Below are 72089 nucleotides of genomic sequence, written 5' to 3'. Positions count from 1 at the left end.
CGTGGCACTTAATAAATCACATTGTCACATGATATGTATTCTTAGACTAATATGCCCTTCTTAGTCTACCCATTCCTCACTTGAAAATAATATTAATTTTCGAAATTAATTAAGAAATAACTCCTAACTTAGTTGAAATTATTAAAATTAAAATCGAAAATTAATAAGAAATATTAGTTAAATAAATTAATTTCGGATAATAAAATAAAAATCCGAAAAATAAAAAATAAAAAAAAATTCGAAAAAAATTCGAAAAAAATAATGAATAAATAAATAAGAAAATCCGAAAATAATTAAAATATTTCGAATTTAATTCGAAATTTTTTAGTAATTAAAAAAAATTCGGAAATTTTTTAATTAAATTAAATAATAGTCCGACTTTTTCGACTCATTTCAAATGACTTACAATAATTGATATTTGACCTTTAAAATATTGAGTACTCAAAATAATACGTTTTGACTTTAGGAAAATAATATTTAAAAATCCTAAAGTTCCGCATTAGTCTCCGATTACCACTTTGTAGTATTGCTTACTACAAAGAAGGAATGAAACTAAGCTCTAGTATACCACTTTGTAACACCCTAATAATTCCTTGCTTTTATAAAACCATTTTCCAACTTAAAATAAAGGAATTACTAAAGTATTACCGCCACCATGATAACGGTTAAGGCTAGTACCAGAATTACGCAGCGGAATTTAATGTCAACTAACTTTTAAAAACATAATTAATAAAATATCGAGGCCTCCTACAATTTGGAACCATGACGGCCCAAAAACCAAAGTATAAAAAGTTCAACAATTTCAAACATAATTAAAGTATAAATAAATAGTTCAAAATATGAAAGCATGCAACTCTCTCGATCATCCCAAACCACATGATTTCGATCTACCAACCTGCTATATTATTCTACTCCCCATCAATGCAAGTGCAAATGATAGATCATCATAGGGTCATTAAGGCAAAGGCCATGACCAAAGAAACACAAAGCACGTAGTCAGCAAAAGCTAAGTACTTACAAGAGTAGGGTGAAATAATACTAAGAGCATGCATTACTCACTAAGTACTAATCAAAATGCAAAAGCCATATAATAATTAACAAGCAAATCATGAATACAAGACCCGACTCTTGACTCGACTCTTGACTCACAATTTAATTAGAATAAGCTTCGAACGGGCCAAAAGAATGTTCCATAAAGGAAAGGTGATGGGAGCCAACCATACACCAAATAATAAATAATAAAATCGGGCCATACCGAGTGTCGGGCCATACCGACGGAATTCCTGCGCATAATATAAATGAAACAACGTCTTGTATCATTGGTAGGAGTACGAGCTTTCCGGCAAGACTCCCCCCATTGTTCATACTCAAGGTATATACGTTCCAAGAGTTTTGAAGCTTGTTCTGGTTGCACTTTACGTTTATTAATATTTTATTAAAGGTGAACTCAAGATTCAACAACGTACGCACATACAATTAATAAATGACAACCAAAACAACTTATTTTAATGCCTTAGGACTTGTGATCAACAAAGCAAGACACTTGTGAAATTACTATCATGTTCCTCCTCACCAGAGTGAGATTCCACATCATGCCCATTAACATGAGGGTTGTGCCCTTGCACGACAAATCCTAATTCATTTCATACAACATATTCCCAACTGAACCCTACATGTGTGGTGGCTTACGTGAGCTAACCCTTCACATGTGGTAAAATAAATAGTACAACGAAGTACGAATAATTGTCTCAAAGTATGCTAGACATCCCGTACAATAGCATAACAATAAATAAGTCACCCCTTGCATGTGAAACAATCCATACATGCATAAATATTGAACAACATGATGGACAATGAAATCCATACTCATAACAATCCCAACATGTTTGTTCAACCCATAATTCAACAATGCCAATACATTAATTCACATGATCGTTCACCAAAACAAATATGAATCCACATAATATAATTCACATCAACAACAATAATGTAATGTCCTTGACAAATAGTGCGGTCGCCCTAGACTTGTATGTACCTTGAATACCTAAGCGTAGGGGCCACTTTGCAATAACGAGCACTCACTTAGAAATCACCTCCTATCATCAAAATAATGAAACTTAAATTATTTCCATGTTCATTAAATTTCCAGCAACTTTATAAAATTTAAAACCTCATTTAAACTTTAGAATTCAATCGTTTTTCAATAATATAATCGTCTCAATTTGCAAAATCAATCCCTTGTACGAAAACATACTTTTTCCGCCTTTAGAATCAATAAAAATCAACACTTTAAGCCTTTATTCAAATCTGAAAATATAATTGATTATCATAATTAAAATCATCACCTAATTATTCTAATCAATTGACTCATTAGGTCTAGGTTAAAACCCTAACTTGAAAATCCCAATAAAACCAATTTATCGTCATAAAAATCAATCCTTTATTAAATAAACAAATCTGAAAATTCATACTTTAATAATTAAAATAAGCCTAATGAATCACAACATTTAAATCCTCAAAGCACGGTGTTCACAACCGATTCCCAGCATTTCAATCATTCAAAACAATAATAATATTATAATTTAAAATACGGAATTTAAATAGAATAGGCAAGGAAGAAGAGAATTATACCAATCCAGCCTATAGCACGGAACAATCAGGAATTAGAGTGATTGGGCGAAAAATAATTGAATAACGAACACGAACAACACACACACACACACACACACACACGTCCGTGTGTGCGCGCGGGATTGAGGGGCGACGAGCAGCGCTGGCGCGCGGGACAAGGCAGCAGGGCACGCTAGGCGCGCGCGGGACAAGCAGCAGGGCAGGGGCGCTGTGCGCGAAGGAGGGGGAGAGAGTAGGGCTGGCGTGCCGCAAGGCACACAGCAACAATAGCAGCAGCACACGCGCACATCAGCACGCAAGGGAGGCAAGTTGTGCGGTGCGCGAGAGGGAGTGGGCGAGAGCAATGGGCAAGCGACGGGCGAGCACGAAGGCACGCAACACTCGAGGCCGAGTGTGGTGCTGGGCGTGCGGGACTGCCGAGCAAAAGAGAGAGGAGAGGGAGTTGGAGTGAGGGGCAAGAAAAGCAAAAGAGGGTTTATGAATTTTAAGGGGTTCATTTAATGATGGGGAGTCCTATTTATAGGCTCCCTATTTTCAATGGGATAGGCTTAGGAAAATAGAATTGGGCTTAGGGAATTAAATGATTGGGCTAGCTTAGGACTTGAATTAAATTATTTTGATTGGGCTCGTTTAATAAAACAAATTGGACTTTTCATTTAAAACCCGAACCTTTAAAATTTACTTGCGACCCATTAAATTTCCCGACTCAATAATTAAATTCGTTTCGTAATTAATTAAAATAATAAATATTCTAATTAATTAAAATACATTTAAATATTATTTAAATGCGAAATAAATTCCAAAAATCGTAAATGCTTTATAAATATAATAAAATATATTTATAAATATTATAAAAATACGAGGTATTACAGGTACTTAGGTATTTTGACGAACGAGAGCTATGAAGTTCTATTACTTGAAAGTGATGAACCTGCGACTTACAAACAAGATATGACGAGCCCTAGCTCCAAGCAATGGCAAGAAGCCATGCAATCTGAATTAGACTCCATGTCTGAAAACCAAGTTTGGGATTTGGTCGATTTGCCAGATGGCTACCAAGCCATTGGAAGCAAATGGGTTTTCAAACTGAAAAAGGACAAGGATGGGAAACTTGAAGTTTTCAAAGCTAGATTGGTTGCAAAAGGTTACAGGCAAGTCCACGGTGTGGATTACGATGAAACCTTTTCACCAGTTGCAATGCTAAAGTCTATTCGGATAATGTTAGCAATCGCTGCATATTACGATTACGAAATATGGCAGATGGATGTCAAAACCTCTTTCTTAAAAGGCGTTTTAACAGAAACTGTGTTTATGACACAGCCTGAGGGTTTTTAGGATCCAAAGAATGCTAAAAAGGTATGCAAGCTTAAGAAATCAATCTACATATTGAAGCAAGCATGAAGGAGCTGGAATATACGTTTTGATGAAGCAGTCAGCGACTTTGGTTTCATCAAGAACGCAGACGAATCTTATGTATACAAGAAGGTCAGTGGGAGCAAAATTTCTTTTCTAGTATTATATGTCGATGACATATTACTTATCGGAAATGACATTCCTATGTTGAACTCTGTCAAGATTTGGCTTGGGAAATGTTTTTCGATGAAGGATCTAGGAGAAGCACAGTACATACTGGGCATCAAGATTTACAGAGATAGATCTAAGAAGATGATTGGACTCAGTCAAAGCACTTATATCAATAAGGTGCTTGAAAGGTTCAATATGGCAGACTCCAAGCGAAGCTACCTACCCATGTCTCATGGAATGACTCTAAGCAAGACTCAGTGCCCAAAAACACTAGATGAGCGCAGACGAATGAACGGGATTCCATATGCATCATTGATTGGTTCAATAATGTATGCTATGATATGTACACGCCCGGATGTTGCGTACGCACTCAGTGCTACGAGCAGATATCAGTCAGACCCAGGAGAAGCACATTGGACTACTGCCAAGAACATTTTGAAGTACCTGAAAAGGCACAAAGATGATTTCCTGGTCTATGGTGGAGATGATGAATTAATTGTTAAAGGCTATACGGATGCAAGTTTCCAAACCGACAAAGATGATTTCAGATCACAGTCTAGGTTTGTCTTCTGCCTCAACGGAGGTGCAGTAAGCTGGAAAAGTGCTAAGCAAAGCACCATTGCGAATTCTACAACTGAAGCGGAGTACACTGCTGCACATGAAGCAGCAAAGGAAGCTATATGGCTAAGGAAGTTCATAGGTGAACTTGGTGTAGTCCCCTCCATTAAAGGACCAATAGCTCTGTATTGTGATAATAATGGAGCTATTGCACAGGAAAATGAGCCTAGACACCACCAGAGAGTCGAGCATGTACTTCGTAGACTTCACCTTCTACGAGAGTTCGTTGAAAGAAAAGAAGTCGAGATAAGCAAGATTGGAACTGATGACAACATCTCAGATCCATTGACTAAACCTCTGCCGCAGGCGAAGCACAACTCGCACACTGCAGCTATGGAAATCAAGCATGTTGGAGAATGGCTTTGATGTCCTTATTTAATGTTTTAAAGTTTTAGAGTTTAATACTTTGTAAAACATTATTGGTTAACCATTCACATTAATGAATAGAATTCATTTTTCCATTTAATTCGTGGTTTATTAAATGATGAGTCCCTTCAATTTGACGATATATTCAAGATAGACTGTCAGGACCAGTCCCGTGACTAAGAAATGTCTATCAAGTGAACTTGAATGTCAAAAGTTGAAAATGGTCTTTGGTCGAAGTTTTCTATAAAGATAGACGCATAGAAAATGTTAGACGACTAGAACGCAAGATGACTAGTAGTTCTGTTTCTTGAACTATGTGGACATGGAAATGTCGCAATCATTTGCATAGATACTTGTAATACCTCGTATTTTTATAATATTTATAAGTATATTTTATTATATTTATAAAGCATTTTACGATTAATTAGCATTTAAATAATATTTAAATGTATTTTATTTAATGTATTTTAATTAATTAGAATATTTATTATTTTAATTAATTACGAAACGAACTTAATTCTTGAGTCGGGAAATTAAATGGGTTGCAAATGATTTTTAAAGGCTTCGGGTTTTAAATAAAAAGTCCAATTCGGTTTATTAAACGAGCCCAATCAAAAGAGTTTAATTCAAGTCCTAAGCTAGCCCAATCATTTAATTCCCTAAGCCCAATTCTAATTTCCTAAGCCTAGCCCATTGAAAATAGGGAGCCTATAAATAGGACTCCCCATCATTAATTGAGCCCCTAAAATCTCATAAACCCTCTCTTTTGCCTTGCTTGCCCATCACTCTTCCTCTCTCCTCTTTTGCTCGGCTCGTCCGCACGCCCGCACAGCCCCGTGCCCGTGCCTTTGTCTTGTTGTTGCGTCGTGCTGCTCGGCCTCACGCCCCAGCGCGCGCCGCACTCCCTCCCTCGCCCTCCCTCGCTCTCTCTCGCGCACTAGCGCCCAGCACCCCTCTCGCTCCCTCGCTCTCTCTCGCGCACCAGCGCCCAGCACCCCTCTCGCTCCCTCGCTCTCTCCCTCGCGCACAGCGCCCAGCACCTCGCGCCATCGCCCATCCGTCCCGCGCGCCCAGCGCGCTGCTGCTGCTGCCTCGCCCCTTCGACGCTGCGCGCACCCGCACACAAGTCGTGCGTGTATGTGTGTGTGTGGTGTTGTTCGTGTTTTGTTCGTTCTTGTTCACTCTTTTCGCCCAATCACATTAATTCGTGGTTGTTCCGTGCTATAGGCCGGATTGGTATAATTCTCTTCTTCCTTACCTATTCTATTTCAATTCCGTATTTTAAATTATAATATTAAGATTGTTTTGAATAATTAAAATGCTGGGAACCGGTTATGAATACCGTGGTTTGAGGATTTGCGTGTTGTGATTCATTAGGCTTGTTTTAATTATTAAGGGACAAATTTTCAGATTTGTTTATTGAATAAAGAATTGATTTTTATGCTAATAAATTAGTTTTATTGGGATTTTCAAGTTAGGGTTTTAACCTAGACATAATGAGTCAATTTATTAGCATAATTAGGTGATCATTTTAATTATGATAATGAATTATATTTTCAGATTTGAATAAAGGCTTAAAGTGTTGATTTTTATTGATTTTAAAGGAGGAAAAAGTATGTTTTTGTACAAGGGATTGATTTTGCAAATTGAGACGATTATATTATTGAAAAACGATTGAATTCTAAAGTTTAAATGAGGTTTTAGATCTTATAAAGTTGCTGGAAATTTAATGAACATGGAAATAATTTAAGTTTCATTATTTTGATGATAGGAGGTGATTTCTAGTTGAGTGCTCGTTATTGCAAAGTGGCCCCTATGCTTAGGTATTCAAGGTACGTACAAGTCTAGGGCGACCATACCTTTTGTCAATGACATTACATGATTGTTGATGATGTGAATTATATTGTGTGGATTCATTTATGCTTTGGTGAACGATCATGTGGATTAATATTATTGGAATTATTGAATTGTGACAAGCATGTTGAGTTTATTATGAGTATGAATTTCCTTGTCAATCATGTTGTTCAACATTTATGCATGTATGGTTTGTTTCACATGCAAGGGATGGATTATTTATTTGTATGCTTTTGTACGGGATGTCTAGCATACTTTGAGCGAATTATTCTTACTTCGTTGTACTATTTATTTTACCACATGTGAAGGGTTAGCTCGTGTAAGCCACCGCACATGTAGGGTTCAGTTGGGAATATTATGTATGAAATGAATTAGGATTTGTCGTGGAAGGGCACAACCCCCATGTTAATGTGCATGATGTGGAGTCTCACTTTGGTGAGGAGGAACATGGTAGTAATTTCACAAGAGCCTTGCTTGGTTGATCACAAGTCTTAACGCATTAAAATAAGATTGTTTTGGTTGTTGTTTATTAATTGTATGAATGTACATTGTTGAGTCTTGAGTTTACCTTTAATAAAATATTAATAAACGTAAAGTGCAACCAGAATAAGCTTCAAAACTCTTGGAACGTATATACCTTGAGTATGAACAATGGGGGGAGTCTTACCGGAAAGCTCGTACTCCTACTAATGATCCAAGACGTTGTTTCATTTATAATATGCGCAGGAATTCCGTCGGTATGGCCCGAATTTATTATTTATTATTTGGTGTATGGTTGGCTCCCATCACCTTTTTCCTTTATGGAACTTTCTTTTGGCCCGTTCGAAGCTTATTCTAATTGAATTGTGAGTCAAGAGTCGAGTCTTGTATTCATGATTGGTTGTTATTTATTATATGGCTTTTGCATGATGGTTAGTACTTAGTGAGTGATGCATGTTTTAGTTCATTCACTCTATTCTTGTAAGTACTCAGCTTTTGCTGACTACGTGCTTTGTGTGTTTCGGTCATGGCCTTTGCCTTAATGACCCTATGATGATCTATCATTTGCACTTGCATTGATGGGGAGTAGAATAATATAGCAGGTTGGTTGATCGGAATCATGTGGCTTGGGATGATCGAGAGAGTTGCATGTTTTCGTATTTTGAACTATTTTATTTTACTTTAATTATGTTTGAAATGGTTGAACTATTTATACTTTGGTTTTTGGGCCATTATGGTTCCAAATTGTAGGAGGCCTCAATATTTCATTAATTATGTTTTTAAAAGTTAGTTGACATTAATTTCCGCTGCGTAATTCTGGTAATAGCCTTAACCGTTATCACGGTGGCGGTAATGCTTTAGTAATTCCTTTATTTTAAGTTGGAAAATGATTTTATCAAAGCAAGGAATTATTAGGGTGTTACAAAGTGGTATACTAGAGCTTAGTTTCATTCCTTCTTTGTAGTAATCAATACTACAAAGTGGTAATCGGAGACTAATGCGAAACTTTAGGATTTTTAAATATTATTTTCCTAAAGTCAAAACGTATTATTTGAGTACTCAATATTTTAAGGGTCAGATATTAATTATTATGGGTCGTTTGAAATAAGTTGAAAAATTGGATTATTATTTAATTTAATTAGTTTTTCCGAATTTTTTTTTTATTTCGAAATTTTAAATTCGAATTTATTTTATTAATTTCGGAAATTCTTTTATTTAATTATCCGAATTATTTTAATTATTTATTTATTTATCGAATTATTTATTTTTTTTTCGGATTTTTTTTCTTTCCTTTTCCTATTTATCCGAAATTTATTTATTTATTTAATTAATCAATAATTCTTATTAATTTTCGATTTTAATTTAAATAATTTCAACTAAGTTAGGAGTTATTTCTTAATTAATTTCGAAAATTAATATTAATTTCAAGTGAGAAGTGGGTAGACTAAGAAGGGCATATTAGTTTAAGTATGCATTTTATGTGATTATGTGGATTATTAATTGCCATGTATATGTTCTAACCATGTTTTATCCTGCTTTATGTGATTAATTGCATCATATTTCATGTTGAGCATATATTTGTGCATTGAAAAGTGTATGGCTCCACGAACTATTTATTGTATCCTTTTGGGGTTGGAATTTCTACGGAAACGCGTTAGTAAGACTTTTTAGTTGTGAATTTTCAGGAATTAAGGATGCTACCTTCTAAGTCAACCAGTCTAGGATACTTAGAGAAGATGGATAATGAGACTCCTCGCATGTATGTTCAGAAGATCGTGTTTGCTTGTGACTATTTGGCTTCGACCAAGAATATGCCCCACCTTAGGCACAAAGATATGATGGCTAGTATGGTTATTCATTGTTTGCCCCCATAAGAACCCTTACATAGACCTCAAGAACAAGTTCAGTGACATGTATTTTGGTGATGGTACCCCTAATTGGTACAAATATGGGACTAGTGATGGTAGGTGGAAGTATGATTCTGAGGTTCTTGCTACTATCTTAGAGGTTGCAGAAAATAGCTATGAGGATAGGAAGTATTCTGCGGGTCTAGGTATGGGCTATGGAGGAATAGAAAGTGATGGTGAGGATAGCATGATCCATGATGAGCAAGCTAGTGAGGTTGAGGAGGATAGTGATGATGATGTGGTAGAGATTGAAAATCCTAATCCTATAGTTCCTGAACCAACCATTGAGATATCCAGTGGATCTGAAGATGAGCTTGAAGAGAACAATGTGGTTGATAGTGAGCCACAGCAAAATGATGAGGCTATGGATGAAGACTCGGATCCGGAAGAAGACTTGGATGATCCTAATGATCAAGACTTTACTCCAGAGCAATACAAGGAAAGAAATGATCGTCGTGACGACGTTAGTCTCTAGAGAAATGTAATCCTTAGTTTTATTTTTCGTTGATTAATAAAGTGGCAAAGCTACTATTTATGGTTTTTAGTTTTTATTATAGTTGGAGAATAAATGTTATGGCATTAGTGGATGTAAGACTTATTCATTGGAGTTTTAATAAAAGAATAAAATTTCCTTTTCGTTATCTCTTAAGTTCAATTCTCAATTCTAAGCCTTGTGGATATCGCAAAGGGATTAATTGTTATTTCTTCAATGAAATTTTATGTGCAAGGTGGTCTAGTAGCAACCATCTAAATTTACTTGCATTGAATAGTGGGGTGAGAAGGCCCAAAAATGGCGCCAACTCTTCCCCTAGGGTGCGCCTAAACGTGTTCTTGTTGTGAGTAGGTTCGTTGTCGAACTAGTGCCTTAGTAATGTCATGTCCAACCAACATTAAAGTTAGCCTTTTTATTTTATTCAGGAGAAGGGATATGGCTAACCAAGAGATTTCTGAAGTGGTTAGACAACTAGCTGAGGTAGTTCGAGACCTAGCTCAAACTAGAGCCAACCCAGTGCATGATCCGACTGGGGAAATGTTACAGAAAATAGCTCAAAGCAAGCCTCCACTGTATAGCGGAGAGATTGAACCAAGTGTGCTTGAAAACTGGTTGAGAGAGTTTGATAAACTCATTGTAGCTGTGAATTGCCCCGAAAACCTTAGGGTGAACAGTGCTGTGTACTACCTGAGAGGTGAAGATGATTTATGGTGGCAACGATGTGAGAATACCCTTAGAGCCACACCTAACTTTGGGTGGGAAGCATTCAAAACTGCACTAAGGAACAAGTTTTACCCACCTTATCTGAAGAAGAAAAAGACACAGGAGTTCATTGAACTCAAAATGGGGGGTCCTTCTATAACGGAATACTATTCTAAGTTTATAGAGTTTGTCTAGGTTTGCACCTGAAGTGGTGGCAACGGAAGAGCTCGGGGCTCAAAGATTTGAGAATGGTTTGACCATGGACTTACAGCTGTTGTTGTCTGGAGAGACCTTTACCTCATTAGACACCCTATACGGGAAAGCTGCTCACCTGTATGGGTTACAACAAAGGAAGAATGGTAGTGCTGAAAAGAGAAAGGATGGCGGAAGCTCGAATCAAGGGAATAACCATTAGAATCAGGGGAATTTTAAGAAGCACAAAGGAAATGGGAATTTCCAGTTTAGGGCTAACAATGGTGGTAATCGCAACAACCAAGGTGATGGAAATCAGTCTGGAAGGAATGGAATACGGACCTACGACTGTAGGCGCTGTAACATGAATCACCCTGGAAAGGATTGTGATGGAAACTTAGTGACTTGTAGATTCTGCCAGAAGTTAGGCCATAGGGAGTATGAATGCTATTCTAAGAATGGGAAGCCTAACCAAGGTAACCACCAAGGCAATAATTGGAACGGTCAGAATCGAAATGGGGGAAATGGAGGTGGAAACCAAAGGAACCACCAAGGTGGTACCAATGGCAACAGCAATGGCAATCACCAGAACCATGGAAAGCCTGGAGGAAACCTACAGCAGAATGGGAACCGAAACAACAATGGGAACACCAATGGAGGTGGCTATAACAAAGGAGTTGCCCAAGGAAAGTTGAATGTGATATCTAGGCAAGAAGCATAAACTTCCTCTGAAGTCATAGCGGGTACTTTTTCAATTAATTCCGTTTTAGTTAAAGTTCTATTTGATTCTGGTGCGACTTATTCTTTTATATCAGTAGATGCTTTGGGGAAACTAGGGTTGAAAGATCCTGAAACAATTGAAGTACCTATAGTCATACCTACTGGTAGTATAGTGAAGTGTACCAAAATCCATAGAGATGTGCCTTTGACCATAGCCAAGACCGTTCTTATCTAACCTAATCGAGTTTGAGTTAGGAGAGCTAGATGTAATTCTAGGAATGGATTGGTTGGCCATGTTCAAAGCCAAAATAGATTGTGAGAAGCAGAAGGTTCACTTGAGGTCTAGCCTAGGCAAAGTAGTGTCATATCGTCGTTTTGGTAAGCCTACGAACATAGGAATCATCACGGTAATAGAACTCGTGAAGCTAGTCGGTAAAGGGAACCCAGTCTTCTTATGTATTGTGAGGAACCTAGAGCACGTGATCAAGGATCAGCCTGAGGATATTGCAGTAGTTAATGAATTCCTTGAGGTATTTCCAGAGGAGATCCCGGGGATGCCTCCCAATCGACCTATTGACTTTACCATAGATTTAGTGCCTGGAATCACCCCTATTTCAAAAGCACCTTATCGAATGGCTCCAGCAGAAATGAATGAGTTAAAGGGCCAACTAGAGGATCTATTAGAGAAAGGTTACATTAGGCCAAGTGCATCGCCTTGGGGAGCACCAGTTTTGTTTGTGAAGAAAAAGGATGGAAGTATGAGGCTCTGTATAGACTACAGGGAGCTCAATAAGGTCACGATCAAGAACAGGTATCCTTTACCTAGGATAGAAGACCTATTTGACCAACTGAAAGGAGCTGGAATCTTTTCAAAGATCGATTTGCGTTCAGGTTATCATCAATTGAGAATCGCTGATCACGACATACCAAAGACCGCATTCAGGACTAGATACGGACATTATGAGTTCACTGTTATGCCTTTTGGGTTAACCAATGCCCCTGCAATATTTATGGACTTAATGAACCGTGTATTCCATGCCTATTTGGACAAGTTTGTAGTGGTTTTCATAGATGACATCTTAGTGTATTCAAAGAGTGAAGAGGATCACGGGGAACACTTGAGATCTGTTTTGAGTACCTTGAGAGATAACCAGTTGTATGACAAGTTCTCAAAGTGTGAGTTTTGGTTGGAAAGAGTTGCATTTTTGGGACATTTTGTATCTAAAGAAGGAGTGGCAGTTGACCCTGCTAAGATCAAAGCTATTAGTGAATGGCCTACACCTAAGAGTGTGACTGACATTTGTAGTTTTCTGGGATTAGCTGGCTACTATAGACGCTTTGTGCAAGACTTCTCTATGATAGCCAAGCCCATGACTACCTTGATGAAGAAGGAAGCAAAGTTTGAATGGAGTGACCAGTGTGAGGAAGCATTCCAAGCCTTGAAGACGCGATTGACAACCGCGCCAGTGTTAACCTTGCCAGATGAGAGTGGTGCATATGATGTGTATAGTGATGCCTCTAAGAATGGTTTAGGGTGTGTATTGATGCAGAACGGGAAGGTTATTGCGTATGCGTCAAGGCAATTGAAGCCATATGAATCCAATTACCCTACCTATGATTTAGAGCTAGCTGCTATAGTGTTTGCATTGAAGATATGGAGACACTATCTGTATGGTGTAAGTGTAGGATATTTACGGATCACAAGATTTTAAAGTACATCTTCACACAGAAGGATCTGAATATGCGTCAACGAAGGTGGTTGGAGTTGATTAAGGACTATGATTTGGATATCCAGTACCATGAAGGAAAAGCCAATGTAGTTGCGGATGCCTTGAGTAGGAAATCAAGTCATAGTGTTAATGCGTTAGTAGTTGCTAACGAGCTGTGTAAGGACATGCAGCGTTTGAACCTGGAAATAGCGAGTGGTGAAAGCCTTGAGGGAATGATGAATGCCTTAACCATCCAGCCGTCAATATTTGATGAGATTAGGGAGAATCAAGCTGGTGATGTGAAGTTGGAGCGAATCAAGGAAAAGATTTTGCAAGGTAAAGAGTTAGAATTCCGAATCCATGATGATGGAAGTTGGAGGTACAAAGGCAGGTGGTGCGTGCCTAAAAAATGTGGGGAATTGAAAGAGAGATTGATGAAAGAAGGGCATAATACACCATATTCTGTGCACCCAGGTGGGGACAAGTTGTATAAGGACTTGAAAAAGGTCTATTGGTGGCCAAGGATGAAGAACGAAGTGGCTGAATTTGTGGCTAGATGTCTGACTTGTCAGAAGGTTAAAATAGAGCACAGGAGACCTTAAGGAAAGGTCCAACCTTTAGAGATTCCAAGCTAGAAATGGGACAGTATTTCTATGGACTTCGTCACTTGTTTACCTAAGTCAAAGACTGGGAATGATACAATTTGGGTTGTGGTAGATAGGTTGACTAAGTCAGCAGTGTTTATACCAATGAAGGAAACCTGGAAAATGGAACAACTTGCTAAAGCTTACATTAAGAATGTTGTGAGGTTACATGGAGTTCCTAAGGATATCGTGTCGGATAGGGATTCAAGGTTTCTTTCGAATTTCTGGAAAAGTGTGCAGAAGAGCTTTGGTACGACATTGAAAATGAGTACAACTTTCTATTGAATTTGCACTTATTATTGTCCCGTTTAATCATGTAAAGAGTACAGCAACTTAAAATTTTTGCAAATGAACGCATTGAAAGTTTCAGAAAGTCTCAAGTTTTGAGTTGAATTTTGATTTCCGAACCCAAGTTTCGGGACGAAACTTCTTTTAAGGAGGGTAGACTGTAATACCTCGTATTTTTATAATATTTATAAGTATATTTTATTATATTTATAAAGCATTTTATGATTAATTAGCATTTAAATAATATTTAAATGTATTTTAATTAATTAGAATATTTATTATTTTAATTAATTACGAAACGAACTTAATTCTTGAGTCGGGAAATTAAATGGGTTGCAAATGATTTTTAAAGGCTTCGGGTTTTAAATAAAAAGTCCAATTCGTTTTATTAAACGAGCCCAATCAAAAGAGTTTAATTCAAGTCCTAAGCTAGCCCAATCATTTAATTCCCTAAGCCCAATTCTAATTTCCTAAGCCTAGCCCATTGAAAATAGGGAGCCTATAAATAGGACTCCCCATCATTAATTGAGCCCCTAAAATCTCATAAACCCTCTATTTTGCCTTGCTTGCCCATCACTCTTCCTCTCTCCTCTTTTGCTCAGCTCGTCCGCACGCCCGCACAGCCTCGTGCCCGTGCCTTCGTGCTGCTGTTGCGTCGTGCTGCTCGGCCTACACTCCCTCCCTCGCTCTCTCTCGCGCACCAGCGCCCAGCACCCCTCTCGCTCCCTCGCTCTCTCTCGCGCACCAGCGCCCAGCACCCCTCTCGCTCCCTCGCTCTCTCCCTCGCGCACAACTCCCAACACCTTGCGCCCTCTCCCATCTGTCCCGCGCGCCCAGCGCGCTGCTGCTGCTTCCTCGCCCCTTCGACGCTGCGCGCACCCGCACACAAGTCGTGCGTGTATGTGTGTGGTGTTGTTCGTGTTTCGTTCGTTCTTGTTCACTCTTTTCGCCCAATCACATTAATTCGTGGTTGTTCCGTGCTATAGGCCGGATTGGTATAATTCTCTTCTTCCTTACCTATTCTATTTCAATTCCGTATTTTAAATTATAATATTAAGATTGTTTTGAATAATTAAAATGCTGGGAACCGGTTATGAATACCGTGGTTTGAGGATTTGCGTGTTGTAATTCATTAGGCTTGTTTTAATTATTAAGGGACGAATTTTCAGATTTGTTTATTAAATAAAGAATTGATTTTTATGCTAATAAATTAGTTTTATTGGGATTTTCAAGTTAGGGTTTTAACCTAGACCTAATGAGTCAATTGATTAGCATAATTAGGTGATAATTTTAATTATGATAATCAATTATATTTTCAGATTTGAATAAAGGCTTAAAGTGTTGATTTTTATTGATTCTAAAGGCGGAAAAAGTATGTTTTCGTACAAGGGATTGATTTTGCAAATTGAGACGATTATATTATTGAAAAACGATTGAATTCTAAAGTTTAAATGGGGTTTTAGATCTTATAAAGTTGCTGGAAATTTAATGAACATGGAAATAATTTAAGTTTCATTATTTTGATGATAGAAGGTGATTTCTAGTTGAGTGCTCGTTATTGCAAAGTGGCCCCTACGCTTAGGTATTCAAGGTACGTACAAGTCTAAGGCGACCATACCTTTTGTCAATGACATTACATGATTGTTGATGATGTGAATTATATTGTGTGGATTCATATATGCTTTGGTGAACGATCATGTGGATTAATATTATTGGAATTATTGAATTGTTTGTTGAACAAGCATGTTGAGTTTATTATGAGTATGAATTTCCTTGTCAATCATGTTGTTCAACATTTATGCATGTATGGATTGTTTCACATGCAAGGGATGGATTATTTATTTGTATGCTATTGTACGGGATGTCTAGCATACTTTGAGCCAATTATTCGTACCTCGTTGTACTATTTATTTTACCACATGTGAAGGGTTAGCTCGTGTAAGTCACCGCGCATGTAGGGTTCAGTTGGGAATATTATGTATGAAATGAATTAGGATTTGTCGTGCAAGGGCACAACCCCCATGTTAATGTGCATGATGTGGAGTCTCACTTTGGTGAGGAGGAACATGGTAGTAATTTCACAAGAGTCTTGCTTGGTTGATCACAACTCTTAACGCATTAAAATAAGATTGTTTTGGTTGTTGTTTATTAATTGTATGAATGTACATTGTTGAGTCTTGAGTTCACCTTTAATAAAATATTAATAAACGTAAAGTGCAACCAGAACAAGCTTCAAAACTCTTGGAACGTATATACCTTGAGTATGAACAATGGGGGGAGTCTTGCCGGAAAGCTCGTACTCCTACTAATGATACAAGACGTTGTTTCATTTATAATATGCGCAGGAATTCTGTCGGTATGGCCCGACACTCGGTATGGCCCAAATTTATTATTTATTATTTGGTGTATGGTTGGCTCCCATCGCCTTTTTCCTTTATGGAACTTTCTTTTGGCCCATTCGAAGCTTATTCTAATTGAATTGTGAGTCAAGAGTCGAGTCTTGTATTCATGATTGGTTGTTATTTATTATATGGCTTTTGCATGATGGTTAGTACTTAGTGAGTGATGCATGTTTTAGTTCATTCACTCTATTCTTGTAAGTACTCAGCTTTTGCTGACTACGTGCTTTGTGTGTTTCGGTCATGGCCTTTGCCTTAATGACCCTATGATGATCTATCATTTGCACTTGCATTGATTGGGAGTAGAATAATATAGCAGGTTGGTTGATCGGAATCATGTGGCTTGGGATGATCGAGAGAGTTGCATGTTTTCGTATTTTGAACTATTTTATTTTACTTTAATTATGTTTGAAATGGTTGAACTATTTATACTTTGGTTTTTTGGGCCATTATGGTTCCAAATTGTAGGAGGCCTCAATATTTCATTAATTATGTTTTTAAAAGTTAGTTGACATTAATTTCCGCTGCGTAATTCTGGTAATAGCCTTAACCGTTATCACGGTGGCGGTAATGCTTTAGTAATTCCTTTATTTTAAGTTGGAAAATGATTTTATAAAAGCAAGGAATTATTAGGGTGTTACAATACTTACTTTGGGAAGACTAGTATCGGACAGACCTATGAAACTTTACTGTAAGAGATGATAATCTGTCATAAGTAAATTTCATTAAAATTATTAGACACTAATCCTCAATACCTGAGTGATTTGAGATTACTTGTTTGAGAACTGCTTACTTTGACGTTGTCAACCGTCGCACCGTAATAGGAGGCTATAAAGGCAACGCTCGGGTAATCACCTATCAAACGAAGTCTAATCTCAAGATCGCAAGATTGGGATTGTCCTCCCATAAATCGGGATGAGATGCTGAAAGTTGTACAAGGCCACTCGGAGAGCTAGAAACTGTAAAATGCATGGCCGTGCTCAGATGAATCATAGGCTATGATTATCTGTTTATTTGATCAGTTGAACTCTGAAACCGAGAAACACCTCTGGACATAATAAGGATGACAACTCTTACCTTATGTTCAAGAGCAAACATCAAGTGACAAAGGAATTAGGAAATGCACACTTGTCCCTAAGGACAAGTGGGAGACTGAACGAAATAATGCCGTTGGTCCAAGTATGCATTTAATGGTAAGTCTAATAAATGCGGTTCAGTATTAATTATACAAGTTAATAAATTCAGTGAGATCAAGTGAACTGTATGCCTAGCTAGAGGTCGCTTCAGTTCAAGTGGATTAATGATATTAATCCACAGCTTACTCTTGACTGAACCCGTAGGGTCACACAAATAGTACGTAAACGGATCAAGTATTTAATGGCATTAAATACTCCATCTATGGATATTCGGAATCGACGGATCTTGGTTACAGTGGGAGCTGAGATCGTCAAAGGCAAATAAATGAATACTCCGGAAACGATGATATTGCCGGAATCGGAAATATGGATCGTATCGGAAATATAAATATTATCCAAGTCATAGATGTTGCCGGAAACGGAAACATGGTACGTATCGGAAAATATTATCGGAAATGGAAATATTGCCGGAATCTGAAATATTGCCGGAAACGGAAATATTGTCGGAATCGGAAATATTATCGGAATCGGGAAATAATTCCGGAAACGGAAATATTAAATATTCGTTCGAAACGGAAATTAATTCCGGAATCGGAAATGTTAAATATTGTTCATATCGGAAATGAATTCCGGAATCGGGAAATTAATCGGAAGCGCGTCGTATGAATTAGCATCGGACGAGATTGCTAGACGAAGGCCCAGCGCGAAGCCAGGCCCACGTCCAGCAAGCATGGCGCGCCACATAAACAGCCCAAGGCTACACCAGGCCCACCGCAAGGCAGGCCCAGCGCGCGCCTAGGTTGTGGCAGCTTCGTGGGCTCCGTAGCTCGCGTGGGCTTTGTAGCTCCGTGGGCTTTGCGCGGGCATGGCCTGCGCGCATGCGAGTCATGCTCGTGTGAGTGTTTGTGCTTCCGTACGAAACCTAAATCATGTAGGATTCGTTTAATGATTAAATTCCTATTCCTAATGGATAAATTAATTAATAGAGTTTTAATTAAATTCTAGTTAATTAATTCGTTTCCTAGTAGGATTCCAATACCTTTTCCATACCCTATAAATATGTGATTAATGCTCACAATTTATAACGAGTTTCAAGTATTCAAAAGAGAGAATTTTTAAGCAAAAATCCAGTCACTTATTTGCCTCACATTAGCCGAAAATTATAGTACCTTAAGGGCGATTCTAGTTAGTCAAACCTAAGGCGGATCCGGACGTGCTGTGGACTTTCTACGGAGGGACGAGACTTGGAGTCCTAAAGACTTGTTCTTGTTCAGTTCGGGCGCAGCAAGGGAGGGCACGTTACAAAGAGTATGCATCCTAATTATGCTAATTGTTATGTGGCAAGTAATTTGGATTCCTGGCTTTAATGGTTTTTCCGCATGATTTATATTCATTTATATGTATCATAACCTAACACGGAGACCTCCACATCATCAGCATACGGAAAAAACCCCACAACATTTGGTGCCGTCTATGGGGAGGGTGATATAACTAACTGTTTCCGCACTTCACGTCAACATGGCTCCTATGATTCCTAACCAGCTAGGCAACCGCTCGATTGATGAGCAGAGGATAGATGGTCAGCCCATTACCGCTCACCAGACCAGCCACTCACACGAGGTCATTGTGGAGGATAAAATTGATTCTCTTCAGCCACTGCTAGGGGGGGCACTTGGGATCTGATCCTCAGACAGCCATACAGGATAATGTTTCGGTCACGGCAGCCCAGCTAGTAGAGATCCTAGCCGGCTTTAGGGCTTAGATAGTTGGGACGGTTGAAGAGAAATTCATGAGGTCTATGGAAAATCATTCTAACTCGCAAGCCCCTCCAATGGGCGGTATAGGGAACAATGTTTGGAGATCGCAGGGAAATTTACTGCTCGAGAACCAAGCAACGGTTTCTGCCTTCAGAAGGCTTACATGGACCAGAGATCAGAATCTTCCTCTACACCAGCCCAGGCGGAATCCCCCTCAGACAACTGGTCATGAAGCAGGTCTGAGTCAAGAAGGTGTAAGTCGGGAAGTACATTCCATTGAAACAGAGATGTCAGACACTCCGTCTACTCCTCTCATGGCTGACCAACCACTTCTCTCTCAAAGGAACTCATACTACAATGACATACCGGTTAGTTCTTGGAGGAGGCCATCTAGGAGCAAGTTAAAAATAGCCTAACACACCACTCGCCGGGACAAGTACAAGATGTTGAAGAACCGGTCAAGAAACAATGTTTGGAGGGAAGACAAAACAAGGATTAACTCGCACCTAATAAATCATGAGACGGTTGCGGCCTTCAGAAAACTTACCTGGACCCAAACTCCAGATATTCTACTATATCCACCACGGCGAGAGCCTCTTTCTCTTCAGCCGTCGGGGCATCAATAAGGACCAACTATTGCTGCAACTAGTCAGCGAGAAGTAGTGTCTCTTGAAAAATATTTGTCAGACACGACCTCTACTCCGGTCATGAAAGACCAACCGCTTCCTTCTGAGAAAAGATGCCTTTTCTCCAGGCATGACACTAAAGATGGAAGAATTATGAAAAAAGATGTTGGACAACCTAGCAGTCAAAATATTTCTTAACTCACACCTTGCCTAAAAAAGTATGTTTTCTGATCACCTAAGTCTCGACATCTTTTCCAACATAGAGTAACAATTCATTGTATTCAGTTACGTTCGCCTTCCTATTTGGATAAAAAAAAATATTGCTTTCTAAAGCATCATGCATTTGTTTTCCATTTTTTTTAACATGCCATACCATGTTACGCTCATCAATGACAAGCAACTTGGTAAACTTGTGAGTCACAAACATGTGCACCATTCACATACTGATTGTTTAATGCCTAAGAAGTGGCCTAGATCAGCAAAAGTGAGCTCTCACCTCCACTAATATCCTAATTATTTGACTCCTAAGAAGTGGCCTAGATTAGCACCAAGGATTGGACTATCACCTAATCCATCAAAGACCCAACCAGGGAAAAAACAAAGTGAGCCACAAACATGTGTAACGGCATACCAAGTGCCATAACTTGTTCACATTTCCCATGACAAGAAAATAGGGAAAAACAAGATGAGCCACAAACATGTGCAACGACATATCAAGTGAGTTACAATCATGTGCTTCGGCATATGCCCTGAAAAACATTGTACTTATAAGACGGACGACCTACATTTCGGAGTACATCCTCCTTCAACAGGCCTCGTCCAAAAACCTACATGTTTGGAGATGTCAACCTCCAACAACATGCCTTGTCCGACGACCTACATGTTCGGAGTACATCCTCCTACAACATGCCTCGTCCGACGACCTACATGTTCGGAGTACATGCATCCTCCAACAACATACCATGTCCGACTACCTACATGTTCGGAGTCCATCCTCCCACAACATGCCTCGTCCAACAAGCTACATGTTTGGAGTACATCCTCCTACAACATGCCTCGTCCAATGACCTACATGTTTGGAGATGCAACCTCCAACAACATGCCTGGTCCGACGACCTACATGTTCGGAGTAATCATTTATTAAATCAAATTTTCAAAGAACTTTTGTATCAGTGTAAGTTGCAAAACACAATAATGGAATATATATTAATAGTAGGAATGAAAGTAAAAATAAAAAGTCAAAAAGTACCAAATTGCCAATCTTTGAAAGAGCTAGAATATTTGGATTTTGAAATTTTCCATAATTTGGAAGAAGTTAATGATATTTTTTGTATACTCCGTACTATAGTTTAGATATTCTATTTCATTTTTGCCGAACTTTCAACTTATAAAGTTATAGAAAAATATGTATATAAAATAACTGTGGGTCATAAACTTCAATGTGGGGTCTTGTATTATCCTGTTGTATCCATATAGTCTTGCATGCATTCTTTGGCCATTTAACTCTGATTGCTAGCTTTACTTCATCTAAAATCATACTTCTGATGGTTTCTCTTGTTATTGATTGTATGGGCTTAGTTTCAATTGTCCCCTTGTCCCTATTTCTTGCTGCTTCTTTGTGCCGCAACCTCTAATGCGAAGATTCATTGTTTCCCATACCAGAGTACGTCCCCGATCGTTGTTATGTGTGGTCTTGCTATGGTTCCCGTGAACATTACTTTCAACATGTAGTTTTTGTTCTGAATTGCTCTGTAATGATTTGTTTCTTCTGACAATAAGAAGAATATCTGTATAATTCTACTCATAAAAAACCACTTCTCATCAATGTGGACCATGTTGTCATATTTCCGAACCTTGGAATGAGTTGACAGTCCTTAGTAGAATTTTGTCAACACAAACTTAAGTCTTAAAGTTTTATGCATAGGGGTTAGTTTAGATTTGATTGAGTTTGTGTGAGACCTTAGAATACCCCTTTTGAGTAGCCTACAAGTTGTTGAAGAACTAACCCTTAAGGGAGATGCAAATATTCTCAAGGTTGTTCTTTTTTTAAGTGGGACAAATAGTAAGACCTCATCCTCATCATCGACTATCAATGTCTTTCTACCACATTTGTAATTCTCATGATTCACTTGTAGGGGAATACAGTTAAACATATATAGCATGTGCGGAACATCTCCAAGGCCAGGAAACATGTATAAAGCACAGTTTAAGCAAACTTACATTCGAAACATGTTTTCCCGAGTATTGTATCAACGAACGCGAACAAAGAACTCCACTTGTCATTCCTCTACTTGGTTCACCAGCACGTTCAGATCCGTCTTGATTATTGTAGCTTAGACAACGCACAAGATTTTTTCTTTTCGGGATGAACAGTTTTTTACAGAGAGAGAAAAACCGAAGAACGTAATTTAGGAATTAGGTTTAGGTTAGATGGAAAACTGATTGTTGGAGTGTGTGCAAAAATATAATAACCTAATTATTATATTAGTGTAACCGGACAAGACTAAGGGCCTTGACCGTCCACACTTGCACACGGCCACACACCCGCGCCCAACCACACGCTGCAGGCCGAAGCCCACAGCGCGCGCAGCTGAGCATCTGGGCCTTGGGCCTTGCGTGCTCGCTGCTGCAAGGCTGTTGTTGTTGCGCGCTTGTGCCAAACCCCGAACTGGCTTGCTTGCTTGCTCGCGAGCTCGCTGGCTCGTTGGGCCTTGCGCGCTTGGCTCGACGGGCCGGCAGCTCTGATGCGGCTCGTATTCGCGACTAACGCCTTACGGCTATTATTTATCGCATCGTATACGACGAATCACCGTCGTACGATACGACTATTCGTTTCGCCCAGCTTACGAATATTCGCAATACGATATACGATTCCGCGCAAGGTCGTATCGTATAATACGTTTTCCAAAACTAATTCCCGAAAAGCTATTAAATGAATTTCCGATTCATTTAATCCGGTGATCTGTTACATGCCATTGGTGTGACCTTATAGGTTCAGTGAAGAGTAAGTTGTGAGCTTAATATCCATTAGAACTCACTAATCGGAAGCATTGCTCCAGCTAACTGTTCCGATCACTTGATCTTACTGAATTATTTGTTCGCAATTAATATGAACCTTGGTATTAGAATTAATGCACCTTGGGTGAAGGACATATTTCCTTCAGTCTCCCACTTGTCATTCAGACAAGTGTGCATTCACATTCCTTTGTCGCTTAGTGTTACTTGCTGAACATAAGGTAAGATCCAAGCCATCCTTATTAGGTCCAAAAGTGTTTCTCGGATTACATAGCTTAAATGTTAAACTTTTACAGAAGGTTAAGCCTTAACCATTCTGAGCACGGCCATGCATTTTCACAGTATCTAACTCTCCGAGAGGCCTTGTTACACAACAACACCATATCCTATCAAAGATAGGAGGACAATCCATTCTTGCAATCTATGAACACTCACTTTGATTCATAGTACGCCCAATAACTACTTTTATAGCCTCCTTTTACGGTGCGACGTTTAGCTAGAATCAAGGCGAACAAATTCTCAAACAAGCAGACATAATCGCTCATATTCTGAGGAATGGTTCTAATCACCATTAATGAGAACTACTTATGACATGACTTTAATCTCTTAAAGTGTTCTCATGGTCAATCCGATACAAGATCCAATAAGTATCTATGCACATGATTTCTGACATCCAGCCCATCTAGTTTAAGAAACAGAACTGTAAATCAACTTGCAATCTAATCTTCATTAGTCATTGGTCGTCCAACCTTTCAATGACCTGGATTAGGGATCCTTTTGTGATTTCAATATTCAAGTTCACTTATGGGTGTTTCTTTGTTGAAGAATCCATCTTGACATCCCATTTGAATGTTTTGAATCACTTGGACTTCATCAATTAATACTAAACCAAGATTAAATGATCTATGAAATGTAATTTCATAAATGATAAATGTTTAAACCAAATTCTTACCAAATTTGTGGGCCTCTAACCCAAAATCAAGCATTTAATGTTTTACAGATATAGGCCTTTCACCCAATACTTAAAACATTCATGGAACTCAAACTTGATTCCATTTCTGCATATGAATGTTGTGTCTCATTCAATGCAGAGATTTAGTTTATCATACTTTGATATTCTTAGCATCCTTTATATCGAAAGCCATTCGATGTAAGATAAAAAGATCTTTGAATATGTTTATAGAATGATCTAGTCTTTCATTGCTGTTAGAATGATTCTCATATTCAAATTAGAAAATTATTCAGATAGCAGACTTGTGATCATCCTGAGTTCATTGAAGAACTCCCACTAGAAACAATTCCATTTATTGCTTCTTAGGCAATAATGAATTCATTTCAATTATGTAGAATTGCAAATGACGCCATCCTTTTGGAATACTCCAACCAGTTCACAGAGATGTGGGAGATACATCTTTCAACTGAGAACTTTGGAAACTAATCATTGATTCAGTTTCCCATGCATCACCTATGGTTTAGAACCTATGTTACCACCTTTTAATCACGACGCCTAATTGCCCGTGTATGTTTGTGGTTTGCCTACCAACAAGATTCAACTTTTGCTTAGGCAAATGCATGTAGCATCAAAACTTTAGTTCATCTTCACTTCCTCTTATCAGGTGCTCATCCTACATCTTCAAATGTATTGGATGTTCTTGATATTATTCTAATGATCCTTGATCTAGATCAATAGAGATTGGTATAAACTCGTCACGATCCAATGTTCACGAGTTATCTTGGCGATCTATATATCACATCATACATGATTGATTGTAATGCAAAAACCATTCGCATTTTAAATCTACCCATGTAACTTTTAGCTTTATTTAGTTTCAAGAGATACTGAATCTTTCTAAAATCTTGGCATTTTCATGTGATATAAGGTGAAGGCACCTCTTCAAGGTCCTTCATGTTTAACTTTAGTGATAACAGCCTAGCTTTATAATTTAGTTAAAGCATTCATTACTTAGACTTACTCATATGGGTTGAGAGTCTCTTTTGAGTCTCTCCATTGTGTTTGATTTAGTAATTTCTTTTACAGAATCCAAACAACGCTTTAGATCCTATCCAATAGATCTTTAACCCAGTATGTTCTAAGTTTCGCCATGGTTCTAATATTGACAAATACTTTCAAATCTAACCATTTAGAATTTGAATGTCATTTTCAATAGAGAGATATTTATCTCATATATAGAACCAATAAACTTGACTTAGCTCCCACTAAACTCCTCATCTACAAGATGATCCATATTTTCATAGAGCCATAATTGCTCAATAGCCTTGTTGAAAAATATGTTCCAATTCCCACTTGCATGCTTTAATCTACAAATATATTTCTTAAGCTTGCTCTTTTATCTAGCATCCAAAACTTTTACATTGTGTAATGTACACAATTTGTCGTAGCTAACCTGTAAGTCGTATGTTTTTGAAGCACTTTCCAAAGTCTTCATAGTTTTCATTCCTCAAGATATCTATGTATCTATCTTGGTTGAATTCTATTCCTTATACGATTTACCTAGGTATTGAACATCAAACGTTAGTGTCTATAAAGACATTACTCAAGTCCTTTGAGTGTTAGGATTCTCTTGAAGCAATTCTAAAGTCTTCCAAAAGCTATTCCAAGGGCTTCTAAGTATGGAGCTTTTCCAAAGACTCCTAAGTATCCTATATTTGTTTGTTGCTTAACTCGAAGTTCTTTTGAGGTCACTTCGAGGTCATTTTTCTCCCACTTGCCTTTTTGCAAATATGGTGGTTTCCTAAGAGACATTATCTAGAGCAACAACCATATGTTCTCAGATTTGTGGTAGAATCAATACCTTTTGTTTCTATGAGTCGCTCAAAAAGAAACATATATCTATTCATGAGTTTGTTTGATGTAAACACTAACTCCCACTGGGTTTGACAACCCTAGATATATATGTACCGAAAAGATGTACTGAACCGAAGTTCAATCCTTATGACATCTTATCTTTAGCTTTGACAACTTTGTTTAGTGTGATAGTCACTTAAGAGTATCATTTAGAAACTATGTAGGAAAATAATCGTGATTATCGTTAATCGAATAGATTCCGATTTCTCCATTTGGACATACCATATTCTTATGGAGCTTCAATTTTTATAATGCCATACAAACAATCTAGATAATCTTTCTTGGCTCATGCAAACATCACCTTGATCCAGCCTAGATGTTCCAAAATTCTTGCCAAGTTGATTTTATACCCTTTTGTGAATTGTATTGAAGCATTTCCCATATTTCACGTTGAGTAATTATAGCCATATCTTCTCAATTCTTGTGAAATAGGTAAGTCATAAAATCCATCTTTGGTCTATGAACGTAATTGTCTAGACTCTTCTAACAATAGTCCATTTCGATGTCATGTTCAACAAGCAAGACCCACGTGTCTTAAGTTAACCAACTTTTAAAGATCCATGCCATGGAATCTTAGAATGTTGTCTTGTTGATATGGTCGTATTGTTAGGTTATGATTCATATGACAAAACATAAATCATGCGGAAAAACCATAAAGCCAGGAAAGCATATTATTTACACATAATCATTTAGCATAGTTTAGATGCATACACTTTGTTGCGTGCCCTCCCTAGCTGCGCCCGAACCGAACAAGAACAAGTCTTTAGGACTCCAAGTGTCGTCCCTCCGTAGATAGTCCACAGCACGTCCGGATCCGCCTTAAGCTTGACCAACTAGAATCGCCCTTAAGGTAGCTTAGGAATTTCGGCTATTAGGTGCAAGTGTATGGCTGATTTTTCTTCAAAATCTTACCTTTTGAATACTTCAATTGTCTCTATAAATTATGACCCTAGGCACCTATTTATAGAGGTATGGAAAAGGAACTGGAATCCTACTAGGATACGAATTAATTAAACTAGAATCCTAGTAGAACTCTTATTTAATTAATTTATCCTTTTAGGATTAGGAATTTAATCATATATCGAATCCTGATAGCTTTAGGATTCGTATATGAACACAAACACACACACGCACGCACAGCAGCCCGCGAGGGGCGCCATGCGCGCGCTCGCAGCTCGCGAGCACTCGTAGCCCATTGCCACGAGGCCCACACGCTGCCGCAGCCTTGGCGCGCGCTGGGCCTGCCTTGCGGTGGGCCTGGCGCAGCCATGGCTGGTGCGTTGTGGCGCGCTGGCTTGCTGGGCGATGGCCCGACTTCGTGTTGGGCCTTCGTCTGGCAGGCCTCGTCCGATGCTAATTCGTACGATACGCTTCCGATTAATTTCCCGATTCCGGAATTCATTTCCGATACGAACAATGTTTAATATTTCCGATTCCGGAATTAATTTCCGTTTCGAACAAATATTTAATAGTTCCGTTTCCGGAATTATTTTCCGATTCCGATAATATTTCCGATTCAGACAATATTTCCGTTTCCGGCAATATTTCCGATTCCGGCAATATTTCCATTTCCATTAATATTTTCCGATACGTACCATGTTTCCGTTTCCGGCAACATCTACGACTTGGATAATATTTATATTTCCGATACGCTCCATATTTCCGTTTCCGGTAATATCATTGTTTCCGGAGTATTCATTTCTTGCTTGTGACGATCTCAGCTCCCACTGAAACCAAGATCCGTCGATTCCGAATATCTATAGATGGAGTATTTAATGCCATTAAATACTTGATCCGTTTACGTACTATTTGTGTGACCCTACGGGTTCAATCAAGAGTAAGCTGTGGATTAATATCATTAATTCCAGTTGAACTGAAGCGACCTCTAGCTAGGCATTCAGCTCACTTGATCTCACTGAATTATTAACTTGTTCATTAATACTGAACCGCATTTATTAGACTTAATATTATATGCATACTTGGACCAAGGGCATTATTTCCTTCAGTCTCCCACTTGTTAATTAAGGGCACCAATAGTCTACCAATTATTCAGTCCTTATTAATTCTAATCAAGTTGTTTAACCTTAAAGGATTTGTAGACCTAATCAAGAGTTTATGACTAAAAATGCTCCCACTTAAACCAAAAAATTCATATGCTTTACTAATTTTAAACATAAAAATGTATTTCTAGTCTAACCGGAAACATACAAATTTAATTAAAATTTAAAGCTCATATAAATTTATAATCGAATCCATTAATTTAATTTATTTCAGTTAAATTAAACAAATTTAAATTAATTCAAGATTTAATTTTAGTAAAATAATTAGTATAAATAAATTTATAATAATTATAATATTCAAAATTAAAATCCAAGAAAACAATTTAAATTACGAATTTCAAAATTAATTAAAATCGTTTCCGAACTGAAAATTAAAAATTAAATTCAAAACGCGTCAATCGGGTCAAGACGAGGCCATGGGCTTGCGCCCATGCCCCGTCGTGTCCACGAGGCAGCATCGCCCCTCACGAGTGATCGCACAGCAAGGCACAAGCAGCTGCCACGCGCAAACGCAGCAAGCCGAGCCACGCTTGCGCGCAGCATCGCTCGCTGCTTCGTAGCGCAGCAGTTGCTTGGCGAGGCTGGGCGAGGCAGCGCTCGTGCTGCGAGGCACCCCTCGCTGCCTGCGCGCGCGCGCCTGCCATGCTCGCTCGCCTTGCTTCTTCGCCCATCCGCCCATGCTCATCGCAGCACTCGACGCAAGGCAGGGCTGCTGCCTTGCTCGCTGCATTCGTACCGCATGGGCGACGAGCTCCCTTGCTCGTCGTCGCATGCCCGCACTATACAACACCCCTTAAGGGTAACACGTAGCGTCCATTGCTTTGTGCGTGCAAGTTTTATGAGCGAATTTCATAAAATTTAAAACTTTAATTTCCAAAATTAATGACAAATTAATAAATCATATTAATTTAATAATTTTAGGGCGAAAAATCGAAAATTTATTAATTAATTGATTTCCGATTAACATGGATTTAAATCTAGGTCATAAAAATTTAAAATTTAACATAAATTAACAATTTTTATGGTGGTTTTTAATCATTGGTACCTAATTAAATTATTAATTAATTATGAAAATCAAATTAATTCTAAATTATTCGAATTTCAACAAATTAATCATAATTACAAATTAGGTTGTATAATGAACAAGGCTAGGCATTCAAACTTGTTAAACATATACTGTAGGTCAATCAAAAATTCAAGATTTATCAACAAGAATCGCAAATGTTTAATTTAACATCTTAAATTTACAAACTTTTGCGTTCGAAAAACTAAAACCTCCGAAAAGTCATAGTTAGGCTTCGAATTTGGGAATTCTGGGTTCGGTCGAAAAATCCTTTTACATGCGGAATTGACACAAAAATCACTCGATTTGGATGAGTAACGAAGAAACTGCCGAAAAACTGCGTACATATAATTAAATAAACGCAATTTGCAATTAATTAACAATTACGAAAATTAATCACCCCTTTTTAATTCCTTGCAAATTTGTAAAATTTAACCATGTTCATGCAATTTAGATTATGAAAATAATAAGAGGCTCGTGATACCACTGTTAGGTTATGATTCATATGATAAAACATAAATCATGCGGAAAAACCATAAAGTCAGGAAAGCATATTATTTACACATAATCATTTAGCATAGTTTAGATGCATACACTTTGTTGCGTGCCCTCCCTAGCTGCGCCCGAACCGAACAAGAACAAGTCTTTAGGACTCCAAGTGTCGTCCCTCCGTAGATAGTCCACAGCACGTCCGGATCCGCCTTAAGCTTGACCAACTAGAATCGCCCTTAAGGTAGCTTAGGAATTTCGGCTATTAGGTGCAAGTGTATGGCTGATTTTTCTTCAAAATCTTACCTTTAGAATACTTCAATTGTCTCTATAAATTATGACCCTAGGCACCTATTTATAGAGGTATGGAAAAGGAACTGGAATCCTACTAGGATACGAATTAATTAAACTAGAATCCTAGTAGAACTCTTAATTAATTAATTTATCCTTTTAGGATTAGGAATTTAATCATATATCGAATCCTGATAGCTTTAGGATTTGTATATGAACACAAACACACACACGCACAGAAGCCCACGAGGGGCGCCATGCGCGCGCTCGCAGCCCGCGAGCACTCGCAGCCCATTGCCACGAGGCCCACACGCTGCCGCAGCCTTGGCGCGCGCTGGGCCTGCTTTGCGGTGGGCCTGGCGCAGCCTTGGCTGGTGCGTTGTGGCGCGCTGGCTTGCTGGGCGATGGCCCGGCTTCGTGCTGGGCCTTCGTCTGGCAGGCCTCGTCCGATGCTAATTCATACGATACGCTTCCGATTAATTTCCCGATTCCGGAATTTATTTCCGATACGAACAATATTTAATATTTCCGATTCCGGAATTAATTTCCGTTTCGAACAAATATTTAATATTTCCGTTTCCGGAATTATTTTCCGATTCCGATAATATTTTCGATTCAGATAATATTTCCGTTTCCGGCAATATTTCCGATTCCGGCAATATTTCCATTTCCATTAATATTTTCCGATACGTACCATGTTTCCGTTTCCGGCAACATCTACGACTTGGATAATATTTATATTTCCGATACGATCCATATTTCCGTTTCCGGTAATATCATCGTTTCCGGAGTATTCATTTCTTGCTTGTGACGATCTCAGCTACCACTGAAACCAAGATCCGTTGATTCCGAATATCCATAGATGGAGTATTTAATGCCATTAAATACTTGATCCGTTTACGTACTATTTGTGTGACCCTACGGGTTCAGTCAAGAGTAAGCTGTGGATTAATATCATTAATTCCACTTGAACTGAAGCGGCCTCTAGCTAGGCATTCAGCTCACTTGATCCCACTGAATTATTAACTTGTTAATTAATACTGAACCGCATTTATTAGACTTAATATTATATGCATACTTGGACCAAGGGCATTATTTCCTTCAGTTTCAGAATTTGTACCACATAGGGGGCAAAGGTCATCAGACCCTACCATTAACTTATACAACATGTCTTTTGTTTTCAGCCTATCAAGCATAGTAAGCCAAAGAATGAATCTGTGTTTTGGCACAGAAAGTCTGTTCCACACATATTGTTGCCAATGAACCTTATCTGCTTGATGACATAGATGAAGGAAATAATGCCCTTGGTCCAAGTATGCATTCAAAGTTAAGTCTAATAAATGCGGTTCAGTATTAATTAAACAAGTTAATAATTCAGTGAGATCAAGTGAGCTGAATGCCTAGCTAGAGGCCGCTTCAGTTCAAGTGGAATTAATGATATTAATCCACAGCTTACTCTTGACTGAACCCGTAGGGTCACACAAATAGTACGTAAACGGATCGAGTATTTAATGGCATAAATACTCCATCTATGGATATTCGGAATAGACGGATCTTGGTTTCAGTGGGAGCTGAGATCGTCACAAGCAAGAAATGAATACTCCGGAAACGATGATATTGCCGGAAACGGAAATATGGATCGCATCGGAAATATAAATATTATCCAAGTCGTAGATGTTGCCGGAAACGAAAACATGGTACGTATCGGAAAATATTATCAGAAATGGAAATATTGCCGGAATCGGAAATATTGCCGGAAACGGAAATATTGTCAGAATCGGAAATATTATCGGAATCGGAAAATAATTCCGGAAACGGAAATATTAAATATTTGTTCGAAACGGAAATTAATTCCGGAATCGGAAATATTAAATATTATTCGTATCGGAAATGAATTCCGGAATCGGGAATTTAATCGGAAGCGTATCGTACGAATTAGCATCGGACGAGGCCCGCTAGACGAAGGCCCAGCACAAAGCCAGGCCATCTCCCAGCACAAAGCCAGGCCATCGCCCAGCGAGCCACACGCACCATCGCACGCCAAGCCTCGACCAGGCCCAGCGCAAGGCCAGGCCCAGCCAAGGCCTGGGGCGCGCGCGCGAGAAACACAGCAGCAATGGGCCGAGCGCTGTGCGCCTAGCGTGGGCCGGAAGGCTTGCGCGGGTGTACGGTGCTCGTGCAATGCTCGTGCGGGAATCCTAAAGCAATCGGGATTCGAAATATGATTAAATCCTAAAACTATTAGATAATGATTATTTAATAGAGTCCTAGCAGGATTCTGATTAAACTAATTAATATCCTAATAGGATTATAATTCCTTTTCCATACCTCTATAAATAAGTGCCTAGGGTCATAATTTATAGACACAATTGAAGTATTCAAAGGGTAAGTTTTTGAAAGAAAAATCAGCCATACACTTGCAAACACAATAGCCGAAATTCCTAGTAACCTTAAGGGCGATTCTAGTTGGTCTAACTTGAGGCGGATCCGGACGTACTGTAGACTATCTACGGAGGGACGACATTTGGAGTCCTAAAGACTTGTTCTTGTTCGGTTCGGGCGCAGCTAGGGAGGGCACGCTACAAAGTGTATGCTCCTAAATTATGCTAAATGATTATGTGTAAATAATATGTTTCCTGGCATTAAGGTTTTTCCGCATGATTTATGTTTTATCATATGTATCATAACCTAACAATAGAGTAGTGTAGGTTCCTTTGATAGAGTACTTAGGTGTTCTCAGCCACTGGTGAGATTGAAAGAGAGTGTTGCAACTGTTCTTCACCAAGCAAACAAACTTCACCACCCAGCTTGCTGCAGTAGGGGCAATGAAATCAATTTTCAAATTATTAATCCTTAGACTTTATTCTAATTAAAATTGAATTTAATTTAAAATAATGCGACCTACGAAAATGATTAAAATAATTATGTCATTTTAATTTCATTTAGCGGCTCCCACTCAAACCAATAATTATTCCGGATAATTAATTATTTAAATATTAAATCAAACTCACGGCCCGACCCAAGTTAAATAAAATAGTTATTAATTATCCCGTTAGCCAAATTTAATGCAAACATAAAAGTCAAGCTCAACGAAACAAAGAAAAATTTGTTTGAGTGCAATGCGGGCTAGGTTTGCGCCCAGCCCAGCAATGCACGATGTGGCCTACGAGGCACACGAGCAATGCCCATGCCCCCGCAGCCAGCGCCCACGTACCCGCAGCCATGCTGCCCCTGTGTGCCTGCTGTGCTCGACGCTGCGCAAGGCAAGGCTGCCTTGCTTGCTCGCAGCTCTCGCAAGCCAAGGCGCCTGCCTTGCTCGCCCCTTCCTTCGCCCAGCGCGTGCGAGGCACGCAGCAAGCTTGCTGCTGCCCGTGTCGCTGCGGCTAGGCACAGGCATGGCAGCCCGCATGGCTCGACGAGCCACACGTCCACCCCACCTTTGTGTTCGTGCCTTTGGTTCGTGCCTAATGACCAACTAATTAAAAAAATTTAATTTCACGAACATTTGCATTAAGTTATTTTTCACAAAATTTACGATTTTTATTTTCGAAAAATAACGTTTTTACGATTTAATTAATTTAACAACAATCCAATTTCGTTAAAATTATTAAATCAAGGCTAACATTATTCAAATTTTAAGAACGAACAATTTCAATTGAAAATTTGAACTTTTAAATAATCAAATCTAAAACTTTAAATCGTTCTAAACATTTAAATTTCAGATTTTTACGAATTTGGTTTAAGTGTCGATTAAAATTGACGAAACTATTCAAAATTTTAATCCAATAATTTTTAAAATTTTCCACTGACCATGAAATTATATTCCCTTTCCCAATTAACCAAATTACTAGATCCAAATTATTCAAAAAATCAATTAGTGATCTAAAATTTACGAATTTGGGGAAAGCATAATTAGGGTTTATACTTATCAAAAACGGCTGAAAATTTTACCATGATTAAAGAACAGATCCAACAGCATTTTGTCAAAATTTCAATGAATTCCGAGTAGTTTAGGTCGACCAATTAATTGAAAAACTTTCCGAATTTATTAATTTTAATACGAAAATTAACAAAAACGCCCAAAAACACATACTTCGAGGCCTGTTTTTGCAGTTCCGTTCTCATGAGTTGATCTTAGAAAATAGTTTCAGTCAGATTAGGGTCAGAAAAGTCAAAAATATGAATATTTTTGAATTCAGATACTATTACGCAATTAATCCAATAATTCATAATAATTCCGAAAAATCAACAAAAATTCCAAAAAATTCGACAACAGCAAAAACAATTAAATTATGCTAAAAAATGCTTTGAATACATAAGGCTCATGATACCACTGTAGGGGAATACAGTTAAACATACATAACATGTGCGGAACATCCCCAAAGCCAGGAAACATGTATAAAGCACAGTTTAAGCAAACTTACATTCGAAACGTGTTTTCCCGAGTATTGTATCAACGAACACCAACAAAGAACTCCACTTGTCGTTCCTCTACTTGGTTCACCGACACGTTCAGATCCGTCTTGATTATTGTAGCTTAGACAACGCACAAGATTTTTGCTTTTCGGGATGAACAGTCTTTTACAGAGAGAGAAAAACTGAAGAACGTAATTTAGGAATTAGGTTTAGGTTAGATGGAAAACTGATTGTTGGAGTGTGTGCAAAAATATAATAACCTAATTATTATATTAGTGTAATCGGCCAAGACTAAGGGCCTTGACCGCCCACACTTGCACACGGCCACACACCCGCGGCCAGCCACACGCTGCAAGCCGAAGCCCACAGCGCGCGCAGCCGAGCAGCTGGGTCGTGGGCCTTGCGTGCTCGCTGCTGCGATGCTGTTGATGTTGCGCGCTTGTGCCACGCCCCGGGCTGGCTTGCTTGCTTGCTCGCTGGCTCGTTGGGCCTTGCGCGCTTGGCTCGACGGGCCGGCAGCTCCGATGCGGCTCGTATTCGCGACTAACGCCTTACTGTTATTATTTATCGTATCGTAATGACGAATCATCGTCGTACGATACGATTATTCATTTCGCCCAGCTTACGAATATTTGCAATACGATATACGATTCCGACGCAAGGTCATATCGTATAATATGTTTTCCAAAACTAATTCCCGAAAAGCTATTAAATGAATTTCCGATTCATTTAATCCGGTGATCTGTTAAATGTCATTGGTGTGACCTTATAGGTTCAGTCAAGAGTAAGTTGTGAGCTTAATATCCATTAGAACTCACTGATCGGAAGCATTGCTCCAGCTAGCTGTTCCGATTACTTGATCTTACTGAATTAATTGTTCGCAATTAATCTGAACCTTGGTATTAGACTTAATGCACCTTGGGTGAAGGACATAGTTCCTTCATCACTGACATCCTTGCCTTCGGCTCTTTGCTTATTTGCTTAAGCCATATCCTATGCACCGTTGTTCTGTGAACACAATACTTAGTAGCTAAGTATTTAGCTAACCCCCAAGGCACTTTCGTACCAGCAACTTCTACAAACAATTCCATAGCCATTTGTTGCCTCGGTGATTGGTCAGAAATGGTTTTTTGTTGCGTAAATTTTGCCTTATGTGGGTGTTTATTTTTTCATGCATAGGGATTTCATAAGTTTCTGGTTCATTTAACTCAATGCATGCATCATTATACACATCAATTTCATCGTCAAAATCAGACAAGTCAGGGCCGGCTCCGTCAATTTGGTGGCCCAGTGCTAAATTTATAACTAAAGTCTATATGAGGCCCCTAAAAATCAAACAATAATTACATAAAAATATAGCAATATAGTCATTAAGAATGAGAAATACAACCCAATCTCTCTGCTTTCTCTTCACTTCTCACTCTCAACAATTAGGAGTTTAGTGTTTTAGGCTTTTCAAATCAGTCACTCAATTATCGACTCTCCCATTGATGAAGAATTCCCATTAAAAATTGGAAGTGCCGTCTAACACTTTATATAGCAGAATCGAAGGTGTACAATAAAAATATATGAAGCTTACAACGCCGCCGTTGACGGTTCTTTCTTCCGCTGGACCGTTCTGTCTTCCGCCGTTAGATCTTCCCCTCCATTATCGGTTCCATTGATGATACTCTCGTCTAACAAAAAAACCTGGATCTTGATTGAACACTATGAATTTATCTGTTGAACACCTTAATCTAAGGAGAGTTTTTTGAGAAAATGAATTGAATGGATTGGGAAAAAATTGAGATTTTGATGAGTATTTTTTCATAATTGCAGAGAAGGTAGGAGATATATTCAATTGAATATTATGAGGAGAAATAATTAAAACTAATTAAGAAAACTAATTGTTTTGGAAATCAAATCACGGGGAGGAGAGAGAATTTGAAGAGTTCTGCTTTTGCTTGTTTCAAGAAGTCACGGGAAGCGAAGAATGAAGGAAGAAGGGTTTAAAATTTTTTTAAGCTTCCAACAGTTTTTAAGGTTTTTGGGCCCCCAAATTTTGGGGCCCTGTGCTTTAGATCCCACTGGACCTCCTTATGGCCGGGCCTAAGACAAGTATCATACCTTATCATCGGGAACATCTTCATCATCTGGTGAATTAATTGCATCCTCTATTTGAAGCAACTCCTCCATGCTTATACCATCTTCTGTTGGAATTGCAGATATAGGAATGTTGGAGCTTGGTACAGGTTCCCACTCAAATTAGTTGTTGGCGGTGTTCTCCAGAGACAACAACTCTTCTATGGTGATATTTCAGGCCATTATCCAACCCGCGAGAGACTATGAAGGCCTCAAACTCTTCATCTATGGTGATATTGTATTGTGTGTGCAAGTGAGAGAAAGTCAGTGTTGTGTGTGCAAGTGAGAGATAGTGAGAGAAAGTGAAAGAGAAGTTAGTGTTTTGTTGAGAGAGAAAGTGAGAATTTATGAAGATTGTAAAATTTCTTTTCTTAGCTCTCAAAACAAACAATGGCATAATATTGGTGCTTTAAAGTTGTAAATATTTTGAATTTTAGTGGAAATTTTTTCAGGTTGCAAAACATTTGAAATTTTGGTGGAATTTGGAGGGAACTGTGAAATTTTAACTCCAATAATCGGTCTCAATTAAGTATCGCGTGAGTGTTGTACTTGCTTACTTACTTTTTAACAAAGATTAACTTGCGCTGGGGACCAACAAATAGTTAATTCACCCAAGTTTATTTAGGATCGTGTAGAGGAACATGCTGCAACAATAAAGAATTGGAGGAAGTATTTTTTTTGCTAAATTTCTTTTGTCGATTTTTTTTTACTCTTTGCTTATTTTATTTCGCCGATTGATTTCAATATGTTAGGGAGATTGAAACTAGCATAGGAATATAAGATCAATAGTCAATATCGGTACTCGGTCCGCATCATTTACCTTTTCAGAGTACGTGTATGTGAAAACCCCAAACTACTCCGTTGATCATCAAACGTCGATGGTGTTGTTCCCCGAGAAGAAACCATTACAGTGGTCGCGGCAGTTTCCGAAGTGATCGACGGCCAATCCCAATGAATCTAGCAACTCCCTTTTCCTCTCAAGAGATTCAACTTGAGCGTCAAATTGAGTAAAATCTACAATTATTCTGTCTCTGGAGGAGAGAGTGGGAGAGAGAGAGAGGCAAAAGAAGATGTCAGGCGAAAGAGAGGAAGGCGATCAGGACCATGTGCTGCTACTTAGATCGAGGTCTGAGAGGGAGACGACGACTGCTGATCACTCCACCTCCGAACAAGATCCCGCTGAAGGAGGAGTTGTCGTCGTCGGCGGCATCACCAATCTAATCTCAAAACTGAAATCACCAATGGTTAATCTAGATCGTGGCGGCAGTGGTCGCCGCCATAGCCATAACCTCAGCCTCAACATCAGCAGCCTCAACAGAGATAGAGATAGAGATAGAGATAGCTGGAAGCCAATTGGGGATGAGGAAGATCCCCCGGCCTCTTCTTCCTCTTCTCCATCTTTTGCTTCCCGTCGTCGACGTCAACACCATCATTTTCATCATCATCACCTTGACCATGACTCCCAATCAGGTGGTGAGGCCCTCGGCGATCCTCCTGAATGGGCTTTGCTTCTCATTGGCTGCCTTCTCGGCCTTGCTACCGGTCTGTGTGTTGCTGCTTTTAACCGTGGGGTATGATATTGACTCCTCCAATCGATTCTCTATTTTATACTTGTCAATTGTCATTGTCTATGCATTGTGCAGCTATTTCTTGCTAATTATGCCTAATGTAGTGAGATCTGTGTTGTTGGCCTTAAAATACCTTTTGAATTGACCTTAGTACTAAAGAATAAATGTACTTGTGCTATTTCTTTAATTTACATTAACCTTTAATCAAGGCTTGCGATTTTTTTATGCATTTAGCTAAGCCTGAGTTAGATGGGGTAAACTATCCTTGTTTATCATTTTGTCACCTCATTTCATTCGTAGGTGCATGTCATTCATGATGTGCTTGGGGTGGTACTCCAAACGAAGGCGCTGCTTGGCTACCCTCAGAATACCTTTGGAATTGACCTTAGTACTAAAGAATGCATTAGTTACATTGACCTTTAATCAACTGCCTGAGTTAGATAGGGGTAAACTATCCTTGTTTATCATTTTGTCAGCCAATTTGTTTTTATGTATTTAGTTGATAACTGCCTGAGTTAGATAGGGGTAAACTATCCTTGTTTATCATTTTGTCACCTCGTTTCATTCGTAGGTGCATGTCATTCATGAATGGGCTTGGGCTGGTACTCCAAACGAAGGTGCTGCTTGGCTACGCTTACAAAGACTTGCTGACACTTGGCATCGTATACTTTTGATACCAGTCACAGGTGGTGTGATTGTAGGTATGATGCATGGTTTACTTGAAATCTTGGAGCAGATAAGGCCCTCTGGCAGCTCAAAATCTCCGCAAAGGCAAGGTTTTGATGTCCTTGGTGGAGTATTTCCCACAATTAAAGCAATTCAAGCGGCAGTGGCTCTCGGCACTGGTTGTTCCTTGGGTCCTGAGGGTCCTAGCGTAGATATTGGAAAGTCATGTGCCCATGGATGCTACTTAATGATGGAAAATAACAGAGAAAGATATATTGCTCTTATTGCGGCAGGTGCAGCTGCTGGAATTGCTTCAGGTACTCAACTTCTTGGTCCAAGTGTGGTTCTCATTGTGTAGGCATGTTTCTTCTTCTGCACAATATGCTGTTGAACATGATCTTGATTTTGCATTGCTAATCTAAGTGGCGTTTTTTTGCTTGTTTGTTTTGTTTGTCCAATTTCGCCACGCATTTTGCTTCTGAAACACAACTTTTCCAGTTTTTATCCTACATCTCCTTGATATTTTCTTTTTGCTGACACACTAGGCCACAACTGCCACAAGACCTTGACTTGACGTTGCCCAGGATCATATTTAGGTTCATTAGTTATAGAAAGAGGATATTACAGAGGAGCATGTCTAGGAGTCCTTAAAAAGGGAAATTAATTTTTTTATTTATTTAAAAACCATGCTGGTCATCACCCGGAAAAACTGTAGAAGCATGTCTAGGCATAATGTCGAGGAGCACAAACCGAAGTTATTTCAGACAGAGACGATGTCTTCATTGTGAAAACTAAAGATTAAAAGAGGATTATCTTTAATTATCCCCTGGTGGCCCATGATTTCAGTGATATGCAATGATGTTTGCCGCCATGTTACTGTTAAATTTCTGTGGGTATCCAATAGGTGGAGATTTGGTTGAGCGAAGTTCATTGGTTGTTTTTCTCTTTGTCTATCTCCCTCTCTCAGTATTTCTTATCCATCAAGTTTATCTTCTCTATGTTCTCCAGAGATGGTGTGGATGGCGAAGCAAAAGTGAAAAATAAATGCATAGCAAAGGGGATGTAGTGAGTTAGGATGCAACATGGTGGGAATCACATTCTGGTCATGCCTCTGTTTAGAACTTGGAACAGAAACGATAGATTCATTGTCGTTGAATGGATCTGACACTCATATTCTCTTCTCGTGGTTGTGGAGACCAATGATTGGGGGGGGGGGGGGGCTTGTTGTGTTCTTTAGAGAGTTGAGATCCCCTCTGATTAATAATGGAGGTAAAACATTACGAGGTTATTCCCAGAGATCAGCCACGCTTGAAACCTGAGATTTCATGATCAAGTTGGTAATCAAAATGGAGAGGTTCCAGGGGTATCTTTTGGGAGCTTTTTGCTATAATTTGCTGGTCCATCTGTCAGAGCATGTTTTTTTCACGTTTTTAGAAGCATTTTTGCTTACTTGACAATAGATGAGAAAATTTAAGAGCAGATTTGAACCTTTGGATAAGATAAGAGCACCTCATTTCAGAAAACTTACATTTCTATAATTCATTGGAATTGTGATCTTCATTATTGTATTATTTGCAGTAGTATGATTTCTTTAGAGCAGGAAAGGTGCAATTTTCAAATTGGGTTTTGAGGTAGCATAAGATAGGGTGAGTTTGGTGGGTTTTTAGGTATTTTTGTTGTTGAGTGCGTTTGAAAACTGTTGAAGGTGGCTGATTTTGGGTTGTCTTTATGTATTTTTTTTCTTTGTGATTATTAATGGGAAGCCTAGAAGTTGGTATGTGTTGTCATGAGGCCTAGGCAAGGAGACCCTTCGTCAGTGTTCCTGTGTGTTCTAAGTGGAACCTCTGTATCTACATTTCATAAAAACTGTGGTTGTTGAGCGGTTTCGTGACCTTTTTATGTAGTCTAAGTTTCACCATTATTTATTATTTGACAGGTTTTAATGCAGCAGTTGCTGGTTGTTTCTTTGCTATTGAAACGGTATTAAGACCTCTTCGTGCTGAAAATTCACCACCATTTACTACTGCAATGATAATACTAGCTTCTGTTATTTCATCAACTGTGTCAAATGAATTGCTAGGGAACAAATCAGCTTTTACCGTGCCATCATATGACTTGAAATCGGCGGCAGGTATCTATTTTCTCTTACTAACAGTTCTTACATAAGTATTCATTAATAGACATGATTGTGAGTTGTGAATAAAAGCATGCATTCGGATACATCCACATTTATATATGTGATTAAAGTTAGGCAAACAGATTACTTATTGTATGAGGCAAATAACAAACAGGTAGAGATGAGATACACTAAAAACTTATTGGATTTGTATGCTTTTGTATCTTGATCATAAGATGCATGCAAGGTTATTTTGCGACTCTTTATATTGAGATGGAGGAAGTAATATGAATCAGTTGGAGATAAGTAATAAAGTAACTGCTCATGAGTCCAAAGGTACTATGCTAAAGACAAGTTTTGTTTGATTATACTTCTCCATGTTATGTTTGTAAGCATGTATTGATGTACTCAATGACTTCCTTTTATCCATGTTATGTTTGCCCATCAGCACAAGTATTAATTCGTAATGGTTTTTGTTGAATGTGTTCGTAAGGGGATTGAGATTGCCTTAGTTTAATGGTACATAAAGGTCTAGAATGTTACTCCCTCCGTCCCTTAATACTCGCACCGCTTTCCTTTTCGGGCCGTCCCTTAATACTTGCACCGCTTCTATAAATGGAAATTTATACCAATATTATATTATTTCTCACACTTACTTACTAACCCCACCTACACACCTATTCTCTACAAAAAACCATTTAAAAATTCACACCCCCAATCACCACTCCCCACTTCTTACACATTCCCACTAATTATATTAAAAAAATACCCCACTATCAACTAACACCCATTAAATAAATAAGTCAATTCAAATGTCTTAAACTCCGCACCGGTCAAACCGGTGTGAGTATTAAGGGACGGAGGGAGTATGTTTTTTAATTTTATTGATTTACACGTGACTAGCAATCGGATATTTAAGGAAGGTGTGAAAAAGGTATAAGGAAGGTGTGTTGATCTTATCTTTTTCTTTGCTACCTTGTTGTGGGCGAATGTGATCATCAAACTCAAGATAATCTGTACGAGGGTGTTTCCTTGATTGTTAGTTTGCTGAGAGTTAAGAGTTATTGTTGTTCAGTGGTTGAGTTTCTGATTCAATTGATCAAAGATGTAGAGCACTGGGCACTAGAAAGCATCAATCGTTGAACAAACTTTTTTCATTGTCCAAAAGAGATGTTGCAAACGTGTACTCGCGCCGTTTTCTTGTAGTGTTACATTTACCAAAAGCAGCCGTTTTTTATGTGTTACTCTTCCTTTTTTGGTAAGCTTATACATTTTAATACTATCTCCCTCTCCTCTTATGGTCCCTACTCCCAATTATATTAATCTCTCTCTCTCTCTCTCTCTCTCTTTCTCTCTCTCACTCCCTCATGGCCCTACACTGACTCCGACCATCTTTTTCTCACCATAGATAATTCAGCCACTATCAATTTCTTACAATTAATAATTAATTATTAGTTTATTAAATTCAACTCAAACCTCCTAAAAGTATGTGCCGGTCAAAGTGTAACGCTTAAAAAAAACGGAGGAACCGAGGAAGTGAGGCAGAAGATACTAACTTGAACTGGTAGATTAATAAGAAGTGTCTCCTGAACTCTTATGTGAATGTAAAATGCAAATACATCAATATATTAGCTTAAAATGATAATTTGAAGTTGAGGGTGTGATTGTCACCTTTTTTTGGAGATGAAATTGTAAGGGCAAAGGAGAAGAAGATTTTGTGGCAGTTCTGTGGTGTCTGTGGGTAGAACGGTATGCTCAGATTTTCGAAGGAACCGCTTTAAGTGCCGATTGTCTGCGGGATAGGATAACTTCTTTATGGGCCAAGGCGGCGGGGGAATATAGAATTTACTCAGTGGATGAATCTCTTATCTGTTTTTTTTGTTAATACAAGGACAACTTGCCTACGTTCTTGTATCTTCTGTTGATTTATAAAAAAATATCTTTATCACAGGAAAAAGTAGCATATTGCTACTTGTCACATATCTCAAGATAAGCCAATTTAGAGACAAGCAGGATTGCCAATTCTGTTGAGCTTGTGTTCTGTCCTGATGAGCAAGCTGTCAACTATGAACTAATTGAAGACCTTGTATTGTTTCATTGTCTAATTTTTCTTATTAGCTCTCTTGCTCCGTATCGTGGCATCGTGCACAATCTTCTCTTCCTAGGTGCCCAAAATGTGTGATCTTTCGTCTAATTCCTGGTAATTGTTGTGTTACTCTGACTCGGGTACTCATGTTGTCCAATTGTCTGACTTGATTAAATTTTGAAAATTTTCCATGATTTAGGCCCAAAATGAAATGACAAAGTGTCCATACGGATGACGGTGTCGAGCATTCGACACGTAACTTGAGGTGTAATGAGAAGTCTGAGTTTTGACAGCGACGTGAAAATACTCAAAATAGTAGTTTCTAATGTAGTATAAAGTGAGGGAACAACTATTTAAAAAAAAATATTACCTACAACTTATTTTCTGTGTTATATTTAGCAATACTTCTTGGCCTAATGACGTCAGACCACCCATGATCCATCCATTTACTGTTAAATTGTTTTTATTCCAACTAAGTGCAATAGCAATAGAAAGGACTTTTCTCCCCGACAGCCCTCACCCAGATATTTATAGTATAGGGTCCATTTTTAAGTCACACAAAATTTTCCCTTTTATTTATGAAGCAAGGAACTTGCTCATATTTTAGACCAATGGTAGAAATGAGGAAGAAGAAGAATTTGACTATTAAACTAGAACTACAGAAAATAGAAGATATTCAAGCTTTTGCGAGGCTTGATTCTTTCCCAATTGACACTCTAAAATCTAACTAAAACTCTGCACAATATTCAACATAACCCTCTCTCACTCTCTCTCTTTCTCTAATATGTTGTTTATAGCGTGTTTTCCTCTAACAAACCCCGTGATTTATGTATTGGTTCATGAGTAAGAAGACCAATTCATGAAGTTCCTGCTTTTATTTCCTAACGCAAAACCCCAAAATGGTCTTATTTCGTAACATGCCTATCAGTCGTCACTGTCAGGGTCGGGTCGTCAGGCCCATTACACATTCTTTTTGTGCTACACCCCCAACCCCCAAATAATAATAAAAAGAAAAATAACCCTGTCATTGGTAAAACCAGTAGACCTGGCAAACAGGTCGTTTGGATCAGTTTCGAATCGGGTCATTTCAGGTTATTTTTCTTTCGGGTCGGTTTCGGGTATGAGTCGGGTTCATTCGGGTTTCGGGTAACTTCGGTTTTTAATAATTGGGTCTGGTCTGGTTCGGGTCAGGATTTCGGGTCAATATCGGATCGGTTCATATCGGATTGGGTTTTTCGGGTTCGGATTTTTCGGGTTAGATCGAGTTCTTCGGGTTGGATCAGATTTTTCGTGTTTGAAGGTTTGATTACGTTTTTTGTCTTTAAATTTGGTGGTTACTATCATAATATTGTCAAACCTTTTTCCTATAACACAAAAGACTACAAATTAATAAAAAGAAAATAATAACAATAATAATAATATCAAAAAAAATAATGATAATATGAAAAGCTAAAAAAACTTGAATTTAAAACTAATTGGTAAATTCGAGTTGCTCTTCGGTTCGGATAGGTTCGGGTTGATTTAAATTTTACAGTTATTTTCGGTTCGAGTTATTTCGGTTTCGGGTGAATCGTTCGGGTATTGGGTCATTTCAGGTCAAATCACTTCCTGGTCGGTTTCGGTTTCGGGTGGGTTCTATTTGGTTTTCGGGTTAATTTCGGGTAATCGTTTCGGATCAATTTCGGGTTACAGATCGGATCAATCGGGTCGGTTTTTCGGATCCGGGTCAGTTTTGCCAGGTCTAAAAACCAGTGAACCAAATACCCTTCTCTCTAATGCAGTCCATGTGTAGGTATATACTTTTTTCTTGTTTTCTTCTCACATTTTGTGAGGATGCAAAATTTTATGCACGGTAACCATCGTGGAGTCAAATCGAATGCATTTAAAACACTTTTTAGGAACCAAAAAGTGTTTGGTCCTAGTATTTCCACCCTTTATAGCTTAGGTGGATAAAGAGTGGAAATATATAAATATTATGGGGTATGGGGGTTAAGACCATGGTGTAAAAACTAGCCCGAGCTAACTCGTATCGCCCGAGTTAACTAGGTTTTGGAGGCTGGCGATACGAGATATCCCGAGTTGTAAAGGTGGTTTTAAAAACGGTGAGATTTAGGCGGTACAACCGATCCGAACCAATTTTGTCCGCATTAAGCGTTATTAGCCTCACAGCTACTCAGTTTCAGCCGAATTCCCCATGTTTTCGACAAAAAGAAAGGGAAAAGGGAAAGAAATGGAGAAACTCTACTGAAATGGAGTACAAAACTCCATTTTAAGATCTAAAACAAGAGAGGAGAGAGAAGGTGGACAATGGAATTCATTTAATTATGTCACGTGTGCGGTTTAGGGGAGGGGGATTAGGGTAGGTAGTGAGTGGGGCTGACATGGGGCTTGTTTTTTAAATTTCAAATTCCTATGCGACAACCGCGACACGGTCCGCGACTAACGCATCATTTCCGTTACCGAAACTCCGCGACCGATCCCGCGACCGTGACCGATACCGCATTTTTTATCTATGGTTAAGACGGAAAAAGATGATTGCCCAAAATAGAATTGTGTAGAAGTGTTAGAACTTGGAACAATGAACACCTCAAACTCTAAATAGAAAATGTTTAGAACAAAAAAAAAAAAAAACAGACGGAATATAAAACTTCTAATCCCAAAGTAATTTTCAAAACTCTCTAGTTTCCTTTCAATTTTGTTTTGCATCATTATTGTTCAACATTCATTAAAAATACCTGCATTTTTTATGGCCCTTAAAAAAAGAAGTTTGGAGCTGGAACTTTTAGACACGACCTTTCTAATGATTTATGGTGTTGAAAGTAAGACGGCTTACATGGCCGTCAAAAAATCTCAAATCGACAACTTCATACTGTGGTTTGAACCATTGCCTTCTCGTCCTTGTTTCAACACTCCCCTTTGGAGGTCGGGACGTGCTGAGTTAAATGAAACATAGCTTAGCCACCTTATTTTGTTTCTTTGTATGGGACCAGAGTTACCTGGTTCGTGGTTCGTTTTGGTACGGGGTACGGGTTCGCGGTTCGCAGGTATCTGATTTTAGGTTCGCGAGAGAAGTATGGATTTTTTTTTGGTGTAGTTACATTTCAAAGTATGAAGTGTATTAGGCGATGAAAATAATAATAGTATTAAAGTTTAAAGGAAAATTCATTGTGCCTAATTACACAATCCTTAGCAAAGTCACGTGAAAACTGAAAAAGGCAGAAGTTAATTGGCAAAAAGAAACTTAATAAAATAATGGGATGACCTATGCGCAATGCACAGCCACAGTATAGACAAAAGGTACAATAATAAGACAAAAAGTATTGTAATAAAACAAAAAGTGCAAAATAAAGTAAAAAAATAAAAACAAAAAGTATAATCTATCATCTTCATTCTTCACCATCGACATCTAGAGTTCCAGTCTCTCCCATGGTGCTTAGATTCAGCAAGAAGAAAGAATAACAAAAACAACAATTGACGATCGCAATCAACGCGTATGTACTTCTCAAACAAAAGGCCCAACATGTTTTATCTTCTATCGCCTTCCCGGACCTTCAATCGTTAAAACTAGGGTTTTGGTTTGGTTCGTGAAAAATCGCGTATTGGATCGCCGGTGAACCGCGAATCGGTACAGGCGAACCGATTCGCGATTCGCGGGGGTTAGGGGCGAACCAGGTAACACTGTATGGGACCCTCGAGTGAGGTTCCAATGGTCATATAAGATTTTGTTAAGTTTCCTTATTGAGCTTTTATAACTTTCCTCTGAAACTGGCATGCAACATACATCGTGGCTCCTGTGACTCTTTGTTTTCAATAATTCTTTTCCCCTATTTGTTCGATGAAAAGTTCGAGACGAAAAAGGATGTCTTGTTCTTGTACTATCTTTACAATTTGGGCCCTTAAGAAATGAGAATTAAATATGAAAGAGTAAAAACACAATGTAAATAAATAAATAAAATGAATGGAGGGGTTTTGTTATGTATTCTTCAACGACATAAAATTGTACCAAACCACCAATTTGATTAAAACTTTTTAAGTTTGGAGATTCTTGAAAAGCTTGTTGCGAGTGGGGCTTGTTTCCAAGAAGCAGGAAACATTGCTCATTAGGTTATATGAGATTTGGTACCATAGAAAATTAGACGGAAGGAGATTAGACACTCCCACTTTCTATAACTAATAAGTCAACTGTACCCTGTATTCCTGTGTAAATTCTTCAATTTATATGCAATTAACACTTCCATATTTTAAAAAGTCTGTTGTGTGGTCACATAGACTGCACATGCTAATAGCCTTCCGTGACTACATACATATTGTATATTTTATGTTGTTGTTGATGATGATGCAGCATAGGTGCTGTATCACGGTAATTGATTTTGGTAAAATGTACTCCATTTTTCAGAGTCATAAAGGCTTTCCATATGTGACCGCTACTGTATCTAAGACTAATAATTTTCTGTAGAGTCTCTTATATTTGCATGAATATTTTGTTTTATCCATCTTGCTATGCCTTATTTTCAACGTCAGCTAAGAATGGTTAAGATTGCCAATATCTACACCCTAGACTCCATATTCTCCATCGTAGGTGGTATTGGTTGTTGTATCATCTAAATTTCAGATGTTCACCTGATCTTGATTGCCATTGCCCCCTTATTTTGTTTTACGTTTTCTTTTGGGTCTTGAAGGAAGTGTGGGAAGAGTTTGGATTTTCATTTGTTCTAACAATTAGATGTGGTGCTTCAATGCAGAACTGCCATTGTACTTGATTCTGGGTATGTTGTGTGGTGTTGTTAGTGTCGTTTTCACGCGCTTAGTAGTTTGGTTTACCAAGTTCTTTGATTTCATCAAAGAAAAGTTTGGCCTTCCTTCTGTTGTCTGTCCCGCGTTAGGAGGTTTAGGGGCAGGGATAATAGCCCTGAAGTATCCTGGAATTTTGTATTGGGGCTTCACAAATGTTGACGAAATTCTCCACACTGGGAAAAGTGCTTCAGCACCTGGTATCTGGCTTTTGGCTCAGTTAGCTGCAGCAAAGGTTGTAGCAACAGCTCTATGTAAAGGATCTGGAATCGTAGGTGGCCTGTATGCGCCAAGCTTGATGATTGGTGCTGCAGTTGGTGCTGTTTTTGGAGGTTCAGCTGCAGAACTGATTAATTCAGCTTTACCGGGAAATACTGCTGTTGCCCAGCCTCAGGCGTACGCTCTGGTAAGTGTTAACATCCACTTGGACAAGAATAAATTAAATTTTAATAGTCCTATGCTGTTTTTCATGAAACTGATAAAATTCTGATTCTTATCCACATTGTAGGTTGGAATGGCTGCTACCTTAGCTTCTGTTTGTTCTGTACCCTTGACATCTGTTTTACTTCTTTTTGAGCTGACTAAAGATTATAGGATATTGCTTCCACTCATGGTAAAGCTCTTATTCTTCTGTTACTTGGTACTGGATTCTTTTTCTTTGCACATAATTTTATGCTCTGGTATGCCAGTGATCACCTACTGCCTACTGATGCTGTATTGCTTGCTACAAATTGAATCCCTTTTTCCCAGTTATTGCAAACAGTTATATGAAAGTCTTTGCTATTCTCTTTCCGAGATTTGCATTCTATCTAGTATGTATCATTATTCATTATATAGTCTCTGCTTTGGATGTTTCATATAGAAGTAATAAATTACCAAGGAAAAATAATATTTTTTTTGCTCTTCTCGCCAGGTTCTGAGGTTTATCTAAGAAAATATTTATATCAAAGTTTGTGAAATTCTAAAATATAGTTTTACGTCCTTTTTTATTGAATGATGGATGGGTTCTGTAAGACATGAAGGGGAATGTTATTCCGACATTTAATGGAGGCTAAGAATAAAGAACTGTCTTGTTCTATACGTTAATGTTTTTCTTCTAATCTGAATGTCATAAACTTTGATGTGATTCAACTTTAACCTCTTGTTTTTTATTACGAGGGACAGTAGTTTACCCCTCACAGATTCTTTAAATGTTATATGCAAGTGCTGAATTTCCATATTGTGTTCTACATGTGTCTTATTCAATTGCCATTCGGCATTTTAGGGGGCTGTTGGTTTGGCAATATGGGTTCCTTCTGTTACAAATCAAGGAAATGAGACTGAGTCAACTGACTCAAAGAATTCTACAAGAGGCTATTCTTTTGTTTCTCCCCGTGATGATGCTGAGGACAGGGACACTGGAGGTGGAAATCATTTAGAGCTCTCTGTCATGAGAGATGTTCATATTCTCAGATCAATTGACGAAGAACTATGTTTAGATGGTCTTAAGGTTACTTCTTTTTCACTGGATTGACTGTGGCTACTTTTATTAATTAATTGCTGTATTTTATTAATTTCTTTGTAATTGTGGATCAATATCTCACCATGTATATTATCAGGTCTCCCACGTTATGTCGAAGAACTATTTGAAGGTTGGCCTGGAAACAACTTTGAGAGATGCAATGAAATATATGCGTGAAAACCAGCAGAATTGTGCCCTGTTGGTTGATGATAAGAATCTTCTGGAGGGTATCTTGACGAGTGGTGATATTGAACGCTGTTTGTCCAAAAATACTGGCAAGGCTCTCAACAGCAAGTCAGCATTACAGGATGTATGTGGTATTATGGCTTGTTGTATCTATGATTTTTTATTCACGGAACTGAAGCTTGTAGTTTATAATTTCACTTTGGTGTTTGACTTGGTGGTGATGCAGCTGTTTCTATGTTTTGGTTAACATGCATCCTATATGGATCCTTGGTTAAATATTTTCTATTCTTTCACCTTTTCTCTATTTCTTCTAAATTTCCAGGCAAGAGAATTGAGATAATTATTTTGGAAATTATAATTTATTATACGGCGAAGCCTTTTATTATCTTTATCTGTGAAGTGCACGAAAATGCTCAAGGGGGTAGCATTCAACCATGCCTGAAATGTGTCGGTACAGAAATGTGAAAAAATACACATGAAAAGAATTCTTGGAATTTCAAGGAGGCTGACTAAATTTTTGACGAAAAGCTCAGCATTGGAGCAATAAAATAACTCAATGTAGGGACATATGGATTGTAGAAGGGAAAATCATGCTGTCGATGTAGGAAATAAAATATATTTCTTCTATAAACGTTTCACCGTTTGTTTCCCTATTTCCTACATTTTTCAAAATGGTCATATGTGCGTTTCAGTTTCCTTCTGCACCCCTTTCCACTCAAATTTTTTGGCTTCTTTTAAATTATGTATGACAAGCTATTCGGTTGATATTAACAGGTGTATGCGTGTCCAGTGTATTCTATCTGTACTCGTGGGATGAACTACCGGGGAATAGAGCGTGGTGTTTTGACTTGCTATCCAGACACTGACTTAGTAACGGCCAAGGATCTAATGGAGGCTAAGGGTATTGGGCAGCTACCTGTTGTTATGCGAGGTGGAGACTCCCGGGAAGAAAGAAGGCGGAGAATTGTAGGGGTCCTTCATTACGATTCTATCTCAAACTACCTCAGGTCAGCTGGTTTTACATGTTTAATTGGTTCATCCTGATCCACATCGTCATATGGCTTTTTATATTGTTATATTTCGGTGGCTCCTGACCTGCTGCGTTATAGGAATTTTGTACGGATAAGATGTACATTCAGTTCAGCATTTGTTTACAAGTAATTGTTCAAATTCAATGCTGAACTGAAGAGGTTCTAATGTTCCTTGGCATGCACACTCAAGCAAACATTAGCATTGACAATCAAAAAGAAAAAGGAAAGCAATTAAAAGAACTAGAATACACTAAAAGCTACTAGACTTAGCCGCAACTCACGAAAATATGTCATCGTCGTTGAACTAATATTCCTCTTATCAAAGTAATAAACTAACCGCAATAGTGGCTAGTATAGGTATTTTCCACAAGGAGTTGCGAGTTTCATAACTATTAGTGATTAGCATAAGCTAGTTCGGAAAAGGGGATTTTGTTTTGGAAAATCACATAAAAGGAAATACATGGTTTGATGGAGAAAAATCAAGATTAAAGACACTAGGGGATTGAGGTTCACCAAAGACTCATGCATTCGAGGACAACAAGAAATTACGGAACAAGTTAGATTTGCAAAGAGAAAATGGAAGGGAAATCGGCTCTTAAAATCACTCCCAGTCTCCCAACCCCGAGTAATTCTCAACAAAAATGGATCATGCTTCCGCAATAAAACAAAATTGAAGAGGCAACAAGTTCAAGCCGAAATCACATAACACAACGAAACACGACCCTTTCCCGAATCAATACATTGTATTTTATTGATCAAGCAAGGTTACGTCTAACCAAGCAAGTAACGAAAAGATCCCCCAACCTATACTTTTATTTACAAACTAACAAGTTTCTATCTTAAACCCCTAGACATGGTTGCCGTTGAGGCCTTGATTACACCCAAACCTCTAGATAGGAGACTACTCACTCATGGAGTTAACAACAAATCTCAACACAAAATATTCAATAGAAGCATTCATTCCCAAGAAATCAAAAGAAAATTCCTTAACTAAATGGTCTTCATCATAGCAATCAAAATTGTAAACAAAATTATCACTATAAATATAGTCAATATCACTAAACCTTGAGAAATTAGCGAAACAACCAATATATTCAATCATAGAAGACTAGGGAAATCAAAATAAACAAGCAAAAAAGGAAATGAAGAATAAAAGTGCCTATTTTTAGGGTTTTTGATTAATGAGAAAACAAAGAGAACAAACAAAATAAAATCAGAAAATTAATGACAATGATAAGAAGAGTTTACAAATGAAGCTTCAAATCCAAGAGTAAGAAGAATTCCAAGCACAAATGAGCAATAACTGAGGATGTCCACTATTTCTCTCTCCAAAATAAAATATGACTATTTTTGTTCAAAACTAAGGTAAGAATTAAAATGTCCTAAAAAGCTGTAAATAGTCTCGAAAAAGAAGCGCAACACTGACAGCAGGTTCGACAGAACCTAGTGGGAGGTTCGTCCGAACCCAGAGAATTTTGAGAGTAATCAGTAGCCCCTCCAAAAAGGGGTTTGGCCGAGGAGTTCGGTCGAACCTTGCCAAGGTTCGACCGAACTGATTGAGGTTCGAACGAACTTCATCCTTCTATTGGCTCCTTGCTCAATTCTGGTTCGACCGGATTTCTTATGGGGTTGGGTCGAACCTCTTGACTTCTCTTGAGGCCTTTGGCTTCATGACTTCTTCTTCGTTCCGATGCTCCCTTGGAACGATGTTAACCTCCGTTGACTTTCTCGTCCTTTTTACCTGTTTTCCTACACATTAACACACTCCTGAAAAGCAAAAGCTTGCCAAAAATAAGGGGAAAATGGTAAATACGAGTAGTTGAGTCAACTAAACAAGGAGAGAACAAAGGAGACCAAAACGAGCATAAAGGGCGGAAAAAAAAAAAAAACAAGAAGAAAAAGGATCAAAACACTACCCTAGGAGTGACAGAAATGTCACTCATCACACGGGTCGCCCTTCAAACGAAAAGTTACTGTCTATCATTTTCTGGATGTGTGATGTTGCATATTCATCACCCTTCCAATGTAAATTAGGTTGTAGTGTTTCACTTGTAAGGCAGTTTGGTCATAGCAGTCGAAATAACGGTTGTTTGGTTCCTGAGTCCTTTCTATAGCTCCCCTAGATGCCAAATAGGCTGCAGATTTATGGAAATGAAAAAGATAAGGAAAAAAATTGAACCAAAAACCTATCAGTGTGTTCTGTTTCAATCAGTGTTAAAAAAGACAGCCGAATAGGATTGTCTTCATACTTGAAATAATTCAATTTCTGACTAGCTTTCTGTCCAATATTAGGTGAAAGTTTTTGGTTTGACTGCAATTATGCATGGAATCGAGTTCAATACTAACGACACGGTTCTAATTTTTGAGGCCATAAGAGCTGTCCACTTTATTGTTATGTACTCCCTCAATTTCGAAATAATGGGGACAGTTTACCTTTTCACGCTTGCCAATGTAAATGTTTGCACATTAATATCTCTAATTTTGTATTCGTAAAAATTATAAAAAGTTGATATCTCGAAAGTATATATCGAGATGAATCAAACAAGATCTCACATGACTATATTTTTTTCTTACCCATAAATCACAAATGATAATCAAATTGAAATTTGTGAATAGTGTCAAAAGACAAGTGTCCTTATTATTTCGAAACGGAGGTTGTACTTATGTGCATTATAAGGCAGGTGCACAGGCGCACAACTCAGTCTGTCACATTATCTTTTCTATGTAAGAGAGCATGACTCAGTTAGTCCTGAAAGCATTCTAAGGTAATGGATTGTGGTGGGATTCAATTTTGGAGGGATTATTGGGTTAAATGGTTATGATATTGGTTAAAACTCTTCCGATTATTGGGTTAAATGGTTAGATAGAAATCGTGGAGAATAAGCTAATTTTCAATGTTTTCTTTGTTAAATGTAGCATAGTCGATTATTGGGTCAATGTTTTAGCTTGGGGTTTCTGTGTTTTGCCATCAACCATTGGAACCCCTCCATCTACGCTGTAGGTTGTATTCTTAGTTATGCAGTTGTGGCCTCTTGTTATATGACTCACTTTCATAGTAGGCAAAGATCTCAAATCTGTATGTTTATTTGTGCTTATTTAGTTATTTGTTTGTCATGGGCATATTTGTTTTATTTTAATCCTGTTTGCCATCCTGTTGTTCTTCACATCACAATAAACTTCCACCACGACCACCTGTAGAGAAGAACTCGCACATCAGAGATCACATCAGCGAGGGGAAGCAGGTCATCAAGGAGAAATGGTTGCCAATGGCCACCAAAGAAGTACTAGGTAACTGTGAAGAGGTTGCCCTTTCAAACCACAAAAGCCGCAGCTCATATGCAAACTTATGGTGATTGTTCGCTCAAAAAATATCATCAGTGAGTTGGAAGTTGATGAATAACCTTGGGAAGTGGATTATTGCAAGCATTTTTTTGCCGGATGTGGTGTATAATGAAGAATATGGCCACATCATAGTATTGCCAGATGTATAGATATGTAGTTTATACTCGATCCGTTTATCTCTCTTGTCTAACCTAACCAACTTGGTGTAGTTTATACTCCACAGTATAAAGTATCTATATATCTAACCTGGTGTAGATAGTAGAGGTTTCACCTTATGACCTAGAGGATTAGCTGCAGTTTTTGGAGATAGGAAAACAAAGTATCTATCTATCTATCTATCTATCTATCAACACAAGTACTCAGATACGAAAACCTTCTAAGAAACATGTCCCTTTTTTTTTAGTTTTATATATTAATACAAGAAAAATATATTGCATTATACTCTTCACAAAGTGACTTCCTAACGAGTTTAACTTGATAATCGAAGAAAGGTGTGAGGTTGTAAGCTGCAATTAAATGCTCGTCTTTGCTAGTCAACTAGCTCCTTGGTTTGCCTTATGAATCGCGATGAACGTGTTAAATTTCAAATCTTTGAGTTGGAGATCCAATATTTGAACTAGAGGAGAGTGAATATCTGAATAACATGAGCTCAATTGTTAACATGAGATTCATTGGAGTGTGATACTGGCTGACAGATCGTTCCTTGAGAAATTTTCTTATCCGTTTCTCAGATTGTTATTTAACTTACCGTCATTTTTAATTTCATTAACATATTTTTGAAACGTAATTATCTCTTTTTGTTGAATTTCTCAGTTGCAAAATATAAAAAATTCCTTAATGAATGCAACATTTGTTTTGGAAATATGAAAAAAATTCTTTGATATGTAAGAGCATCAATAAGGGGAGACTCTTATTTTGGTGACTCTTAGTCTTTCTCCTATGTCCACATAAGCTTTAACTCTAAATAAGAGTCCCTCCTAAAAATTGTAGAAATGCACTAACTCTTAACCACTAACTCTTATTCACTCTCACCCTCTTATTTTAATTTAGTTTCAAGCAAAAAATGTTGACATGGCACTAGCTCTTATTTGTTAGAGCTAGCTCTTATTTCAGAATTTTCTTTTACACACTCTAATTAAGAGTCTCCCATTTCTTACCTAAGAGCTAGCTCTTAATTTTTCTCTCTCCTTAAGAGACACCTAAGAGTCTCCCACTATTGTTGCTCTAAGGTTCTAGATTTGTAGTACTGTGATGTTTCCAGATAATAAAGAATAAAAGGGATTACCGTTTTAAGGGTGTCGGCATGTGGGGTGCAGCCGCACTTGTGTTATCGTGAGCTAATTTTCAGAAGATAGAAGTTATACATGCTGGTATGGATAGTCTACAAGCTAATTTTTAAAAGATAGAAGTTTATTTTGCTGGTATGGATAGTTGTGAGCAACAACAACCTTGTAGATTAACTGGTTTTAAAGCTTGTAGATTAACTGAAGGTTGGGGGTTACCTAAACAAAGTACCAGCATCACATTTTATACTAGTGTCACCAAAACAAGAAACCTAGATGCAGAAAACATGAAAAGTAAAAATGCAAAACTATTTTAACTTAACAGACATTAATAGCATAGTGAATACCACCTGACAAAATGACAACAAAATGACTGCACTAGTACCAACTCTAGGCCAGGGTTTGTCAATTGGTATAGAGTGTGTAGCTCAAAGAAAAGTGGAGGGTTAGGGGTTAAGAATCTCATGAACTGGTACCAACCATTAAAAATGTACAACCACATTAGCCTACAAATTTAATAGTTAATGCAGAACAACATAGGAAGAGAAAACACCATAACTTGATTGCATCAATAGAAGAAGTAAAGTGTGTCTCGAAGATGGGAACAAATAATGTTACCTAGGGAAATGGTTGATCAGTGACTTGCTCAGTAGAAAGTATACCCTCAGTAGTTTCAGCCACATATTCTTTCTCTGGATCAGGCCAAGCAACATGGTATACCTCAGTTTGGACTTATGGCTCTTGAACTTTATTTTGTTTTGAGGCAAGTTGAAAGTGGGCGCCTTGCAGTCCTTGGTCACTCATAGCCTCGACTAATATATCCTTGACTGCCACCAAAACCACCCTCTTGGGCACCCTCTAAATGATGACTAACTTGGTTGGAGTCAGGCACATTCTCATGCCTCAGGCCCATCACCATCTTCTTCTTGTTGCACTTTATTCTCTTTTGAGGCTAGTTGGAAACGGACACCTTGAAGTGCTTGACCAGTCGTGCTATGAAAGTGGGCAGAATGGGCCCTCCAGAATCCTAACCCTTGGATACCACCACCATCACCAAATTATTTCGATTGGTCTGGTTGAGCTGACCAATAGACACTAAGTAATTTAACAACAAATTATGAGTATTTTTCACATTTGGTAATTCTTATCTGACACCATTGAGTTCGGAATGCAATTGAATGGGTGGTGTGAGTTTGTTGTGACCAAAGTATTGGTAACACCTGATCCGACACCCCTAACACAACCTCCAGGTTCAGGAGTCTTTAGTGCTCTTGCTAGGATATCATTTTGGCCAATGACATCAATTTCTCCTTGAATTTGTTGAGCCTCTAATGCTTTCTGACATTAAAAATGAGCAACCAGATCAAGTTAGCATAATTGTGATAGCAAAATGTTTAATTTGATTTAAATATAAATATATTCTCACAATTGCTTTAGCTAATTCCAAATTGACGGGATTGTCAAAGGTTATCACACCATTTTTTTCTCTAGAGTGGGCTCCCATCCAAACCAAATGTCGAGGCACATCAGTGACTTGGACTCCTTGTTTCTAAAGCTCGTCAGCCTAACAATACGAAATAATTATACTAAGAATAAGAATCACATGTATAAGTTTTCAGTGTTAGATTATATGTGATCGTTCTGAACTTACAATCTCTTCTTCATAATACAAGTACCCTTTTCGACCTCCACGATATCTTGAAGTATTCTTTTTTTCCTTTTTCGATTCAAGTCACTTAGTTCCTATCCATATGATATACATAAAAGTTAGTGCACAAAATTTATTTGAATGTTCAATAACTATGCATTAATGGAGTATTGAAAGTATTGAACATAGGATAAGTATATGTTGCAATGAATTTGTCCCAATCAGTTTGTGTTATCCATCCATAAAACGGAGGTGGAATCCTTATTATCACATTTTCATTCTCTCCCTTAGAGTCTTACATGAAGACTTTCTTTAATCTAGCCTTGAAACATCTCCACCGAATTGAAGCTCGCTCTAACACGTAGCTTCTACGTTCTTCATGCACTATGAATCCCTTTTGCACAATTCAAGAGAAAGTTATCCCTAATATACTTACTGCGATACACTCATAAACAACATTATACACCAAAAATTTATATTTTAAAAAGTACTCCCTCCGTCCCAAATTAGTTGTTACACTTTCCTTTTCCGTTCGTCCCAGATTAGTTGTTACACTTCTAAATTAGAAATGACCCCACAATTATTATATTGTCTCTCTCTTCCCACAAACATTTTTTTTGTCCCCACACCCTCTCTCATTCAATTAAAAAAATACTCTAATAACTCCTATCACATCTACTTTTTTTAATAAAATAACAACTGATAACCAAACAATCACTTATCACCTAAAACTTTGTGCAAAGGTAAGTGTAACAACTAATCTGGGACGGAGAGAGTATGAAATAGTCTAGTGTCTAAGTTTACGGTTGTTGCAACAACATAAGCAAGCTGCAAAGAAGAAACATCCAACTGTATCACCTAAATGCATGACCCTAATTAATTGACTCCAAACAAGCAGACCACCAACAACCACATCATGGAAGACCTAAAAAAACTCTCAGCAGTAAAAGAAGGTTAAAGTTGACTGGTTGGCAACCTAAAGACATAAACCAAGACCCTGCACCCCTGCTACTAATCCAAGCAACAATACAGAACTACGAGCTGCAATATTGTTCATCACACAATACACAATACACAATACACAACAACACAAAACCAAGAAGCCTGACTTCAGGCTCAACAAACCATCCATGAACAACTGACTTTTGCTTTAATTTTTATAAATGCAGCACAATTAACTGGTGACACTAAATCATAAGCAAATGAATCTGTATTTACAGCACCAGAACCTCCTATCTAGATCAAAACCTTTGCGATACTTGAGAAAATGGTGTTGTTTGCTGAGTGAATGATTTGCACATTTATGCAGTTTACTGATTAAACAATTAAACTAAAAAAAAATTCTGCATCTCAATTGAAAAAGCTGAAGAAAAAAAAAACGAAATTCAAATGGGAGAAAAAAAAACTAGAAGTGATACCCTTCTTACTATAATGTAGTTATAAACTTCATTGATGACTTCTTTAGGAACTTCATCCCACCCTGTATAATTGATATTCACTCGTTCACGAACAACAACACCAATGTAAGAGGCGAAGTAATCTTTGTTATCCCCAACTGGCACTTTGTTGCGATTCCATTCTAAGGGGAGTTTAATGCCTTACGAATGCATTTCCAACTAATTTAAGCACCGTACGACCCCTGTGATTCTCACATTCAATCGAAGCCTCTTCAGATCCATCATTTGAATCATCTCGAGGGGCACTTGCTCGCTTTCTCTTTCTTGCCATCAACCCACAAACATACAAAGTTCATTAGACAACATAACTAAAGCACTATATTACGATAAACATAAGCATTTGATATTAAAATTAGGCATCAAATTAGTAAGTTACTAAGTTTATTAATTTTTATTCATAACAACCTGTACGAAGACGCTTATTTTTTTCCGATTTGTATTACAAGTTTCATCTTCAAACCAAATCCTTTCTTCATTGTCACTACCGACATATGACGATGTATCATCAGTAGTATCATTCACATTTGTACCTCACTAGTTGAAGACATTTCCTCAGACACAACATTATCATCATGGTAATCAATGGCATATTGAGGTTTTATTGTTATAACAACTAACATTCTTTTATCAAGTGGATTAGTCATATAAGACACCTATTTTGCTTGACTAGACAAAATATAAGGATCTTTCTTATGATAGGCTAAAGTCGTATCACCTAATCAAAGATAAACCTAAAATCACTAGATAAATAACAAGGGAAGTCAGGATCGAATCCACATGGAAACAACGTTCTTTCCACAACTAAAATAAAGATCTAGACTATTAGTAACAAGAAATTGGGTTGATTTGATAGCTAAACTACCAATATGAGAAAATCAATAATAAAAGGCCTAGGGTATAGATTCCCCAATTAATAATAATCTGGGATGAGAAACAATCATTAACAATCAATTAAGCAATAAATCAAATTAGCATGCTCTCTCGAATCGATACTAATCATAGAATTGGAATTAACAGACTCTCGCAATTTATTAAACCCAATTCTACCTATTGAAACTAGCCTAAACATCAAGTTAATTACATATCTCGATTATTAACTCAATATTGCTTGACTATAACAATTAAACCTGCGCAAATCTAATTGCATAGTAATGAAATCAATCAATAGGAAACTAATCAACAACACCAACAATCAACAATAACTAATCATCCCTTCATATTAATTCATTGATTCCCAAAAACCTAGATTAAAACTACTCACACATATTTGAAGTAAACAAAGCACACGTATTTAATGAAAGCATAATTGAAATGAAACAAAAGAGTAAGGAATGAATCAATACCGAATTGATGAACGTAGAATTGAATGAAAGCTTGAGACTTGGATTGAATGATTAAAAGTTGTTTAACAAAAATTTTGAGAGAATAAAAACTAAGTACTAAATTCAAAGTGCTAAAAGTATAAGATGTTTACAAATAAATTAGGCTTGTGTATTTATAATCTTCCCAAAAAATTAAATAAAAACGAATGATTAAACCCGCAAAGCGCGTCCAGGTTGTCATCGGCCGATCGGGCCAAGGGCCACCCGATCGGGCGAACAACTCGCCAAAGAATACAACATCAGCAGGTAGCAGCGCAGGCGCCCAATGGGAACCGAGTGATGGGCGCCTGATCGGGCGCGCGTAGTTAGCATAATTCTTCGCCCGACGGGCATCCAGCTGTCTTGAAACACTTGACAAGCCCAGCGCCCGATGGGCAACGGGTGAATGGCACCCGATCGGGCGCGTGTAGATGTGAGCTTTTCTCCTTCTGCTCGCTCGATTGGTCTCCCTTCGCCCATAGATCGTCGGGCGATCTTCAATATAGGTCTTGGGACGCCTTTCTTCTTTCCAATCACCGAGTCTAACTCTAAGGGTTCAAAAATAGGCATCGTAGGCTCCTTAGAGTTGATAAATGACCATCCCGAACATGCTCGGGATCGTGTAGTGGCCCGTAATATCATGAAATGAGCCTAAAAAGGCCATTTTTTCTTCAAATAACCCGAAAACTCAAGACACACTACACAACGCATATTAGTAATAAAAAGGCTCCTAAGAGCTCATTTAAGATGGAAAAGTACTAAGGGACGGGGGTAAAAACACTATAGAATATGCATATATCAAACTCCCCCAAGATAGATCTTTGCTTGTCCCTAAGCAAAGACATCATCGATGAATACATAAACCAAGACTTCATCCTAAATATATTTCAAAACAATAGATACGATTCAAGGCAAATTCAACAAATATGCATCAATGTCAACCAATCATATCCATCCGACTACTAATCTTTCCTAGCAATTGTCAAGCAGAGAAAACCGTAAGTGTATATGGAATTCATGATTAGTGCTTACACACTCTTCACTCATTTATGTGGCGGGTAAAAGATGTACCGATCCCTCTCCTCCCAACAATATATGTGAGCAATGCCCTCCCAAACTCACATCACTCGTGTGTTTAAAAAGACATGCACTCAACCTAATAGTTGACTCGGAATATGTCACGTCATTTCTTGCATTGATAAACAACTAGTTTCACATTAATACAACTCTATGCACAAAGGTCGGAAGGTCTTCAAAGCTTGTAATGTAAGGCTTAGGTAAGGGTATGGTAAATTTGGGGTAAATATGAGCGTAAAGCTTTAATTTTGGGGAGACAAAATCCTAATATAACTCGTGATCAAGAATGAATAGTGATCACAAACTCTCCCACTCAACACATGAATATGCATCAAATAAACCACACCAAATTTTTTCCACTTCTTCCATCCTTACAACTGTTCACTCACAAGAATATAGAATTACAACCCTTGAGTGAAACCGTGCTTTGAACTTTTCGAAATTAGTGATAATTTTTTATTTTTTATTTCTTTTTTCTCAATTTCTTTCTTTTTAACCCTCTTGGGAACCTTCACTTACAAATAACTGAACATTGATAATTCTTCTCATTTTTTTCCTTTTATTTTTTTTCTTCAACTCACCGAACAAGAACAAGAAGAACCCCTTATTTTTCCTCCACCTAGATTATGCACGAATGAAGCACTCCCTCACCTCACTCACTAATAGCTCCCCCAAGCTAAGCTTGAGAATAGTAACCAATGAGGCTTAAATAGGCTTGTAATGTGGCTAGTAACCGAATAAAAGGGCAAAGGAAACAACATGGGTAGCAAGAAGGGAACAAATGTATATAAAATTGTCTAAAGGCCACCTAAAAGAAAAATGCCTTCGTCCTCCTCAATGTGCATGCATATGAGTTATAAAACATTACTAAAAGTTGCAAACCAATACTCAAAATCAATGACATACAAGGAACTAACACACATAAATTCCTAACCAAACCAACTAGTCAAGCACCAAATCCACAAACAGTTGGTCAAAGTTGACTCATGCTAAGGCTTCAAAACAATCGGATATCAAATCATGGCTAACATTTCCACATTATTCATCATCAAATACCAAGATCAAAACAATTTCCAATCCATGGGAACATGGAAGCATGATCTAGTATTCATCGGAACGTATTTTTGTTCTTTTTTTTCAAAACGATAAATCTATCATAGAAAGCAATAAAACACACCAAAGCAATAAATAGAGTATAGGTAGGGATGAAGATAAATCATACCTAGTATATACATATGAACAATGAACACCCCCGAAGCTAAATCAGACAATGTCCTTATTGGCTCAAAGGGGTATGGAACCATCATCAACTCATCCTTGGTGGCCCGGGCCACTCTGATCCACGCCGTCTCCGAACTGGCCGCAATGACCCCTAGGACCCTCTCCGTACTCCAGAAAATTAGTATGCCCATATTAGCTAGGGGGTGTAAAAGTACCCAGGAGGGTAGCCGAACCATGAAGGGTGATGAGACTCCTGAGGCATCACCCCATGTCTACCAAAATGATCATAAATAGGGAACATGACCCTCTGGTGATCACTCTTGAAGTGATCAAAACGGATCTCAAGCCGATCCATACGCCGCTCCAAAGAGCCGAGCTCCTCTCGTGGAGTCGGGATATCAGTGGCTCTACCCTCTCTCTCCCGACGTCCTCCCCTACAGAAATAGGTGCGAGGCTCGGGGTTAGATTGTGGCTGGGGTGGGGTAGGGGTATAGGGTCGATATTTTCACCGACAAACAGGTAATGGGGTTGGTTGGATGGAAACTCGGTGCGGACTTCCGAGTAAGGCAAGAGGAAAAGCTTGTTTCTCTGAAACATCCAAAACATAAGACCGGGTCGAAGCAATTGATGGTCAGAGTATAGCGAAGCAATGAACCAAAGTAGGTCAAGTCAAGAAAAGTAGGCCCTGGAACCGACACATGGTTCCTCTCAACAAAACCCACAGTAGAAATGGCAATACGAGTAATCAACCCCCCAAGAGTAATTCTCGTGGTAAACCAGGAGATTGCCACGGACTTGAAGCGACTGGCCAAGTGGTGGGCTATATTAATCTTATAGATATTATGTCCTCCATACACATAGCCACCTAGTATCTCCAACTCAGCACTCCTCACATTCTGTGGCTCATCTCTACCAAAAATAGTGAAACCCAAGAATCGAAAGAAAACAACGGGGACAGGGTGTTGCACTAGGGAAGCATACAAGTGTTGCATGCTAGCGGTTTCATAATCCCCGGCCAGCTTTCCCAACATTTCACTTATTATGGGCTTCCCCAGGAAACCTATCATGCTCCGTAGATAAGCCAAAGATCCTCCCAAAATCTCTACTGGACAATTCAACCACTAGTACAAAAAAGCTCAAGTGCGAGCTCATTTTAAGGGGTCAAGTGCGGGCTTTTACATGTGCAACACATGACGTACCCGCACTTGATGTTTCTCAAGTGCTGCCAAAATATTGGTAACAAATTGATGTTTCTAGTGCTGCCAATTTGGAAAATGAGCTCGCACTTGACTAATTTGGTGCTGTCAATTTTGGAATATGTGCCCGCACTTGACAGATTTGTTAGGTTATGATACATATGACAATTCATAAATCATGCGGAAAAACCATAAACCCAGGAAAACATATTATTTACACATAATCATTTAGCATAGATTAGATGCATACTCTTTGTTGCGTGCCTTCCCTAGCTGCGCCCGAACCGAACAAGAACAAGTCTTTAGGACTCCAAGTGTCGTCCCTCCGTAGATAGTCCACAGCACGTCCGGATCCGCCTTAAGATTGACCAACTAGAATCGCCCTTAAGGTACTATTATTTTCGGCACTTTATAGGCAAATGTGTGACTGAATTTTTCTCTCAAAAACTCACTTTGAATACTTTGAAACTTGTGTTATAAATTGTGAGCCCTAGCCTCATATTTATAGCGGTATGGAAAGGGAATCGAAATCCTATTCAGATACAAATTAATCAAACCTAGAATCCTACAAGAACTCTAATTTAATTAATTTATCAAATAGAATTAGGAATTTAATCATTAACCGAACTCTGCATGTTTTAGGAAACGTGCACGAACACAAACTCTTGCTCACACACGCACGACAGCCACGATGGGCCCCATGCGTGCGCGCGAGCAGCAGCCCACTCAGCGCCCGCGCGCGCTACGCGCTGCGCGTGCTGTGAGCGCTGTGCGCGCTGTGCGCGCTGCGCGCAGCCTGCTGGGCCTGGCCTTGCGCTGGGCCTGGCGTGGCTGTTTGTGCGGCGCGCTTGGCTTGCTGGGCGATGGCCTGGCTTCGTGCTGGGCCTCGTCCGGCAGGCCTCGTCCGATGCTTATTCGTACGATGCGCTTCCGATTAAATTTTCCGATTCCGGAATTCATTTCCGATACGAACAATATTTAATATTTCCGATTCCGGAATTAATTTCCGTTTCGAACAAATATTTAATATTTCCGTTTCCGGAATTATTTTCCGATTCCGGTAATATTTCCGATTCTGACAATATTTCCGTTTCCGGCAATATTTCCGATTCTGGCAATATTTCCATTTCCGATAATATTTTCCGACACGTACCATGTTTCCGTTTCCGGCAACATCTACGACTTGGATAATATTTATATTTCCGATACGATCCATATTTCCGTTTCCGGCAATATCATCGTTTCCGGAGTATTCATTCCTTGCCTGTGACGATCTTAGCTCCCACTGAAACCAAGATCCGTCGGTTCCGAATATTCATAGATGGAGTATTTAATGCTATTAAATACTTGATCCGTTTACGTACTATTTGTGTGACCCTACGGGTTCAGTCAAGAGTAAGTTATGGATTAATATCATTAATTCCACTTGAACTGAAGCGGCCTCTAGCTAGGCATTCAGCTCACTTGATCTCACTGAATTATTAACTTGTTAATTAATACTGAACCGCATTTATTAGACTTAACATAGAATGCATACTTGGACCAAGGGCATTATTTCCTTCAGTCTCCCACTTGTCCTTAGGGACAAGTGTGCATTTCCTAATTCCTTTGTCGCTCGATGCTTGCTCTTGAACATAAGGTAAGAGTTGTCATCCTTATTATGTCCAGAGGTGTTCCTCGGTTTCAGAGTTCAACTGATCAAATAAACAGATAATCATAGCCTATGATTCATCCGAGCACGGCCATGCATTTCACAGTTTCTAGCTCTCCGAGTGGCCTTGTACAACTTTTAAGCATCTCATCCCGATTTATGGGAGGACAATCCCAATCTTGCGATCTTGAGATTAGACTTCGTTTGATAGGTGATTACCTGAGCGTTGCCTTTATAGCCTCCTTTTACGGTGCGACGGTTGGTCAACGTCAAAGCAACCAGTTCTCAAACAAGTAATCTCAAATCACTCAGGTATTGAGGATTTAGTGTCTAATAATTTAATGAAATTTACTTATGACAGACTTTCATCTCTTACATTAAAGTTTCATAGGTCTCGTCCGATACTAGTCTTCCCAAAGTAAGTATCTATGCAAATGATTATGACATTGCCATGTCCACATAGTTCAAGAAACAGAACTACTAGTCATCTTGCATTCTAATCGTCTAACGTTTTCTATGCGTCCAATTTTATAGAAAACTCCGATTAGGGACCATTTTCAACCTTTGACATTCAAGTTCACTTGATAGACATTTCTTAGTCACAGGACTGGTCCTGACAGTCTATCTTGAATATATCGTCAAATTGAAGGGACTCATCATTTAATAAACCACAAATTAAATGGATAAATGAATTCTTTTCATTTATTGTGAATGATTAACCAATAATGTTTTACAAAGATTTAAACTCTAAAACTTTAAAACATTAAACAGAGACATCAAAGCCATTCTCCAATATGCTTGATTCCCATAGCTGCAGTGTGCGAGTTGTGCTTCGCCTGCGGCAGAGGTTTAGTTAATGGATCTGATATGTTGTCATCAGTTCCAATTTTGCTTATCTCGACTTCTTTTCTTTCAACGAACTCTCGTAGAAGGTGAAATCTACGAAGTACATGCTTGACTCTCTGGTGGTGTCTAGGCTTTTTTGCCTGTGCAATAGCTCCGTTATTATCACAATACAGGGCTATTGGTCCTTTAATGGAGGGGACTACACCAAGTTCTCCTATGAACTTCCTTAGCCATATAGCTTCCTTTGCTGCTTCATGTGCAGCAATGTACTCCGCTTCAGTTGTAGAATCCGCAATGGTGCTTTGCTTAGCACTTTTCCAGCTTACTGCTCCTCCGTTGAGGCAGAAGACAAACCCAGACTGTGATCTGAAATCATCTTTGTCGGTTTGGAAACTTGCGTCCGTATAGCCTTTAACAATTAATTCATCATCTCCACCATAGACCAGGAAGTCATCTTTGTGGCTTTTCAGGTACTTCAGAATGTTCTTGGCAGCAGTCCAATGCGCCTCTCCTGGGTCTGACTGGTATCTGCTCGTAGCACTGAGTGCGTACGCAACATCCGGGCGTGTACATATCATAGCATACATTATTGAACCAATCAATGATGCATATGGAATCCCATTCATTCGTCTACGCTCATCAAGTGTTTTTGGGCACTGAGTCTTGCTTAGAGTCATTCCATGAGACATGGGTAGGTAGCCTCGCTTGGAGTCCGCCATCTTGAACCTATCAAGCACCTTATTGATATAAGTGCTTTGACTAAGTCCAATCATCTTTTTAGATCTATCTCTGTAAATCTTGATGCCCAATATGTACTGTGCTTCTCCTAGATCCTTCATCGAAAAACATTTCCCAAGCCAAATCTTGACAGAGTTCAACATAGGAATGTCATTTCCGATAAGCAATATGTCGTCGACATATAATACTAGGAAAGCAATTTTGCTCCCACTGACCTTCTTGTATACACAAGATTCGTCCGCGTTCTTGATGAAACCAAAGTCACTGACTGCTTCATCAAAACGTATATTCCAGCTCCTGGATGCCTGCTTCAATCCGTAGATTGACTTCTTTAGCTTGCATACCTTTTTAGCATTCTTTGGATCCTCAAAACCTTCAGGCTGTGTCATAAACACAGTTTCTGTTAAAACGCCGTTTAAGAAAGCAGTTTTGACATCCATCTGCCATATTTCGTAATCGTAATATGCAGCGATTGCTAACATTATTCGAATAGACTTTAGCATTGCAACTGGTGAAAAGGTTTCATCGTAATCCACACCGTGGACTTGCCTGTAACCTTTTGCAACCAATCTAGCTTTGAAAACTTCAAGTTTCCCATCCTTGTCCTTTTTCAGTTTGAAAACCCATTTGCTTCCAATGGCTTGGTAGCCATCTGGCAAATCGACCAAATCCCATACTTGGTTTTCAGACATGGAGTCTAATTCAGATTGCATGGCTTCTTGCCATTGCTTGGAGCTAGGGCTCGTCATAGCTTGCTTGTAAGTCGCAGGTTCATCACTTTCAAGTAATAGAACGTCATAGCTCTCGTTCGTCAAAATACCTAAGTACCTTTCCGGTTGAGATCTATATCTTTGCGATCTACGCGGGGTAACATTTCTAGATTGACCATGATTCTCACCAGATTCTTCTAAAGATCTCTGAGTTTCATCCTGAATGTCATCTTGAGCATTCTCTAGAGTTTGTTGTTCGACTCGAATTTCTTCGAGGTCTACTTTTCTCCCACTTGTCATTTTGGAAATGTGATCCTTCTCCAAAAAGACACCATCTCGAGCAACAAACACTTTGTTCTCAGATGTATTGTAGAAGTAATACCCCTTTGTTTCCTTTGGATAGCCCACAAGGGTACATTTGTCAGATTTTGGATGAAGTTTGTCTGAAATTAATCGTTTGACGTATACTTCACATCCCCAAATCTTAAGAAAAGACACATTTGGAGGCTTTCCAAACCATAATTCGTATGGAGTCTTTTCGACAGCTTTAGACGGAGCTCTATTTATAGTGAGTGCAGCTGTATTTAGTGCATGTCCCCAAAATTCTAATGGAAGTTCGGCCTGACCCATCATTGACCTGACCATGTCTAGCAAGGTTCTGTTCCTCCGTTCTGACACACCGTTCCATTGTGGTGTTCCAGGAGGAGTCAATTCTGATAGAATTCCACATTCTTTCAGATGGTCATCAAATTCATAGCTCAGATATTCACCGCCTCTATCAGACCGCAGTGCCTTAATCTTCTTGCCTAATTGATTCTCTACTTCACTCTGAAATTCCTTGAATTTGTCAAAGGATTCAGACTTATGCTTCATTAGGTAGACATAACCATACCTACTGAAGTCATCAGTGAAAGTGATAAAGTAGCTGAAACCACCTCTAGCATTTGTACTCATTGGTCCACATACATCTGTATGGATTAAACCCAATAGTTCATTTGCTCTTTCTCCAACTTTAGAGAAAGGTTGCTTTGTCATTTTTGCCAAGTAAACATGATTCGCATTTACCATAATCCTCTAAGTCAAATGGTTCTAGAATTCCTTCCTTTTGAAGTTTTTCTAAGCGTTTCAAGTTTATATGACCTAATCGACAATGCCACAGATAGGTGAGATCTGAATCATCCTTTTTGGCCTTTTTGGTATTTATGTTATATACTTGTTTGTCGTGATCTAATAAATAAAGTCCATTGACTAATCTAGCAGATCCATAAAACATCTCTTTAAAATAAAACGAACAACTATTGTCTTTTATTAAAAAGGAAAATCCCTTAGCATCTAAGCAAGAAACTGAAATGATGTTTTTAGTAAGACTTGGAACATGGAAACATTCTTCCAGTTCCAAAACTAGCCCGGAGGGCAACGACAAATAGTAAGTTCCTACGGCTAATGCAGCAATCCGTGCTCCATTTCCCACTCGTAGGTCGACTTCACCCTTGCTTAACTTTCTACTTCTTCTTAGTCCCTGTGGATTGGAACATAAGTGTGAGCCACAACCTGTATCTAATACCCAAGAAGTTGAATTAGCAAGTATACAGTCTATAACGAAAATACCTGAAGATGGAACGACTGTTCCGTTCTTCTGATCTTCCTTTAGCTTTGGACATTCTCTTTTGTAATGGCCTATTCCATCACAATAAAGACAGCTTGATGTGGACTTGTCCTGCTTTGATTTAGCATTGCCCTTGGACTTTCCACCTTTCTTGAATGGTCTCTTTCTAGCCTTGAGTAAATCTTTGGCTTCACAGTCCAGTACTATTTCAGCCTTTCTGACAAGGTGAATAAATTCTGCAACTGTTTCTTCTCTTGGTTCACTTAGGTATAGTTGCTTGAAGCGACCAAACCCACTGTGTAGTGAATTGAGCAAGACAGAGACCGCCATCCTTTCGCTTATTGGTGTTCCTAGTAGACTTAGGCGATCAAAATATGAACACATAAGATCCACATGGAACCTCAGTGGGACGCCTACCCTTTGTTTAGTGCGAAGGAGCTGAACATGTGTTTCTTGGACCTCCATCCTATAACACCTGTTGGGAGAAGTAACCTTTAGACCAGACATTGATTCAATCAACTCATGGACGTTCAGGTCCCTGTCCTCCGTACTTCCACGACAGATATCCCTCAGATTCTTGATGAGCGTAAAAGGTTCATATGCTACAAACCTTCTAGCCCAATCATCAGGGATATTGTTCAGCATGAGACTCATAACCTTTTTGAGATCCGCATCCCAGGCGTAAAATCTCTCAGGGGTCATGTCTCTGGCATAGTAGCTTGGCATGGGATGTGACAGTACATACTCAAGTCCATTGAGTTTGACTATTTCAACTAGCTTAGCTTCCCATTCAAGAAAATTTGTAAGGTTCAGCTTGACCATAAGCTCAGAACCCATGATGATGTTTTGATTGTTGTTTGCCATATTAAAACTACAATTGAAAAGAATAAACAAATAAATAACCATTCACAGTTTCTCTTAATAAACTTAAATTCTAGCATACATGCATAATTCAATGTTTATTAAGCATTTTATTCAATTTATGTGTTCCGGCAGGTGTGAATAAAATGATTCCAAGATCCTAAAATCATTGAAGAACTAAGCATAGTTTGTCGACTTAATCCTAGAACATCTTAGGTAAGCAAAAGCCTTTTGCTAATAGTCTAGAAACTATTCTTGGTTGTTAGGTATGTCTAAGAACTTATTAGGTAAACCTATCGAATTTGCCACGACATAAAAGGACTCCTTACTTATATCGTTGAGTTTCACCAAAACTAACATGTACTCACAATTATTTGTGTACCTTGCCCCTTTAGGACCAATAAGTAACACCTCGCTGAGCGAAAACTATTACTAGATTGATGTAAAGGATATCCAAGCAAGTGTATATTTTGGCATGGCACCTTTTAACTCAATTTTTAAGTTTGGAACTTAAGGCTCTTACTATGTTGGTTAGATTTTAAGTGAACTAAAATCCTTAATCATGCAACATAATCAAGCTTTTGATCTCATGCATTTTAAGACATATTTAAAACAATAAATAACTTAAAACATGCATAAGATATTTGTGATCTAGTATGGCCCGACTTCATCTTGAAGCTTTGACTTCAAAGTCCGTCTTGAAAATCTCCGTGGGAGGCACCATTTTCTTCAAATAGGATAAGCTATAACTAATTACAACTATTTGATGGTTCGCAGACCATATTTGAATTGAAAAATAACTTTGGTACTTTAGACCAATTACATTCAAATTAATGGTACGCAGACCATATTTTCTATCCTATTTGGGCCATACTAGTCACTTCATAACCTGCAAAACAGTACATATACAATATATACCATTCACCCATTCATTATCATGAATGGCCCACATAGCTGGTTAGTAAAACACATTATGCATCACGTAAACATTTGCAGCAATTAATCAAGGGCACCAATAATCTACCAATTATTCAGTCCTTATTAATTCTAATCAAGTTGTTTTAACCTTAAGGATTTGTAGACCTAATCAAGAGTTTATGACTAAAAAGCGCTCCCACTTAAACCAATAAATTCATATGCTTTACCAATTTTAAACATAAAAATGTATTTCTAGTCTAACCGGAAACATACAAATTTAATTAAAATTTAAAGCTCATATAAATTTATAATTGAATCCAAAAAGTTTAATTTAATTTCAGTCGCATTTAAATTAATTCATGATTTTAATTTTAGTAAAATAATTAGAATAAATAACATTTATTATAATTATAATATTCAAAATTAAAATCCAAGAAAATAATTTAAATTATTAATTTTAAAATTAATTAAAATTACGTGAACTGAAATTTTCAAATTAAACATTCAAAACGATCTAATCGTAACGCAAACACCCTGCGCATTGCACGCCCATGGGCCGCACGCACACAGCCACTGCTGGCCATGTGCGCGCAGCCCATGCGCTCGTCGCATAGCTGCTGCATCCCTATCGCAAGCCTACGCACGCATTGGTGCTCGCTGCGCGCGCCAGCGCTCATCGCACGCGAGCCATCGCTCGCAGTGCGCGCGCGACATCGCTCGCTGGGCGCGCGACATCGCTCGCTGGGCGCGCGAGCCATCGCTCGCTGGGCGCGCGACATCGCTCGCTGGGCGGGCGACATCGCTCGCTGTGCGCGCGATCAATGCTAGGCGCAGCGCTCGTGGCACGCGAGCTTGCGCTCGCTGCGCGCGAGGCTGCGCGCTCTTGTGCGAGGCAGCGCGCATTGTGGCGCAGCTCGCTTGCTGCCCACACGCGACTGCCTTGGCTCGCCCTACGCCCATGCCCATTCGTCCATTGCTCGTGGCACACGACACAAGGCAGGGCTGCTGCCTTGTGCTCGTGCACTACGCCCTTGCTCATTGCATTCGTGCCGCATGGGCGACGAGCTCCCTTGCTCGTCGTCGCATGCCCGCATTATACAACACCCCTTAAGGGTAACACGAAGCGTCCATTGCTTCGTGCGTGCAAGTTTTATGAACGAATCGCATAAAAATTTAAAATTTATATTTAAAATTAATGACAAATTAATAAATAATATTAATTTCATAATTTTAGGGCGAAAAAATCGAAAATTTATTATCCAATTGATTTCCGATTGTTATGGATTCAAGTCTAGGTCATAAAAAATTTAAAATTTATCGTAAATTTACAATTTTTATGGTGGTTTTTAATCATAGGTTTCTAATTAAATTACAATTAATTATGAAAATCAAATTAATTCTAAATTATTCTAATTTTCAACAAATTAATCATAATTACAAATTAGATTGCATAATTAACAAGACTAGGCATTCAAACTTGTTAAACATATGCAGTAGGTCAATCAAAAATTCAAGATTTATCAACAAGAATCGCAAATATTTAATTTAACATCTTAAATTTACGAAATTTTGCATTCGAAAAACTAAAACCTTCGAAAAGTCATAGTTAGGCTTCGAATTTGAGAATTCTGGGTTCGGCAGAAAAACACTATTTTTGTCAAAATTTTAGAATGCCTTTTACATGCGGAATTGACACAAAAATCACTCAATTCGGATGAGTAACGAAGAAACTGCCGAAAAACTGCGTACGTATAATTAAATAAACGCAATTTGCAATTAATTAACAATTACGAAAATTAATCACCCCTTTTAATTCTTGCAAATTTGTAATATTTAACCATGTTCATGCAATTTAGATTATG

The 72089-nt window shown here is 38.4% G+C and overlaps 1 protein-coding gene and 1 non-coding gene across 2 annotated transcripts; both read left to right on the top strand.

Moving 5' to 3' along the window:
- Window positions 1-35728: 35728 nt before the first annotated feature.
- On the top strand, window positions 35729-35799 carry LOC130462313 (small nucleolar RNA U49). Its single transcript, XR_008922409.1, has one exon. It is a non-coding gene; the product is annotated as a small nucleolar RNA U49 (small nucleolar RNA).
- A 1308-nt stretch (window positions 35800-37107) lies between these two features.
- On the top strand, window positions 37108-53998 carry LOC110796890 (chloride channel protein CLC-f). Its single transcript, XM_056828524.1, has 9 exons — window positions 37108-37938; window positions 38507-38918; window positions 40538-40732; window positions 47546-48000; window positions 48103-48207; window positions 48859-49083; window positions 49193-49405; window positions 50056-50288; window positions 53511-53998. Exons 1-9 carry the CDS (start codon window positions 37438-37440, stop codon window positions 53602-53604), a joined length of 2433 nt encoding a protein of 810 aa, XP_056684502.1. The 5' UTR covers window positions 37108-37437; the 3' UTR covers window positions 53605-53998.
- The last annotated feature ends 18091 nt before the right edge of the window (window positions 53999-72089 follow it).

This window comes from Spinacia oleracea, chromosome 5, assembly GCF_020520425.1.
Source record: "Spinacia oleracea cultivar Varoflay chromosome 5, BTI_SOV_V1, whole genome shotgun sequence".
In the NCBI taxonomy this organism is placed as follows: domain Eukaryota; kingdom Viridiplantae; phylum Streptophyta; class Magnoliopsida; order Caryophyllales; family Amaranthaceae; genus Spinacia; species Spinacia oleracea.
Note: the sequence above shows the minus strand (reverse complement) of the source record. Positions and strands in the feature narration are given on the sequence as shown.

Coding starts and splice junctions, on each gene's coding strand:
- LOC110796890 (XM_056828524.1), top strand. CDS start 37,438: ATGTCAGGCGAAAGAGAGGAAGGCGATCAGGACCATGTGCTGCTACTT. Junction 37,939..38,506: donor TTGCTGCTTTTAACCGTGGG/GTATGATATTGA, acceptor TTTCATTCGTAG/GTGCATGTCATTCATGAATG. Junction 48,001..48,102: donor AGCCTCAGGCGTACGCTCTG/GTAAGTGTTAAC, acceptor TCCACATTGTAG/GTTGGAATGGCTGCTACCTT.